This window comes from Grampus griseus, assembly GCF_964374135.1.
Source record: "Grampus griseus genome assembly, chromosome: 7".
In the NCBI taxonomy this organism is placed as follows: domain Eukaryota; kingdom Metazoa; phylum Chordata; class Mammalia; order Artiodactyla; family Delphinidae; genus Grampus; species Grampus griseus.
In genome coordinates, this window is record NC_139001.1 from 66570111 (window position 1) to 66642199 (window position 72089).

General features: G+C 37.4%; 1 protein-coding gene across 1 annotated transcript; it reads left to right on the plus strand.

Moving 5' to 3' along the window:
* Positions 1-4223: 4223 nt before the first annotated feature.
* Positions 4224-56810, plus strand: SLC38A11 (solute carrier family 38 member 11; the record flags this gene model as incomplete). Its single annotated transcript, XM_082658699.1, is given in 14 exon segments — positions 4224-4265; positions 4755-4872; positions 6629-6703; positions 7103-7134; positions 7136-7190; positions 12892-13026; positions 13898-13963; positions 17369-17475; positions 19474-19553; positions 40415-40485; positions 41505-41666; positions 44699-44811; positions 48226-48357; positions 56517-56810. Coding segments are annotated over 14 exon segments (1479 nt in total). The 5' UTR covers positions 4224-4226.
* Between the last annotated feature and the right edge of the window lie 15279 nt (positions 56811-72089).

Here is a 72089-nt window from a genome sequence, read left to right on the forward strand (position 1 = left end):
GCAGTGAAACTATTCTGTATGATACTATAATGGTGGATACATATCATTATACATTTGTCCAAACCCATAGAATGTACAACACCAAGAGTAAACTTTAATGTAAACTACGAACTGTGGGTGATGATATGTCAATGCAGGTTCATCAGTTGTAACAAATATACAACTCTGGTGGGGAATGTTCTTCATAGGGGAGGCTATGGATGTTTGGAGACAAAGCATATATGGTAAATCTCTGTACCTTCTGCTCAGTGTTGCAGTGAACCTAAAACTGTTCAAAATAAAATAAATTCAAAAATGCAAATTAATTAATAAAAACTAACCACCAAAAAAAAAAATAGTATAGAAATCCTATCTTAGTTTTCTATCATCATGCAACAAATAGACCCCAACTGGTGGTCTAAAACAACAGTAAACATTTTTGTGGATGAGGAAGGAGCAAGCAGGTTGGTTGAGTGGCCCTGGCTCAGGTTGCATCTGGGATGTTGGCTGGGGCTGCAGTCATCTGAAGGGTTGAGTGGGGCTAAGGGATCATTTTTCAACATGACTTACTCACATAGCATTGGCAGAGGGTTCAGTTTCTTCTATGAGACCCTTGAATGTCCTCATGACATTGCAGCTGGCTTTTCCCGGAGGGAGTGATCTGAAAGAGAACAAAGCAGAAACCACAATGACTTTTATGACTTAGTATCAGAGATGACACATGTCACTTCCATCATATGCAGTTTATTAGAAACAAGTCACTGAGTCCAGCCCACACCCAGGGAAGGGAAATGAAACTCCACTTCTTGATGGGAGGAGTATCAAGAATTTGTAAACATGTTTTAAACCACCCAGAGAGCCCTATTCACAAAAAGGAAGTCACCACTGTCACATACACAGACAAATATTTAATATATTGAAAAAATTTATAAAGTTATCACTGAAAGTAGAAATACAAAATTTATTAAAAATTCTCCGTTTTACTTTACTTTCTACTTTTAAAAATCAAATATAGTTCTTTGGTAGATTAAAAAAAGGAAACTTTTACAAGCTCTATAAATTTACACCATAGGTGTTTGTGGTCAATATGGTGAAACTAATAGTTTTTAATCAATAAATCAACTTGGACAGAATTGATATCTTTGGAATATTTAGTCTACTTATCCATTAATTTGGTATTTCTCTCCATTTATTCAAGCCTTATTTAATGTCTTTTGATTGTTACAGTTTTCTCTGAAGAGTTTGCGTGTCTTTAGTTGAATTTATTCCTAAGTATTTGGTATTCTTTGACACTATTATAAATTAGCTTCTTTTTTCATTATTATATCTAGTTGTTTGTTGCTGCTGTAAAAATTAATATATTTTCAGGCAAATCTTATATCTATTAAGCTCCCTAAATTCTCTTATTGCTTCTAATATTTTCCTTTAAAGTCTGTTGAATTTTTCTTTTTAAACAATTTCATCATCCCAAAATGACAGCTTTATTTCTACGTTTCCAATCCTCATACCTATAAATTCTTTTCCTCTTCTTATTGCTTTAGGCTACGGACTCCAACATCATGTAAAATAAGGGTCATTATCATGTGCATTTTTGTTTCATTTCTTAGTTAAATGGAAATGCTTCCAAAATTTCCCCATTAATGAAGATATCTGCTATAGTTTATCAGTTTAAGAAAGTTGTCTTCTGTTTCTAATTTACAAAGAGGTTTTCTCCAATCATGAATTCAACATTATCAAATGCTTTATTCTATATCTAGTAAAACAATTACATCGTTTTCTCTTGTAATCTGTTAATGTGGGAAATTATAGTTTTTGGGGGGTTAACCCATCCTTTCATACTTGGGGTATACTCAACTTGGTCATGATATTGTTAGCTTTTTCATACACTGTTAGCTTCAATCTACTAACATTTTATTCAGGATTTTGAATCTATATTTTTTAGTGAAAGGGCTATGATTTTCTTTCTTTTAATGTACTTGTATCAGGATTAAGATTACTAATTTTAAATATTTCAAAACTGTAAACTTTGCATGAAAAAAATAGCACAATTTTAGAAGAAAGAAGCTGGAAGAAGATATGTACAAAATATGTAACTGACATACAGTTGGCCCCCCACATATATAAATAACTCTTACAGATCAATAAGAAAAAGACTAACAATCAAATCAAATGGGCAAAGGATAAAAAAAAATGAAATTAACAAAGAGGATAACCAAAATATTTAATTATATTCATTAAACATTATAAAAAGATCCTCAACATCACTATAGATTAAGAAAATACAAATCTATACAATATTTATATACCATTTTAAAACTCATCACAACGTCAAAACTTAAAAAGAAACTAACTCCTGATGTTAACAGTGCAGAGCAGGAATTCCATCCCTGCTGGTGGAAAAATAATTGGGGCTATCAATTTGTAGACCAGTTTGGAAATATTTAGTGAAGTTGAAAATATGCATGAACTACTTCCTCATAATTCTACTTCTAGAGAAACTGTCATTTAATATGCTCCAGAAGAGTACAAAATTAGAAAAAATCTTAATGTCTTTCTGTAGGAGGATGGCTAACTGAACAGTGACACAGATAAAATGAATATACTATGTATCTGCATGAATCTATATAATACATCTTGAAAACAGTACACTGGGTAAACAATAATGCTAGGAGGAAAATAGTGCAGTATGGGACCATCTTTGTAAATCTTGAAAATACTCAAATCATTGTTATATATCATTTATGGCTACAAATGAATGAATTAAAATATAAAGCATGAATACAAAAGATATACACAAACTTCATGAATTGGATGAGTCTAGCGACGTAGGGAAAGGAATTCGGAAGGGTAAAGGGGTTTCTGTTGTGACATTAAATGTTTATTTTCGCAATTTGAAGAAAATATGACAAAATATTAGTATTTGTTTCTTTGATAGTGGAGAGTATATGAAGTTTATAGTTCTCTTTAGGTTTTTCTATGTTTTTTAAATGCTTCATAATTTTAAATAAATGTTTATGAAAAAAGAACCACTTGAATTATTGGAGAAGTAGATGTTGCGTTATATTACCGCTCTAACTATCCTTGAAATTGTTCTCTACGTATTCTGTCTCTTTGTGATTGAATATTCTCTGGGCCTGCTTCCTCACCTGTAATGTAAGAGGGGTGAACAGATGGTCATTTCAGATTCTTTGTAGCTCAGATACTCTAAGTGCCTTTCCTTCCCCATCCGCTGACACCCCTTCCCGCCACCATTTTTTTTTTTTTTTTTTTTTTTTGCGGTACGCGGGCCTCTCACTGTTGTGGCCCCTCCCGCCGCGGAGCACAGGCTCCGGAAGCGCAGGCCCAGCAGCCATGGCTCACGGGCCCAGCCGCTCCGTGGCATGTGGGATCCTCCCGGACCGGGTCACGAACCCGTGTCCCCTGCATCGGCAGGCGGACTCTCAACCACTGCGCCACCAGGGAAGCCCCCGCCACCTTTTTAAGGTTCGTTACCTGACTCCATCTTTCTTTCCATTCTCCAAGTCTCCTTTTCTGAAAAGTCACCCGGAAACACTTGACCAAAGCATGCTCAGTAATCAAATTTGCTCAAACTCGAGAAAAGCTTTTTAACAGTTCCACATTTTCATCTGTCAGCTCTGACGGAAATCGGTGTAGGGAGCAGCAGGAGGAAGCAATAGAAAAGACGCTCCCTGGGAACAGGTGTGCTAGTGCGTTCTTACCTGGACGTCAGACTCCAGCCAAGGAGCAGATAATTTGGGAATGGACTATAAGGCCAGCTTAACTCTGTACAATCCGAGCAAGTCAGCGTGGACGCAACATATTGTACTTTGCAGCAGTTGGTTGGGTGGGAGGCGAGGGGAGAGAGGCCGCAGCTGGAGGTTTAAAAAAAAAAAAAGGAAAAGGAAAAAAAGGCGAGGTGCTGGGAGAGAGGTCTGCCCGAATCAGAAACACCCTGTAGCGTCTCCGCCTCAGGAGGAAGGCGTATTTCGCAACCTCCGAGGGAAATCGCCTCGGCCGCGGCGTCCAAGTGAGCTGCGGCCGCAGCCCGCGCAGCCCGCGCAGCCCGCGCAGCCCGCGCAGCCCGCGCAGCCCGCGCAGCCCGCGCAGCCCGCGCAGCCCGCGCAGCCCGCCCCCAACTCTCCCGCCGCGCGCTGACCCCGGGCTTGGAGGTCGCGGAGGAGGCTGTTCTGGCGAGTCGAGTACCCGCGCCCGCGAACCTTCCACCTGCAGAGGACCCGGGTGCAGCCATGGGCTACCAGGGTCAGCGGCCCGTCGTCCCGCCACAGGTAACGAGACTGGGGCTGGTTCTGAAGGCAGGTCATATCGTTCGTTCACCCTGCAACAGCGTTTAGCTACCTTCACCCAGCGTCTTGATGTAGCACCACAGAAGGTTCTCCAGGAGAAAAAAGAAATTTTGCCTTGATCTTTTTTTTTTCATAGCGGGCACTTTTCAATATAACCCCTTTAATTTCACAAAAATCACATCCTTTGCTCCTTAAGAGGTCCTAAAGTACTAGGATTTCATGCAGTAGTCCACGAACTTGGTGCAGCTGTAATCAGGACATTTTAGGATGGAGTTTGTTCACAAGTTCTGTTTGAATTACTAGATATTGTTGTTACTCTATTATTATCCTCATTTTCTTATCGTTATTGGCATTACTTATTATTATTACTAATATCATGTTAGTCTCCTAAATTGCATATTTGTCTTACAGTTTTCTGAATTTTTGAGCTAGTTAAATATTTTTTAATTGCACTTTTATATACTAAAATAGAGCCATCTAGATGACAGAGAAACCCTCGTTTCTGAACATAAGGACAAAGGGAAAACTTGTCGTCAGTCTGCTGCTGTTTTTAATGTTGTCAACTCGATTATAGGATCTGGTATAATAGGTAAGTTTTTTTTTTTTAATTTTCAGTGAAAAGGCCAAATTTAAGACACTTATTATGTTGCTAGTATTCATAGGTTAATTTTAAAGGAAAAAATCTTAAATGATAAAATTGGTAATTGTTTTTTCATAAAAGCCTTCCCTTTTTTCCAATGTAACAATGTGCACACATCAGTCTCTCTTATACTAAAACTGGGGTGGTGATTCACACTCTTTCCACATTTGAGAGCGTCCTCCGTGTGTGATAGATTAAGGTGGAGCTGCAGATGGGAGATTGCTGAATTTTTTTTTCATAGGCTGCATCGTCAAGTGATAATGTTACCTAATTTACTTTTTTCCCTGTTCCTGGAGTGGCCAACCGTTACTTGAATCACCTTTCCATAACCTTCTAGAGGTGTAGAACCTCCAGATACTTGCAAATATTGGAGATACAAAAGTTTAATGTGAAAACATAACAATCGTGAAGAATCAAATCCACGTAATATTTCCTTACCCATTTATAGAGTATTAAATTTTAAAGTACAAACTTATTATGATATATCAGTTGTAAATATAATTTAATCAATAAATAGAAATGGTTTTTTAAATGATTTTTTAAAACAAAGGAGCCAAATAATCAGAATTGAAAGAAATGAGCCTCTCATATTTTCCCAATTTGAAGCAAAGGAAAAGTTCAGAAAAAATTAAGTGCGTTGCGTTATAATAATAAAGGCAGTTATTTTTTCAGCGCTTTTGTTATTTGAAACATCCAATGTAAGAAAAAGCAAGGACAAAACAAAATCCTGCAAATACTCATTGAGAATATTACTTCTTCCTGTAAAGTTATGACATTTTAGTCTCAGTCATCTGGATTGAGTTACTTTTCTTAACTTTCACAAGTTGATGTATTTCTTGATTTTACTTTCCATATACAGACAATTTTTTTTTTCAAATGGTAAATAAACTGTAGGAAACTGAGGCAAAGTAGTAGCAAGTAGGCGTAAAGACTTTTTTGAAATTCAGCCTCCATGTACCATAGAGGTGTAGGCCGAATTCCAGAGTTAATTCCTGATATGAACACTTTAAGCTGATTCATGTCAACTTAAAAAGTACTTCTTAATTAGGCTCAGCAGATTTTTGAAAGGGGAAAGTTTTCAGAGAATAAATATTCTGGGTGGAATTATTTTAAGTACATTTTATTTTAAATGTTTCATTGTCCATAATCTAAAATTGCCCATTTCCAAAAAAGATTCATAAGAAATAACATTACATACTCCTTTCAGCTTTATAAAAAATACTTTTGCCTTCTCATTTTCCTCTCCTTTTCCTACAGAGTTGCCCATTTTGACCCCAGGGTTGGTCTTTCCTCAAATCTCATAACCCTTCTATACTCTTGTTATCATCTCTGTTTTCCTGGCCAGCACATAAGGAGAGCTCTGGGTCATTACTCTCCACATATTCTAGGTCATATGTCCCCCTCACCCTGAAGGGAACATTATTTGTGTGAACTGTCATCTGTTTTTCATTTGATGCTTTCTTACTCTTATTTTTCCACCTCATAAATTTGCTCACTTGACATGCCCTTAACTTACAACATTTTATTCTGAAATAGGCGTTAATATGCTAACATTTAATTTTAATATTCATATACACTGTTTAAAACTATGTCATATAAATATGTCAATTTACTTAGCCTATTATATACAGAAATTGGGGGAAAACTTCCGTGTTTCCATATGTTTTATTAATGTGATGAGTGGGACATTTTATGTTTTTTCCAGGATTGCCTTATTCAATGAAGCAAGCTGGCTTTCCTCTGGGAATATTGCTTTTATTCTGGGTTTCATATGTTACAGGTAAAATGCTATGTAATTGATTTTTCCTGCAATTTAAATTGTGCAATGACTGTTTTACACAAACACACACACACACACACACACACGCCCTGTAATTGAATTTCCTAATTAAAAAGTGCATCAAAGAATCCTAAAGAATTTAAACATTTGTATCTGAGGAGATTTACTTTCCTGCTAATCCTCTGAACAGATTAGAAAAGCATTATATATTACCAAGCCTAAATCCTTTTCATGTGCCTTTTCACTTTATGCCAAACGTGGTAGATAGAGGAGTCACTTTAAAGACTGATTAAGGCCAAGACCGTACTCTGAAAATGCAGACATCAGGGATTCCTTTCCCACAAAAACCTCGGGCAGGTGCACACAGATGAACAACCTTTTTGAGCTCTGTTTGTGCAGGTGGCACCAAGAGCCCCGGTGCTCAACCAGCAGGGATCCCCACTCCCTCCCCACCTTACCCCGCCTGCCCAGCCTCCTGCCTGCCACTGTCTGCAAGGGCAGCAATAAGGTGCTTCTGTATCGCTTCTTCTGTTCTGCTTCCCGCTTTCCGTGTAACATGTTCATTCACACCCATTCCCCTGTCTGAGTGCAGGCTTTACAACTCCTAATCATCTTCTCTTCCTGTTGTTCTCACCCCTGCCCTGTCGTCCCCCCAGTTCACCTCAAGGCAAACACAAGGTCTTTCCTCTACCTTAGTATCACTGCGAAAGAGGCAGCAATCACAAACAGACACCCACTGCAGTGGTTGCTGCTAGGGGGCTGCTATGTGTGATCACCTAGATGCCCTTTACCAGGTAATACAAAACACCTCAGCTGTCCCCTGCTCCAGAGTGGCGACCTGGGCCTTAACAGTATCACCTTCCTGTGAGGTTATGAACCCCAGCCACCATTTCCCCGAAGACTGAGTAACAGAAACCCCAAAGCTGTCCTCCTTGCCTCTGGGAGGGACCAATGTGCGGGGCCGTTGGAGCTCCAGAGCGCCACCACTGCAGGGCTTGGGCTGCAGCTGCTCTCCCCCGAGATCGAGTCCTGGTGAGCTGTTCCCCTGCCCTATCTTTTCACTCCCCTTCTCCTAAGAGCACTCCCTCAAATCTCTTGCCCAAGAATCTCTGTCTCAGCTCTACTTCTAGAGACTCTGACTAAGATGCCATCCCTCATAAAATCTCAGGCTTCCAAAACCAGCCTGTAACTCAGCTGTTTTTCCTCAGGCTGAGGAAGAAAGTAAAGCATGCAGCAGGTACCAGAGTCAGAGCTGCAGAGGCCCTCAACTCTCTTCCTCCCTGCTTCTCACCACCCACCACTCTCTAAACCTAAGATGCTTTTAGCTTCTACAGCTCTTAATTTGTAGCTTAAGACCCATAATTTAGTAATGTGGAATCTGTGACTTTGTGCTTATTCAGAGTTGCTGGTGCTTAAAAAGTGTATTTTATTTATGAGCACATTTATCACACTCAAAAACCCTATTCAAGGATTTACCCTTGTCGTTTTTAATTTCCTGTTTTCCAGTCAATCGGTACTGACAAATAATTAATTTCCTCCCAGGCATAATAACCATGGCTTGTTTAAGTGCATTATGAACATGTACACACATTGTACACCAGTAGACAGAAAGCATTTAAAAATATATATCACCTAAGGATTCAATCAATAATTAAGGAGAATGAATAGTTTCTTAAAGCCAAGTCACATTATACATACATAGATCATAATGTGAATAACTCTCTCAACTGATGCTATACGTAAACCTACAGCAATGTCTGTGAGCAGTCCTTTGCAAAGTCATATGTTGCAACTAATCAGCAGAAATTAGTTACTCGGTAATTTGGCTGCATGATGAAAATCCTTAAATAATTTTGATAAATTAAGGATGACCACACAGACACAAAAAATAATTATAGACTGTGATTCATTTTTTTCCTTAATTAGGATTTTAAGAGCAAAATCTACAAGTAGGGTTATAATATTGAATTGTTCTTTAAATTGACACTAATTATACAGTTGTTTGTCTCTACAATTATTCTTTTGTCTTTTTAAGGCCTTTGTCTTTTCAATGAGTTATGTCCAGTTCAACAAGTAGTGTTTCTAAGTTCTGTTTTCATGTTTGTGAAATGTTGGAGAACAAGAAAGAATTGTAAATATTTACAACAAATGATTTTATTTTAATTTACTTTAAGGTTCTCATATTTGTTGATTAGAGTAAAATAATTTTTATTGTCCAAGTATACATAACGATGTAAAAGAAAATTTTCCTGTTAAATAACGTACACTCATTCATGGATTATCTAAAATTTGCATACAGTACATTTAAAGGGAGATCAAAATGTTATAGTGATATTTGAGATTCCTAAAACTTTTGAGAGCTTTATCTATAGCCCGTATAGCATTTGTTATTGACTAAATTCTTAGCAAATTGTTACTTTTAAGCAGTACATTTTGAACTGTTGTACAATTCAGCAGTCTCATCCCAAGCATACAGTTCTTCACCAAAACTTTACAACATCTGTGAAATTGGTTACCTCCTGTTACTCCAGTCCTCACTGATTCTCTTCCTCGGCCAATAAGTTGCTTTTTAGTTTTCCTGCCTTTAGCATCTGTCTTTTGCTTTCTGATCCGTCCTCCATATTACTGCAAAAGTTATCTTTATGAAACCTCAGCCTGATCTGATATTCCCCCAGTCAAAACGTTCCAAGACTCTATAATGACAACAGAAAAAAATTTATTGCATTTAAATTCTTTCATGGTTCAGCCACAGTCTGCATTTCTGGTCTTATCTCCCACTAATATGACCTCTCTTTCACCCTGTCACCGACACTGCCCTGTGTGGGACTTATGTTTTAGCCATTCTGGACTATTCCATTACCCACATGTAGAATATACCTTCACACTGACTTCCCATAGATAGTCCCCCTGCTTGACTTTTTTTTTTTTCTTCTCTACCTGGTGAAATCCTGTTTATCCTTCAAGGCACTACTCAACTCTTCTGTGAAGCTTTTCCTAGTTTTAAACAAAGGATGTAGGATGAATTACCATGTCATTTGTGCTTGCAGAATATTTTAAAATATATTTATTAAGTCATTTATCATATTACATTTGAATCAGATATATAGACACCTAGCAATCCTGCTTTATTGATCACTGATTCATTCAACAGATATTTACTGACACTGCTGCCATTATAACAATGATAGCAATGATAGCTATAGCAATGATAGCATTATTCCTGCCCACATGAAGCTCACAATGTAGTATGTTAGGCAGAAAAAAACACACATAATTATAATGCTTCATGAAAAATACCATAATACAAATATGTGCATGACAATAGGGATACTGGCATTTAATCCAGCCTTAAAGGAGCAGACATGTTTTGGGGAGGAAAAGACGGCTTCACTGACTGTTTATGAAAAAATGTGAGAGAGCGAAGAAAATGGAAGGGTACTCCAAGCAGACGGTAATGTGGAAATGCAAGAGAGAACTATGTAAGTGATTCAGCCTGGCTAAAGTATAGGGTTGATGTTGGTAAGTGGAAAGAGATGAAGTTAGAGAGGTTTGCAGAGGCATTTTTGAAGGCTCCCATGTAATGATAATCATTACCATTTCCTGAAGACTGGCTAGATGCCAAGCATAATGCAGCCACTATACTTAATCCTTCTGACTCCATAAAGTAGGTATTCATGTTCTACTTTTTATGGAGGAGGAAATTGAGACCAGTAGGTTAACATGATTTGCCCAAGGTCTGCAGTTACTGGCAACAGAGTTGAGATTTTGGTTAAATGCATGGATTCTGGAGCTAGACTACCAGGGTCTGAGTCCTGTCTCTCCTTTATTCTGTGAAATTTAGCAATTTACTTAAGCTTCTGTGCCTCACTTTTCTCATCTATCAAATGGAGGATCATAATGGCACCTACTTAGGGCTGTTGTGATGATTAAACACGTTAATATACATAAAGCATTTAGAAAAAGGTCTGGCAGACAGAAAGTGTTGTGAAGTATTTGCTAGTGTTTTTGTGGTTTTTATCATCGTTACCATCATTATCATCAGACTCCAAATACAATGTTTTTCCACCTCAACACACAGCCTATAGAAGATAACTAAAAATAGCATGAGTTCTCATTCATTTAGCCTCCATAGTGTGCCAAGAATTGTGGTAGGCATTTAAACATCATCATCCTCATAGACTCTTCAAGGTTGGGGTATTGCCTTACTTTACAGATGAAACTCAGAGTCCTTCATCCAAGATCCCACAGCTAATAAACAGTTTTTTTCTGAAAAAAAATTATGAAAAAGTGTTGTTTTTTATCCAAAGGCATCAAAGTATTCCCCTGGAGGATTTTAAGCAGAAAACATGGTCAGATTTATGCTGTGGTCAGATTCATCTGGTACAGGGGGGAGGTCAAGAAAGTCTTAGTAGGGAGGGGATAGTGGATGAGAGAACTAATAGGAGTTTTTGCAGTAATCCAAGCAAGAAGTGATAAAGGCCTAAGCCCTAAAGTAAAACAGGTTAGAGACTAGAAGTGAGGAGATATAGTTGAATAATTTATGATGCAGTAGTTAATGGACTTAGTGACCAAAGGAAAATAGAAGGTGATGGATAATGAGAAGTCTAGTGTGATTCTCAAGTTTATCTTGATATTATTCACAGTTTGGAGAAATATGAATGCAGAAGCAGGTTCCAAAACAAATATATAAATTCTAATTTGGATATCTAAAATCAAGATGCCTATGAGGTCTTCAAGGTAAAATGTTTATTAGGCAGCTAGATATAGAAATCTGGAGTTTTGGAAGAAATCTGGGCTGGAGGTACAAATTTGGGAGTTACTAACATCTTTATGAAAATTGAAAGCATGACCATGAATAGGATCACATTAGGACATCTTGAAGAGTGAGGGAAAAGTCCAAGAATCCAGGGTTTGAAGAGAGTTAAAGAAACGTGAAAAACTAAATGGCCCAAAAGATAGGAGGAAATCCAAGAGAAAGTGATGTCAGAAAGGCCAAGGGAGGATGGTTGAGAAACAAGGGAATGGTAAACAGGGAGAAAATGCTACTGAAAAAGCAAATATGATTAATATTTAGGAGGTATCAATTGGATTTATCAACTTGGAGCTCATTGATGAACTTGTTAAAAAAAGTTTCAGTGAAATGGGGGTGGGGAATCAAGGTGGAAACAACACTGCAATGATTTGTATTTTCTTCTTTGTATTCTAGTACATTTCCAAATAACTTGATAAAAAATTCACCTGTGATGGAAGCACGAGCAAGAAAAAAGAAAAAGCACGAATCACACCCTCTGTGTAGCTGTGTACCCAATACAACTGCAGTGTCATTCACTAGGTGTTCAAAAAACATTGGGTTAAATGAAAGAGACTTTTAGTTATATATTTTCTGTATATTTGTGTCTTCAATTTCAACACTAGAAGTGGAACTTGGGAATTCTCTGGCGTTCCAGTGGTTAGGACTCCGAGCTCTTACTGCCAAGGGCACGGTTCAATCCCTGGTCAGGGTACTAAGATCCCACAAGCCACACGATGCGGCCAAATAAATAAATAAACAAAAAGAAAATTGGCCGTCTCTGTTTTTTTTTAAAAAAAAAAAGTGGAACTTAAATCTCTAAAATGTAAATTTCAAAAAAAAAAATTCTTAGAGTGCTCTCTTAACTATAATAATAATATAGTAAAGTAAACCATAATAACTATAAAGTTACTAGTTGTACTTTGTTATAAAACAAATGATCTGATTCTCCTAAATCTATTTTTTCTTCTGAATGCTTCCAGCACGTTTTATTCTCGGTCTTCACACATTGAACGCCTATGAGATATTGGATTACCTACGTTCTGTTGCTTGGACAATTGAGCCACATCCTGTTAATAGTCATCGCACTGGTTAGGTTAAGAAAGTAAAATGGAAAATTGAAGCTTTAACTCTAGTCTGCATACCCTCATCTGTCCAGTTCATTGCATGGATATATGAAGTTTATTTGCATCTCGATTGAAAAATATATAACTGGAAACAGTACAGTTTTATGAAAGATAAAGTTTTATGAAAAGAAAGTAAGACTTGCCATGCTAATTTACTGTAGCATTAAACTCTTCTTTAAAGTTCTTTTTTTCTTTAAGTCAAAACACTAAAAAAAAAAAAAAATTGTACTAAATGTAATCTGACATTTGTTTAATGGTTATTTTTGCCACAGACTTTTCCCTTGTTTTATTGATAAAAGGAGGGGCCCTCTCGGGGACAGACACTTACCAGTCTTTGGTCAATAAAACTTTTGGCTTTCCAGGATATCTCCTACTGTCTGTTCTACAATTTTTGTATCCTTTCATAGGTAAGGATGAATATGAAATTGAATATTGTAAGTATTTTCATAAACGGCCATTTCTGAATAAAATAGTTTTAATAGTCATTAAAGAATACTAGTAGTTGAAATATTTTCCACATTAAGTGTTTATCTTTAGCCATTTTTCCCTTGTTTTCTGTTCCTTTTGGTCAGTTTTCTGAGTATTTCATTGAAATAAAGTGAGCGTGATTCTGAGTTAATGCTTGTGATTCCCTAGCTTGATGAAAAATAGAATGATAGATTTCTTCTAAGGCTAAAATTTTTTTGAAAACCTAAGGATTTGTGGAAGTCATGTCCGAGGCCAACGTGCTGTTTAAAGTTGGCACCCAGCACTTCTTAAATAAGCAAAATGTTAATGTTCATCAGTGGCCAAATTGACTTCATTTTCAAAATAAGTAATACAGAAGCTATTGTTCAAACTAGTTTCTTATGTCTCTTCAGAAAGCTAAGAATATATTTCTCCAAAATTTTACTTTTTCAAATGAGGTGATATTTTGGAGCCTTGACAGCTTTCTATTATTGTTCCTCACTTTGAGCAAAATATGTGTTCCTAAAGAGTATTTGGAAACTGAACTTTAATAACAAAACAAATTGCGTTTTAAATGACTACCAAAACTCACTATTATTTAAAGATGTTCTGGAAAGAATCAATTTGTGAAGGGAAAATCTTTTGTAATACAAACTGATATTCTCCCACAAATCTGCTGTCTAGTTATTTTTAAAGTTGTACATATTTGTAATCACAATATATATTTGAAAGTAGACTATTTGGGAAGTGATAACTGATTACTTTCAAAATATTCAAGATGAAATATGTGATGGCTTGTTGGTGACTGTATTGTTTTAATTATGTGTTTAGCTATGATAAGTTACAACATAATAACTGGAGATACTTTGAGCAAAGTTTTCCAAAGAATCCCTGGAGGTAAGTCAGTATATTTATTTTATATAGTTTTTCATAGTTAATGTGATTCATAATAATTTAAAAATAAAATATTTGCAAGTGGAGGAATTGGATGACTTCAAATATCCAGTAATATCCATGATCCAATCTGATCCTAAAGTATTAATCTCTTATATATAGTTTATTTCTAATTTAGCTGTTTAAAAATTATTATTTATATAATTAAAATACTTTATATTTTAAATATCTTATGTATCACTATCTGTAGTATCATTTTTTCATGTAGTGTTTATACTACATCATTTCTTAAATAAGCAAGCTAATCTTTGTCCCCATTATTTGTATTAAGCTACAATTTAATATAGTAAAATTAACCCTTTTTAATGTATAGTCCTATGAGTTTTGACACATGCATATAGTCATATAACCACAGCCACAATCAAAATACAGAACCATTCCGTTATCCCCCCAGATTTTCCTCATTCCGCTTTGTAGTCAAACTTTCACTTATCTCCAGCCTTAGGGAACCACTGATCTGATTTCTCTTCCTACTTTTGCTTTTCCCAGAATGTCAAATAAATGGCATCTTATAGGAGCTAGCCTTTTGGGTCTGACCTCTTTCACTTAGTATGGTACATTTGAGATTCTCCATGTTTTGGAGTTTATTAGTAACGTGTTCTTTTTTTTAATTGCTGAGGATTATTTCATTATATGGATATAAACATTTTATCTATCATCCAGTTGAGGGACATTCGGGTTGTTTCCTGTTTGGCTTGATTCTGAAAAAGCCGCTGTGAACATTTTAAGCAGACCTTTTCAGCATGTGCCACAACGCCACTCCCTGTTCATCCTTTCACCATATCATGGCTATTTGAATAATTCAGAGATTGTGAGTCTTTTTGCTTTGAAGAGTTCCTCGTCCAAGCCACATAATCCCCATTTCATAATCGCCTAACTTTATAGTTGTTATTATCCTTCAAATTGATACAGAAACACGTTTTCTCTTAGTGTGTGAATCACCCATCCTAGAAACATGCCAACAAAATGAAACAAAACGTAAAACTGGAAATTGTGCCTATTCCTCTCACAGGGTTTAGTGGAAACTGAAACCAAGGAGATTTGAGCATCAAATCACTGACCCACTACTTGCTAGCTGTGTGACCTTGAGAAGGTTAATGCCCTCGCTGAGTTCTAGCCCCTCATCTCTAAATTATGAATTAGAGTATCACCTGCTTCATAGAATTATGGTGTGAAACGAGAGACAACGCAGACAGTGCCTAGCATATAGGAGGTGTACCCAGCACCGTTAGCTGTTATCTGTAGGTGCTGTCATAGCCCCCAGCCTCCAAATCCTGTTTTCATAAACTGAGATTAGGTGAGTGGATAGAATGTTAAGGAAAATGAGAAGAATATAATACCATATATACAATATGATCTAAATTATGTAAATTTTCTATTGCCATAAATAAGGAAAAAATAAAAAACATATATTCACATATAAACTGTGGTTATCTTTTAATTGTGCGATTCATGGGAATTTTTTGTTTCCTTTGCTATTTTTTCAGTTTTTCAAAGGAGCATTATTAATTTAGAAAAAATTCTTTCTTTTTTCTTATTTAAGAAGTAATACATATGTATGAGGAAAATGTTAGAAAACATAGCATAGTCTCTTTCTCTTGGGACAACCAAGTAGGCATAATCCTACCAACACTTCCTTCCTTCCTTCCTTTTCTCCTTCCTTTTTAATCTATACTTTCAGAATTTTAAGGATACATGTAACTTCAGACATCCGTGTAAATAAGATAACACTATATTAGTAGAGCAAACAGTTTGAAAGGGTAAACAGACCAGATACACAAATAATTTAATTCATATTATGTTCACCAGAAATATGTAAATAGTTGAGTTCAAGGGTTTTGGAACTTGACTTTCCTGTTTTATTGTTTTGACTCACAACGTTATGATGATTGTTTAGTTATGACTGAGTTAAACAAAAACCCACGATTAATATTTCCATTCTGGTACATACGTGTGTGTGTGTGTGTATAACTTATGCCATTTTGAAATTCCCACCTTGGAACTTCCTTACACATTAGTTTATTAGCCATATAAGAAAACTAGTCTTACTCTTCAGAGTAATAGCTCTCTTTTTTTGTTTTTGTTTTTTACCACATTCACTTACTTATTTGACAGACTTGGCTTCTACAGATTTTAGATTTTGCAGAAATTAATGCACAAAGACTTGGTACCACTGACATTGCAAAAGTATAATCACATGATCTCTGAAGGAATTCAATATGAGCTAAAAATTTAAACAATAGTGTCTTCATTGGAATAGATACATAGCTCCTAAAGTGAATACTGTGATTAGCACAGCTTTAAATATATATATATATATATATATAAATCCTTGTAAGTATGTTTTATGTTTACAAATTTTGTTTGTATTTGATCTCTCTCTCTCTCTCTCTCTCTCTCGCACACACACACACACACACACACACACACACACACACTATATATATATATATATTATTTCCTTGTTTTGATAGCCAAGAGTCTGCAGTGAATAAATACCAGGTTTCAGCAGCTTCCCTATGACATCTTCCCTATCCAAAAAGTTGCTTTGTCTGCTTTCCTTCAGGGAAATCACTTCTTTCTCAATAGAAGGGTAGAAATATAGTGAATATTTTTATCAAAACCTTGAGGTTTGAAATTTTAAGTTGTACTGATCAAGTCTCTCTGGAATACAGAAGTTAGAAAAAAAAAAGCCACAGAACATACCATTTCCCCATGTTGCTTACTTTATGAATGAAGGGTTTTGCCATTAGAGGGTTTAGGACAAGGAGTGACATAATGTCTTTAGCCTTTGGAAAGGATCTCTGTAGTTTCTAGGTTAAAAGTATACACTAAGGGGGCTTCCTTGGTGGTGCAGTGGTTGAGAGTCTGCCTGCCAATGCAGGGGACACGAGTTCGTGCCCCGGTCCGGGAAGATCCCACGTGCCGCGGAGCCTCGCGTCCGGAGCCTGTGCTCCGCAACGGGAGAGGCCACAACAGTGAGAGGCCTGCGTAACGCAAAAAAAAAAAAAAATATATATATATATATACACACACACACACACACACACACACATACACTAAGGGGACAAAGGAAGGAAGAAGCAGGACAACTGATGCAGAGGCTACTAAAATAATTTGAATGCAAAATATTATAACATTATTTGAATTATAGGTTCATCCTTAAGTTACTTTGTATTTACATTTTTCGTGAATTATTTCTGTTTTTACATGGTTGTATGGAATTTATTCAAAATTGTCATTTATGTAGCTCTTTGTATTAATTAAGTCATTTTTTTAATTAAATATTTGACTACTTGTGTCACTGGTGTTACTCATAAACACTTTATAATATTTATTGTGTTTTAGTTGATCCTGAAAACTTGCTTATTGGTCACCATTTCATTATTGTGCTTTCCACTGTTGCCTTTACTCTGCCTTTGTCCCTGTATCAAGATATAGCGAAACTTGGAAAGGTAATTTTTACATTTTAAATAGGCAAAGAAATGCACTTTGTTACCTGCATTAATTTTGTCAAACTGCTATCTCTATGGCCAAGTTCTTAATTACAGTATTCATCTTTAGTTTCTTTTAGTTTACTTATAATTGTATTGGAGTAAACTATGTTTGATATTTTATCTTATTTGGGGGAACTGATGGTTAAATACTTGATGACTATGAAATAAATAGGTCCTCTCTTCTCTTTTTTTAAGGTAGATACTCTGACACAGACAGCACACTTTAATTTTAGAAAATATAAAGAACTCTATTTAAACCAAGTCTATTTACTGAAAAATCTAGTCTATTTTCTATCATTCTTTGTAGTCATTTAAACAATTTAAAATTACATTAACTTTAATGAAGTAAGAATAAATCACTTCATTGGCTTAAAATTTTTTTGTAAATTACAATGTCTATTGTGCCCATTTTTTATCCAGTGAATTTAAATGTCAATATTTGATTGATTAATTGTAGAGAATTTGGCCAATATTTATGATTCTTATTGCTAAAGAGAAATGGTTATTTATTTCTAATGAAACCAACCAAGTACGTATTCAACTCACCACATATGCTTATCTGCATGCATTAGCCTTTATCTGGCTGCATTTTATTTCCTTACTCTCATGAAGTGTTTGTATTTTACTCAGAATATTATTGGTGTTGCATCCTCATTATGCCAAACATTCTGATAAAAAAAAATTTTTTTAAGTTATTCATGTGTTTTTACATTCTATTTTGAAAAATCCAACAGTTAATTAGTTTTACTTTTCACTGTGATGTTTCGTGTGTATCCACAGTGATGAAGCCCCCTCTTCCAGGTAGAGCTGAGAATGGGGATGATATTCCAGAGTTTTCTGACCATACTCCTTCCTTCCATAAGAGGCATCTAGAAATAAACTGAAGTGTATTAAAAGGAACTTTTTTGGTGAATTTTCTGAAATGTCTGAACTGTTTTCCATTCCACATGCTCAATGTAGACATAAATGCTTCCTTCTGAGAGCAAAAGGCAAGGCATTTATGAAAAGAAAGCTAATGTTCCATCATATTACTAATACTTGAACATTTTGACCCTAAGTGTCCCTTAAAAATGTCATATTGATGTATTTAAATAAATCTCCCATGAGCAAAGCAGAGTAGTTAGAAAACACTGATCTGGAGTCAGGCTGAGCATCTGCGTTCCCCACGGGCCACTTTCTAGCTATGTGACCGGATTCTTTCCCAATATCTGAGTGGATCAGAGGACTTATAATAGAACCTTCTCTCTAGTTAAAAACTAACAACCCAGGAAACAAGATTAATGACAATCAAATGAAATAAAAGCAATTTTATATTTTTCTTATCAGACAAAAATTTCTAAATGGTGCTTATCCATTTAAAAAATTAAGAGTAGAACACAGATTTAATGTTGAGAGTGCAAAGAACACATATACACACAGACCAGTTTATATTGTAACCAGTTAAAATAGTGACAGAAGAGAGAGGAAGTAGCAGAGAAGACTCTAGAAACACAGACCAAAGGACAAAACCACAGAGGAAAATTAGACTTAATAGAGCTAGAAAGCAGCAAGGAAAAAGCAGAGGCATCCCAAAATGTGTGTGAGTGGGTGGGGGGACGTTGTATAGGAAGGGGCAGGGTAGGACAACGACAGAAGCAAGAAGCAATTATAGATAGAAAAAAGCACAAGTCAACACTAAAATAAAACCTGAAGAAAAATGGAAACATAATTTCCCTTTATGAAATAGTCATATTTGGTACTTGTTCTATTTGGGGGGAAAAGAACTAAGACTAAGATCTAATAAAAAATTTACCTGCCTTAGATTATCAATACCAATCTGTAAGAATAAACTACTAAAGAATTGTATTTTAAAAACTGTACATAAGTTTACTCAAGTAAAAAGTGAATCACCTAATATTTTCAATAAAATTGTCTCTATTCTAAACTGACCATATATCTTTACATTTTCTTTTTCAGATCTCTCTTATTTCTACAGTTTTAACAACTCTGATTCTTGGAATTGTAATGGCAAGGGTAGTTTCATTGGGTCCACACATGTAAGTTTTGTTGCTTCATTGGTTGATATTTGATTTATACCCATCATTCAGATGTTCATATGATATATTATAAATGCAGAAACATAAAGTTATAATGGTACCAGAAGCATCATTTATCTTCAGTATTTGACAAAATGAGAGAAAATGATTACGTTTAAGTAGTAGCTGATGGGATTAAACTGAGTTTGCTTATTATTTTCATGGCCTGCCTAAAGAATTAAAATAAGGAAGGGATTTTGAATAGTGAGAAATAGGAACAAGGTAGAGAAGTGGTAGATGGCAGAAAGAGGAGAAATGGTAGATGGTAGAAATTTCTGTATCTATCTCACAGATGGATTTGTTCTTAACAAAGTTTTCACCAGTCTAGGTTGAAATGAGAAGAGTAAAGAATATAGTGGATGTTTTTCTCTATTTAATGAAATGTGGTCACCTTGAAAACCACCCTTTATTCTCTACTAAGATTATATTCTTTAATTGTGTTAAAATGCTTTGTCATTTGTGAACTAATAGTGATAGTTGGTAATGATATTTATGTGTTTTTTACATTATTATTTGGCCAAATAAAATGTTGGGAACTTGGCATTGGTTCCACAAATTTTAAAAATGTTACTTAGCCGTGAAATTCAAAGTAGAGATTCTACTGATCTAAACCACACAGTTCTTACGCTTTGATTATAGAATAGATTTATCAGATAAGGACTGGGTAGTTTGTATCCACAGTCCCAAGAGAATGCTGTAATGAAACTAGCTTAAAATAGCTTTAAACACAAAATTGGGTTCCCACAATGCACAATAACTATTTGTTGAATAAATTAATAAATAATACATTATGGAGTTTCCATGACACCTTAAATATTTTCTTTATCCTACATAAGACAAATAAAATTAATTTAAGACAATCTCTAACATAGTGCAAGGAACATGCTGGGTCTTCAGTTGTTATCTGTGAGGAAAAAAAGAAACTTGGTGAATAGCTATAATTGATAATGCCATCCCCCAGGTAACTTATTTTTTTCCTACTGAACATTGTTCTGCAAAATCACTTCATCTTCCACTATATATGACTTATGTCAGGCTTCTTAATTTACCAGGAAAATACCAAAAATTATGCCTTAAATTTATTTGAAAGGAAGTATGAACTATCTAGACTAACTACATTTCATATGGTCTTTTCTTTAAAAAAAAAACTTTTTTTAAGGTTTTCAATAAAAGGAGATAGCATAAATATCTGTAATGTTTATATTAATGTTATCTTCAAATAACTTAATCCCAGTTCATAGTTGTATTAGTCCGTTTGGCCTGCTAGAACAAAGTACTACAGACTGGGTGACATGAACAACAGATATTTATTTTCTCATAGTTCTGCAGGCTGGCAGCTTGGTTGGGTTCTGGTGAGGGATTTCTTCCTGACTTGCAGATGCCTGCCTTCCTGCTGTGTCCTCATGTGGCAGACAGAGGGAGAGACAGCAAGCTCTCTGGTGTCTCCTCTTATAAAGGCAATAATCCCAGTAAGAGTGTCCTACCCTCATGACCTCTTCTAAACCCAATTATCTCCCAAAGTCCTCATCCTTACATACCATCACGAATTTGGGTTAGGGCTTCAACATGAATTTTGTGGGGAGCACAATTCAGTCCATAGCGATAGTGTTTTTGAAATGTACCTGGTTCACTTCAATATGGCCATTTATTCCTTCATCTAGTAAACACTTGTTGAGTACCTATGGCTTCTAACTATTTTGCTGTGCAGCACTTACTGCACATTGTTCATGATCAACTATGGATGAGGGATTTATTTTAAAAACAAAAAAGAAAAAGAAATGACAATACAGTATTAGGAGTGCAAAATAGAAGCATAAATGAGGGGCAGTGTCAGCACCGAAGAAGAGAGTTCTTGATAGTCTGAATTAAGGAAGGCTTCCTAGAGGAAGAGAAATATGATCTGGACGTTTTGAAAGAGGAATCTGAATTTTTCCAGATAGATAAGGGTGTAAAAGGCATTACAGGCCTGGGAAAGGTAAGCTTAAAAGCACAAAAACACATATTAAATTCTACTGGATGTATTTAACATCTATAATATTGGTACCGTATTCTGCTCTGGTTTTCAGAAGCTGAATTCACAGCAACGAAAGGCTAATAAGTGTATTGAACAAAATACACTAATAATTTTTGCTTAAAATTTTTACTTTTATAAGCCAGAACTATTTTAATTGAAGCCTTTATCATAGAGAATAAATCAAGTTATAATAAAAGGTGTTAATAGATTTGGGAAATAGAGTACTATGAGGGAATATTGAGGGGAAAAAAGCAAGCAGCTAAAAGTTGGAAGTAAATAAATAAGCCATTAGTTGAGCCCAAGCAGAACAGTTTAAAGCAATGATTTTCAACTCTGGCTTCACATTAGAATTACCTGAGTAGCTTTAAAAAATGCTGATGCCAGGGCCCTACTTGCAGAGATTCTGAAGGAATTGATGTGGGGTCAGGCAACTGGATTTATTACTTAATGGTTTTGAGTTTGTGAACAAAGATCTAGAGCCTCTTGGTTTGAAGAGATTAAAATCATGAGTACACATTTTAACTGACACATTTCTAAAAATAGGCCAGAGATTTTGTTATTTTAGTTACTGTTGTGTTGTTACTTTTCATGATTCATCCTTCAGTTATTTTTTTCAGTGTCTTCTATATACAAAATGTGTGTGAGATACTATTGTGAACACAAAGAGAAAGTATCTCTGCTCTGAGGGGTGCACAGTTTAGTGGGGAAGATAAGATGATACAAATGACTGTCATATAGGCAGTGTATCTGATACAAAGGAAAGAGGAAGGAGAAGCCACTTCCTGGTGGTGCTAAATGAATTGATTTTTATGGCCAAGAGCTATTTATTTCTGTTATAAACAAAATATGACCTGTATCTTTTTAACCTTCCTCTAGTGCTGATAATCATATTTTATCTGAGTCTTTGAAATTTTTCTAATAACAGGGATTATTTAGTTAACTCTTTCAATATTTAAATGTTAAGGAAGTGTGTTTTTTAATACTGTGCTGCCTTTTATTTCTGTTTGAATACTACTGCAAACAACTTCTGTTTGTCCAGATTTACAATCAGGCTAATCAAATCCCGTGTTTAGGGGCTGGCACAGTAGCTAGTCAGGCAGGCTTTTCTCTGAAAATATGACAGCCACGAATGCTTATAATCCATAAAACATGAGAAATTCAATACTCCATGTGTGTTTTTCCTCATTTTTTTGTTCAGATGAATGATCAGAAACCCTATACTTTTTCATAGGACTTTTAAAGTGGTATTTGAGAAAGATCTTTAAACCCAGTATCAGAAAAGAGGAAGGTCTGCAATGGCGACTGGTATTGACCTTGTTACTATGGAAACACCTTTGTAGTGGTTGTGTTTTAAAAATAAAACATACAATTCAATTTCCTTTTCCATAACTCATAGGGCCATAAACTCTGCTTTTTGATATGATTTCAAATATCTCACAGTCCAATGACTTTCATTTCTTTTTGGAAATAGTGTGCAGTTTTATTGTGTTTTCTAACCTTTTGCTTTCTAAAAACTGAGGTGACAACGCAATCTAATTGCTTTCCAGAAAGTGTGCTAGTATCAAAATGCAATAACACATTTCTCCCATTTTTTTTCAAACTACAATCAGAGGCATTATCACTGTGAAAACCTTCATTCTGTGCCTCATTAATATTCAATTCTTTACATTCAGGATGGAAATGATAGCATGCAGTCCAAATTTATAACTAGTCTCCCTTCATATAACATTTCTTTTACAGCATTTTAATCAATAGTGTAGTGTGTTCCAAACATAATTTCAAAAAATGTGTCTACACTTTTAACAGGTATTTATGCATATAAAATGTGCCTTTTCCAAGGATCTCAATACATACTAGTTTTGTTACCCCTTATTCATTCTAACCCTGAAATTCCACAATTATAGCTATATATAAAGAGGAACTAGAGGGGATTAAAGAAGGATCAGAAAAAAATGGGTAAAGACAAAGGAATAGTACATATTTGAAAAGGGAATGATTAGTTCTGGCAGATACCAGCCACTGATTTGTTTTGATGGTGCATAAATTATTGCCGTTTTTGTTGCAGACGACAACAACCGTAGAACCATAACTGGTTGAGGCAAGAGAGAATTTATTGACACACACAGCTATAAAGTTCAAGGCTATTTCTGTTATTAGGTTTGGTTGGATTTAGGAGCTCAGTCAACAGAATCATAGTTTTTCTTTTTTTATCCTTTGGCTTCATATCCTATTTTGGCTCTAGTGTCTGAAAGACTTTCCCCTTATTGTGACAAGACGGCAATGGCAATCTTAGCCTACATCTATTCAAGTCCAAGTCCATAAAAATAGAAAGAGCTTTCTCTTTTATTTTACCTCAAACCTCAATTCCAGTATTAGTTCTGATTGGCTCTAGTGAGGACCCATGACGATCATGCCTTGTACTGTGTTGCTTATGTTTATGTTACATGACTACCTTTGAAGCTAAGGATGGGATCATCTCAGCTAAAGCACACAGACTCTGAGCAGAGGAAAAGGTATCCCAAAGGAAATCAAGGCAATGATGATGCCACAGGAAGCGGGAGTAGACTGCATGGTGTAAACTACAGATATCCACTTGAGGTGACAGGAGGTTACTGGTTACCTTCAGGCGTTTCAATCAAATGATAAAGTTGGAAAGTAGCTTAGAGAGAATTAAGATCTAAGTGAATTTGGCCAAAAAAAAAAAAAACCCTTTTGTTTTTTAAGAGCCTCAATGAATGAAAATCTCAGGACAAAACAGTGGCTTAAGGCAGTAAGAAGTCTAAAAACTACTGTTTTTACCATGGGAAATATGGAACATGTTATAGACCAAGGCAGAAGATGGAGTGAAAGTCCCCCAGGAAATCTTGAAAAGTTGGAATTCATGATATAGAGTGCTCCTTGGAGAGGATTGAAGTCATGAGATAATGAAAATGATCTTAGGACATTAAAAATTTAATACAAAAACATTCTCTGGCAAAGAAAATGTTCCTAAGGCTGCTTCCATGCTAACAAAATTTGCTCACTCATTTGCTAAAATACCATTTGACTCTATTCTGTAGCACTGCTAGAGCTAGTGTTAAGTTTTCCCAGACCAATTGCTGACATGAAGCAACAAATGGAACCATCATGTGACTTGAGTCTGCATGAAAATAGAAAAGAACAGCTGTAAGACAATATGTTCTCTGAGGAGATCAGTCCGGTCCCTGTGTTAGTGGAGCTGAAGGAGCAGCCTGGGTTGCTCAGTGTTAAGGACTCATCCCACTCATCATCAATTTTTTTTTTTTTTTTTTTTTTGCGGTACGCCGGCCTCTCACTGTTGTGGCCTCTCCCGTTGCAGAGTACAGGCTCCGGATGCGCAGGCTCTGCGGCCATGGCTCACGGACCCAGCCGCTCTGCGGCATGTGGGATCCTCCCGGACCGGGGCTCGAACCCGTGTCTCCTGCATCGGCAGGCGGACTCTCAACCACTGCGCCACCAGGGAAGCCCATCAATTATTTTTTTATAAATGGCTGCCTTAGTGAAATGTGCCACCTGTGTGTTATTTCCGATTAGAAGCCAGACTGGTCTGTGGTACAGATTAACAACCAAAGAGCAAAAATCGAATCACCTGTTCTTTCAGCTAATAAGCATTTATTAAATGTCTGGCTTATGCCAGTCACTCTTCTAGGTATTGAGGCTGCCAAGATGAGGAAAGCACAGTCCATGACCTCAGATATTTATAGTTTGTGAATGGGGAGAATAGACAGTTAATCTCAATATAATATTTAATAGAATATGGCAAAATGCAATGGAAACAGGAAGGGCCCTTAGCCCAACCTGGGCAGGCAAGTAATATTTCAAGATAAGACAGTATGTGATCTGCTGTTTTTAAAACAATGTACTGGGATTAGCTGGGTCAAAAAAGGAGAGAAGGGAGGAGTGGGAAGCTACTGTTGGCAGAAATGAGTGAGGCCCAGAGGTGTGAGGTGTATAAGGACCTAAAGATTTAACGTTAACAGGAGGTACCTGGAGAAGAAGGACACTGCCACTGGTTGGGGGAACTATCAAAGAAAATAAAAGTGCATCCCTTGACAATTTTCTCAAAAACTCTATCTTGCTTTTATGTTTCTCCTCGAATATATATTTTATCATAGTTTTAACAATGGTCATGTCTCCATATTATCTCTTTTGAAAAACTGCCGAATATTGGTGCTTTCCTAATCTACTGACCTCTGCTCTCTCATCGCCACCACCTGTACAGCTTCTGTTTTAGGGAAGTAACTAGAATGTTGGTGATCCTGAGTTGAAAGTTCAGCTAGAGAGAATGAAGAAATGATCGTAGAGAGGTTGGTAGAGACCAACATGGAAGGAAAGCTTTACATGTAGTGCCAAGAAAGTTGGATTTGTTCTTTAGTTGATGGGACATTGAAAGTTCTTCGGCAGGACAGTAACCACAGCGAGTCTTCATTTTGGACTTCTTGCACCGCAGAGGTGAGGATAGATGGGGGTTAAAGGCCTGGGAGGAGGCTCTCTGGAGGCAAGCATCCAGGCAAAAGACAACTGGAACAGTATAAAGGCAAGGTTGGCAGAAAAGAAAAGGAAACAGAGGAGGGTGTTGCCAAGGTTTCCAGCTTGGACAACCAGAATTGTAGATGGTCCAGAACTCACCACCAAAAGGAGAAAATGAAAAAGTCTGTCCATCCAGTAAAGCATTTACTAAATGCTTGGGAACATCGATGAAAAAACCCCAGCTTATTTTAAGTTGTTAACCAGGATAAAAAAGGAAGCAGGTCTGGAAAAAACATAAATTTTTAATTTTAATATCAATTTTGAGTAACCCTTGGGGTGGAGAGAGAGGAAAAGGAAGTTTTGGAAATGCAAGTTTAGAGTTTAGGAAGAGTCTGATATGAACAGGATTGTACAGGGACAGCATATAATAATAAGGTGGGGAATTCCCTGCCGGCCCCGCTGTTGGGACTCTGCACTTCCACTGTTGGTGGGGAGGGAGGGGGGCACGGGTTCGATCCCTGGTCGGGGAACTGGGATCCCACATGCTGCATGGCACAGCCAATAATAATAATAATGTGAAGAGGTTATTATTAGTAGAACCCCAATGGTAAATACAATTGACCCTTGAACAGCATGCGTTTGAACTGCTCGGGTCCATTTATTTGGGAATTTTTTTTTCAATAGTAAATACTGCAGTACCACACAATCACAATTGGTTGAATCCACAAATGCGAAACTCAGATAGGGAGGGTCAACTATAGGTTATACTTGGATTTTCGACTGCTCTGACGGTCAGTGCCCCTAAGCCCTGCATTGTTCAAGGGTCAACTTCCATCATCTGGAGTTCACATCTGAAATTACATTTATTTTAATATAAACCTTGAGCACTTCCGTTTAAAAACAAAAGGATCCGGGCCTCCCTGGTGGCGCAGTGGTTGAGAGTCCACCTGCCAATGCAGGGGACATGGGTTCGTGTCCTGGTCTGGGAAGATCCCACATGCCACGGAGCGGCTGGGCCCGTGAGCCATGGCCGCTGAGCCTGCGCGTCCGGAGCCTGTGCTCCGCAACGGGAGAGGCCACAACAGTAAGAGGCCCACGTACCGCAAAAAAAAAAAAAAAAGGATCCGTTTTGATGTTTAGGGTGATACCCAGGAAGAATGTTCCTGAACAGCTGTATGTGTTCATGTGGACCACAGCTGTCTATAGAACAGACTCAGAAGAAAAGTGAGGTGGGAGCGAGGAAATGGCAGAGAGCTGTCAGCTGATGTGGAGCTAGGGAAGTGGGCAGATCTGCTTATGTCACTAATAGCTTGTGGTGTGACAGGAAACGTGGAGCCTTTGTGTGCCAGCCAGAGCACTTAACTCCCAGATGCATCTGGTTGAAGAGGTTAATATGTAAGGCTCTCTTAAGAAAAACGCAGGCTCTGCCGGGATTGTATGATTTGGAAGGTGCCTGTGTTTAGCTGAAAAGAGTTTGGTCAGGTACAACAGACACATGTGGTGTCCGACCTCCTGATCGGAGGTCAGATGTTCTGGTGATCAGAAGCAATCCCTATGCAGCTTGTTTTCTCCAGTCTGTGAAGACTGGAGATGTATTTGGTGGGACTTGCTTCCTACTTGCTTATTACTACAAATCTACTGTTATAAAGATAAGGAAAAGTATGTCTTTCAAAATAGGATGCAAAACCTGAATCCAAGAACCCAAACTGAGATAATTTTGCAAAATGAATTTAAGCCCCGAAAACCTCCCCACCTCGCACACATAAGGAAAAGGCTTCTAAAAATTTTATAACTAAGCATGTCTGGATTTTTCAGAGTAAGAGAAGCAATCATTCTTGTAAAAGTATTTGCAAACTGCTACAAGGCAATCTGTATTCCTGTCAGTATTAAAATATGTTAAAACACTGGAAGCATTGCTTCTTAAATGATCTGAACCTTATGATAAACCTTCATTATGTTGCCATGATTTATTTGAAGTTTTGTAAGACATTTTAAAAGATCCTGCCTCTTCCCAATATTGCTTTCATTTGGATTTATTTTTCTCAAAAGAATATTCACATATTTTTACAACATCAAATATTACAAATTACTTTTAATGAAATAGAGCTGCCTTCTACCAAATCCTTTCCTATTTCAGCTCTATCTTTTGGCGTTTACATTTTTACTTCTAGGTAATGTGCTTGTAACTGCTATTTCTGGATTCTTACTGTTGTCATATAGTAGATGAGGATTTAGCTCTTTCAAATTATTTTTCTTCTTCTTCTATATCATAATATGTGAAGACTTAACACAAGTTTCAAAGTTAGTTATATTTCCCTTCTGTTACGTTTTTTCTAGAATTGAGACTTGCTTTTGGTTTTGTTTTTAATCATGTTTAGTTGGATGTTCAGTTTAGCTTTAAAAAAAAAATTTTGATTTTTTCAAAGCAGTTTTAGGTTCACAGCAAAGTTGAGAGAGCGGTACAGAGATTTCCCACAAATGCCCTGCCCCACACATGCATAGGCTCCCCCATTATCAACATCCCCTACTAGAGTGGTACATTGGTGACAGTTGATGAATCTAGGTTAGTCCATCATAATCACCCAAAGTCCATAGTTTACATTAGAGTTAACTCTTGGTATTGTACATTCTGTGGGTTTGGACAAATGTGTAATGACATGTATCCATAACTATATTATCATACAGTGCATTTTCACTGCCCTAAACATCCTATGTGTTTCCTCTATTCATCCCTTCTCCCCCACCCCTAACCACTGGCAACTACTGATCTTTTTACCGTCTCCCCAGTTTTGCCTTTTCCAGAATGAAATACAGTTGAAATCATATAGTATGTAGCCTTTTCAGAATGGCTTCTTGCACTTAGTAATATGCATTTAAGGTTCCTGTCTTTTCGTGGCTTGATAGCTCATCTCTTTTTAGTACTGAGTAATATTCTATCATCTGGATGTACCAGAGTTTACCCGTTCACCTTCTGAAGGCCATCTTGGTGGCCTCCGAGTTTTGGTAATTATGAAGAAAGCTGCTATAAACATCGGTGTGGCAGGTTTTTGTGTGGATCATATGTTTTCAGATTCTTTGGGTAAACACCAAGCAATGTGATTGCTGGATCCTATGATAAGAGTATGTTTAGTTTTATAAGAAACCATCAAACTGTCTTCCAAAGTAGCTGTACCAATTTGCATTTCCACTAGCAAAGAATGAGGGTTCGTATTGCTCTACATCCTCACCAACATTTGGAGTTGTCAGTGTTCTAGATTTTGGCCAGTCTAATGGCTGTACTTTTTTCTTTCTTTCTTTCAAGGTGTGTAGTGGTGTCTCAGTGTTGTTTTAATTTGCACTTCCCTGGTGACATATGGTTTGGAGCATCTTTTCATATGCCTGTTTGCTCTCAGGATCTGTTCTTTGGTGAGGGGTCTATTAGGGGGTCAGTGGATCTTTGGCCATTTTTAAATTGAGTTGTGTGTGTTCTTATTGTTGAGTCTGAAGTGTTCTTTGTATATTTTGGAGATAATGAGTCCTTTGTGAAATGTGTCTTTTAAAAATATTTTCTCCTAGTTTAGCTTTTGACTTTGATTATTTTTGTTACTCCTTTTCCAAATGCTCGAACATATAAGATAATCTACCAATCTTGTTATTTTTCCTAGAGAGGAGTCTCAGAGCCTTCGTCCTCTTACTCCTTTCTAGATAGAGTGATTTCTCAGTTTGCTGCCCCATTGTCTTTCTAGGACTTCCTTTCACCTCTTTTTTTGTGTTAGACACCCTACTTCCAGTTTCTCACATCTTTCTTTTTTTCTTTGTTTTCTCCTTTTGCTGGAGCATCCTGAGTAGCTTTCTGGTGTGTCTGAGTCCTTTATACACAGAGGTTTAGCAAAGTGAGTTAACTCTTTCACATCTTTAGCTCCCTCTATGTCATTGTAACTTAACACCAAGAATAACCCTTAATCTATGTGCATGTGTGTATAGATAGAATCTTAAAAATGTAAAAGGATAATTTTATACTTTTTTTCCTTTCAAGTCTAAGATGTAATCCAAGTGGTGATTAAATAATCAGGCAATTTGCCTCTCTATCCATTTTAGATGTCCAGTATCTTAAGGTTTAATGAGTGCCCTCTTTTGTTCAAACATTGAATTTATTCATTTTGAATTTATTCAAACAAAGATTCCATTGGTGGTAGTCTCCACACCACTGTAGCAAAATTTATATCAGCACAGAGAAGCTACAACTTAGCTGGGGAACTGATAGCTGGGCTAAGCTGTACCCTGGAGGGGGGTTGAGCAGCTCCACGTGCCCTGAGATTACCCAAGGGGTTTTCTGCAGCTGGAAGCTGCACTAATTTGGCAGACCCAGTTGTGCAGAAAACTGTATGGGGTATGGTGGGTGGGATGGAATACCGAACATTTATCTGTCAATATCTAAAGCATAAATGAATTTTTTCATCTTTTTCACCATAATCAAAACCAAACGGCTGCCCGTTTGGTTGCATTTGTACCATCTGTTATCAAGATTAAATGTTTGCTTATTTAAAATAAGATAGCTAGGGCTTCCCTGGTGGCGCAGTGGTTGAGAGTCCGCCTGCCGATGCAGGGGACACGGGTTCGTGCCCCAGTCCGGGAAGATCCCACATGCTCTTCTCACATGCCACAGAGCAGCTAGGCCAGTGACCCATGGCCGCTGAGCCTGTGCGTCCAGAGCCTGTGGTCTGCAATGGGAGAGGCCACAACAGTGAGAGGCCCGCGTACCGCAAAAAATAAAAAATAAATTAAAAAAAAAAAGATAGCTTGCCTTTCTCAAGGTCCCTTCATTCTCTAAAAGAATATGAATACCATGATGAAGATTGCATTTCACGAACTTGCAGGTCCTTACACCCAGACTGAGACATGTATTGTTACTTTAGTGATAACATGAGGAAAGGGAAAAAGAGCAGAAGAAGGCCCATCTAACACTGATTGTCCACTATATACCACACTCTCTCATTCATCTTCTCATAACCTTTGTGTCAGATATACAAAATACAATTAATATTGTCTCTGTTCTACAGCAGAAAACACTAAGACCAGTGTCATTAAGTAGTCTGCCCAAAGTCACCCTGCTAGTATATCATAAAGTTAAAATTTAAATCCTGCAGCGCCAGATGGAGGTACACGCGGTCACTGTGCGCGAGTGGCTGTCCCCCTGGACGCAGGGGGACCCTGCCAACCCCTCCCTCCCGGCAGATCACGCCAACCCCAGAGGAGACACGGAGCGACACAGTCAGAGCAGGGCCATGAGAGAGGGCTTTGGCATGGTGACCGCCAAGCATCCCCTCCCCAAGGGTTTGTAACTGCCCAGAGGAATGTTCTCTTCTCCATGTTATTTATTTTGACTGTGTGCTCTATATTTGTCTCAGAGATGAAAGTTAAGTTTTGCGTTTACCGTTACAAGGAGTAAAATAACAAAACGAGAGTCGAGAATTGATAATAGTCATTTGCAGATCACAACCAGCTTTTCCCACGAAGGGACCAAATCTTAAAAGCCTAATTTAGGTCTCAGTGAGACATTTTTGAATGTGTCTGAAGGGTTATTTGCAGAAGGAGGTATCTTAGGCATGACCATAGATGCTGCTCTCGGACAGTCGCTGGTGGAGACATTGCACAGCTAGGTCTGGTTTCTCACTTTCCTGTCTGATTCAGAAAGAGCTTTACTTCCCTGCAGGAGTGAGACTTCATTTGCACCTTTGGTTGTTATTTTATTTTATTTTGTTTTCAATAGCCATCTGTCCGTAGAATGTGTATATAAATATCGGAAATCATAATCTGATCTTTAAAGTTTATCTCATATTATTTAAGAATGACCCGAATTGTCTTTTTATTAATTGCCTTTTGAAAATCTGCAGTTAGGAAGTAATGTACATGTAGGATTTAGGAATGTCAGTCAGAAAATTATGTTTTGAGAAATGTAATTATTTTATTTACCTTGTAAAGCCAAATATTCTTAGGCAGAAGTTCTTTGTTATTTTAGTTTCACTTTCTTTTGAGGGTCTTTCCTTGTCATGAGTGCACAACGCCCACCTGTTTGACCCGTGGCCCTGCATGGCCTCACTCACCTTGGCCAACCCCCGGGCAGGCCTGATGGCCACCAGGACGCCCACACAGACACCACGGTCAGCACATGCTGACCTGATGCGGGAGGCGTGGGGCGAGGCCAGAAGAGAGGAGGGGAGGAGAAGCGAGGAGGAGGGGCAGGGCCAGGGCTCCCGCAGGCTCCAAACCAGGGAGCAGGGCTCCCTGAGGCCTCACACTTCTTTGCCCTTGTGTGGCAATGTCCACCAGCGCCTGTGTGGACATCAAGAGATATGCTGGCCTCTGGGTGGTGACAGCCTAAAGAAGGGTGAGAAGGCCCTTGACCCTCTCATCTGGAGAGCAGCGCAAGGGGCAGGTCAGCATGAGAGGGTCTTCCGAGGCTTATTTGAAATCAGACACCCCAGGTGTGTGAGGTCCCACCTAGAGTGACTGTGAGACTCGAGGTTTGTAAACTTGCCCCTAGTTTGCTAAGATGATCTAAAATAATGTTTACTGTTCCAAGTTAGAGAAGAGAGAGAGAGAGAACGGGTCTGTGCGGCCCTCTGTGCAGGTCGGCTGGTCTGAAGATGAAGTCTGCCGTGTTACTGATCAGGCCAGACACGCTCGTGTCACCGCATCACCTGGGTCTCTCTTGTGCAGAAAACAGCACGGTGTTTTTAATCTGCTTGTGTTCCCTCACAGTATGCTGTTAGAAGGTTAATTGATAAGATTAAAGTAGGCTTAATCACAAAGATGTTTAGTGTTTAAAAAAATTCCCCAGCAAGTATTGGAACTTCTAAAATACGTATATCATTTGTACAGGGTTAATCTTGGAAATTATACTTGAAAACTTTATTCTACTCTTCATTTTAAGTTGGAAATTGTTTTTGACAAATTGTTTTGTACCATTGGAAAAGAAAAATGGTAATTTATGTTCTTAAAAAAAAAATTTTTAATCCAAATCCGCCTGACCCCAAAGCTCATTAACTTTTTCCATTTCAGCTCTCTGTATTCCATATGTTTTTCCTTAGTCGAGAGAAAGTTCCTTCACAGTGGAAATTAAGTTCATTATTGTTCTAGTTGTCCCTTATTGTTAATATTAATCACAGTTTTATCTATAGCCAGCAAATAATCACATTAAATGAAAGAAGCAGGTAGGAGCCAGATGGGGATAAAGAGCTGGTTTATGCATTACTAGGTAACATTAACAGTTGCTGAAGAGATGCTATCGACCGCAGTGGACTAACTTCAAAACTGTTGGCTTCCATTGCAAACTCTAGACACACACCAGTAAATGTGGTTGGTTTCAGTTCTCAGGGAAATGAACTTTGATGGTGCCAACAGAAGAATCTAAAACAAAAAGAAACCAGAGAGTAGTTCTTATTTTGGGGTTTCTTCAGAAGAAAATTAGCCTCTCTTTTTACAAAAGAAATACTCCTGAAGAGTTGTATGTTAATATGTTTGATTTTGAAAAATCATTTGAAAACCATTTCCTGTTACAGGTTACTTATTGTGAATTATTCTTTAAAATTAAAAAAAAAGGAAAGTGCTCATCCTATAATTTAATCACTTTGTAATAACAGATTAGTCTTTACTTGGTTCATATTTAATAATATTTCAATATGACTACTATGTACTCTGTTTTCCCCCTATGTCTGTATTCATAATGACAATTTTGATTTGTTTCTCCCAGTTTGTTATTTTTTTTGCTTTCTTCATCTTCTTTTTCTTTTCTTCTTCTTGTTTTTTTCTTTCTCAAATTCTCTAGTAGCCATGGTTCTTTATAAGTTAACAAAGTATTCTTCTTGTCTACTGTTACACTCATCTCCTCCATTCTTCTTCTTGCCTCTCAGGAAGTTCAGTTGGTAAATAGTAGCTGAAACTTACCGCATAAGCTACACTGCAGGAAAAATAAATCCTCTTTAAGTAATTTCTTTAACTCTTCTAGACCATTAGAAGCTAATTAGGTTTTCTGCAACAAAAGTTACCTATACCACTCCTTTTAGATCTATGTTGTCCAACACAGTAGCAACCAGCCACATGTGACTATTTTTTTTATTTTATGATTTTTTATTGAAGTATAGTTAATTGACAATGTTGTGTTAGTTGCAAATGTTAATTTACAGTGTTGTTTACAGCAAAGTGATTCAGTTATACATGTAAATGTATATATATAAATATATATGTAGGCTCTTTCGGATTCTTTTCCATTATAGGTTATTATAAGATATTGAGTATACTTCCCTGTGCTATACAGTAGGTCGTTGTTGTTTGCCTATTGTATATATAGTAGTGTGTATATATGTTAATCCCAAACTCCTAATTTATCTCCCCCTACATGTGACTATTTAAATTAGATAAAATTAAATGGAATTAAAAATTAATTAACTCTAGCCATAGTATTAAATGCTCAGTAGCCACATGTGCATAGTGGTCACCATATTGCACAGCACAGATGTAGAACATTTCCATCAGCACAGAAAGCAATTGTAGAGGAGCAAAATTCGCCATGCCAAAAGGTGTCTCTTTGGCAGGTGGATTATTTCGAGCTGAAAACAAGACCCAAAAGACTCAGGAAGTACCTTTGACCTTCTTCCTCACTACCTAAAAGAATTCAGATAGAGGGACGTTCCTGGAATAGAGCAATCACCAGAGATACCTGCAAAGAATATGTGCTAGGTGTGGTGGAGAAACTTGGCAAGGGCTAGAGATCAGGGTCTGCTAAATGTCCCATGTCTCCACATGGCCCAGCAGACATTTCTTTACCAAACATTTACTTTTCCACCTTCATGTGAATTGCCTTCCTCCCCTTCGAAGTCCCAAACCACTACCCCCAACATCCTTGTTTGCCTTTAGCTAAAGATGGTATTTAATGTGAGGGCTTTGGCCATTTTGGCGAGTTACTCAGTTCCCTTGAGTCTCTCCCATGTATACCTGTCATTAAACTTCTGTTTGATTTTCTCCTGTTAATCTGTCTCATGTCAATTTAACTCTTAGAGCAGCTAGAAGAACCTAGAATAGCGGAAAATGTCTTCCTCCCCAACACACTATTGTATGCTGCTATTCTATATTATCATACAGAATAAAAAATATTTGACCTCTTTGTTTTGTCTTTTTCTCTGCAGCATTTCCAGTGGCCATAACACTGATTGCCACATTGGTAGTGTTCAGCAAATATTTGTTGAAAATTGAATGATTTGAATGACTTTCCAGTAGGAAGAATGTAATTTCAGTTATAGACTATTTATGGAAATTTAAGCTTAAAAATTAAGTTCAAATCCAAAAAGGTTTCATGTAGAAAATATTGTATAATTATATAAAGTTCAGAAAGTTTTAAATTGGGCTAAATCTTTTTGAAATAATTTTCTATATTTGGTTCCAGTCTTTATCAACAATGGACTATCATATTTAAAAGTCAATGTACTTCTCTTTCCATAGCAATAACTATAATTCTTAAGTTAGATTCATTTTTCTTTTCCCAGACATAACTATTATTCTTAAGTTGGTTTGAATCATTCCTGTTCATGCTTCTATACTTATACTATGCATTTACGTATTAGTATTGATTAGTATGTTTGTAAAATATTCATAAATAATCACTATGGTAAAAAAAATGTACATTCTCTAATATAACTCACTATTTTTCCCTCAATATTGTATTCAGTATATTTCCATTTTGATAAAATTAGCACTGGGTGACTCTTTTTAATTGCTGTACAGCATACAATCTGATGGTTTAGAAATTTAGAAATGTAATTGTTTGCTTATAAGCTTTGAGTACCTTAAACTTTACTAGATATTGCCAAGATCTTCTCCAAACTGTTTTATAGTTTACAGTTCCCTCCATAATAATTGTATCTTGTCCTAGCAACTTCTCAACATTGCTATTATTGAATTAGGTTTAAAATTTTTTTTTAATGTATTTCATTTGAGTTTTTCTAATTATGAAGGAGGGTGAGCAACATACAGCATATTTGTTGGCCATTCTCGTTTCCTTTTCTGTCAATTACCTGTTGTCTATTGTTCATTGGAATATCTTTTTATTATGATATGCAGTAGCATTTAATATACACTGGATAATAACCCTTTCTTGGTTATATACAAGACACATTTCATCTCCCAATTTTTAGCTTTTCTTTATTTTTTAACTTTGAATATGGATTAATTTATTATACATTTTATATTAATATTTACCTTCCATTGATTTTATCAGGTTTATCAATTTTTACCTTTATGGTTTTTGCCTTTATAGGTTTTGTTTTGTTTTGTTTTTGCGGTTCGTGGGCCTCTCACGGTTGTGGCCTCTCCCGTTGCGGAGCACAGGCTCTGGACCTGCAGGCTCAGCGGCCATGGCTCACAGGCCCAGCCGCTCCACGGCATGTGGGATCTTCCCGGACCGGGGCACGAACCCGTGTCCCCTGCATCGGCAGGTGGACTCTCAACCACTGAGCCACCAGGGAAGCCTGCCTTTATAGGTTTAAAACAATCTCTCCTCCATCGATATTATGTTTTATTCTTTGAAATTTAATATTAATTTGGAGAGAATTGACATCTACATGATATTGAGTCTTCCCATTCATAAATATGGATATGCTGTATCTCTCCATTTGTTTGTCTTTCAATAAAATTATGTCATGACATTAATATTATGCATATCTTTAAAAATAGTGTTTTTGTTGTCACTGCCATTTAAAAAACATTTTAACTGGTTCTTCTTTGTATACATCAACCCTATAAATTTTTGTGTATTAAGCTTGTATCCAGTGAAGTTGCTGAATGCTCTTATTAATCCCAATAGCTTGTCAGTAGATTCCCCTGAATTTTCTGTGTACATAATTATATTGTGTCCAAATAATTTATCACTTTCCAATGATTACATATCTTATCACTATCTTATTTTATTGCATTAGCTAAGAGTTCCAATAGTATATTCTGAAAGCTGTGATAGTGAACATCCTCATCTAGTTTCTGCCTTTAATTGTAATATTTCTAATTTTTCACTTTTAAGTATGTCACTTGCTGTAGGTTTTGGTATATATTCTTTATTAGGTTAAGGAAGTTCTATTTTAATAATAGCGTGCTTAGCATGCTTGTCAAAATAAATACTGGATTGTATGCTTTCCTACCTATTTTGAAATGGTCAGTCATAAGCTTTTTTCTCCATTAATCTGTTAATGTGATGACTTATACTAAAAGATTTTTCTATTACTGAACTACTCTTGCACTTATTGGAAAAAACTCTTCTTAGACATGATTTTTTTCTTAAACATTGCTTGATTGCATTTGATAATATTTCATTTTCTATTTCAGCATCTATATTCTAAAGTCAGAGCGGTCTGTAACTTCATTTTCTCATCCACACTGAGTATCAATGTTTCATAAAGTATACCAAGAAACTTTCTCTTTTCTTTTTTCTGTGGAACCATTTTTCTGGAACTCAATCCCAGGCTAATTTATAAAAGGTTGGAAAACCGTATTCAGTGTCTCTTTCCTTTATCTAGATTTGGACACACATTTTTTTCCTATCTGTAACATGTTTTTGGTATTTTCCATCTTATAAAATCAGCATCATTAAGCTGAACACAGAAAATCCAAAATCATCATAGGTACTATTTCACACTCCATCTTATCTAGGAATATCAAGGAACCATATGGACCAGGAAAAACCTTTTAAACTTAAATGAAAGAAGAAAAATAAAAATAAAACTCCTGCCTTTTCATTACTAATATAAGAGTTAAAAAGTAGGGCACCACCACAATCTGTACTGAAAGGAAAAATGAATATTATTCACCTGGGAATACCCTACCAGGGAAAGTAGATCATTTAAAACATATTAGAAAGTTAAAAATCTTCAAGCTTCTACAATTGTTAGTGCTGCCTTTTCTCAAAAAAATGTTTAAGGACTGTGGACAAAATTTGTATTTTTCCACATTAACATTGGAGTTTGACAGGTATGCTGCTGTCGGTAATGTTCACTGCAATGAGTAATGGAAGCAGCAGGTGGCAGCAGCTCCCACTCAACAAACTATGGGTTTCTGAGCAAGCACTGTAACAGCAGGAGGCCTCCCTTGCTTGCTCCTTAGTTCTTTTGTGTCTGTAGTGCTCATTTCAAATATGGAAAGAAGTAATATAATGCATAAATCCCACTAACTTTGACAAAACAGATGAGACATTTTTGTGTCTACATTGAGAATGAATAACAAACTTAGGAAATAGATGGATTTATACCTAGTACCTTTATGCTTTCTAGGACCCTTCTTCCCTGTCCCCCTCTTCTATCTTATGCCTTTTTTGGATCTCACTGAAGCCTTTCCTTTTCAGGGAAGCCGGCCATACTTTTGGACATTTGCTACCTTCTATTAAATGAAACTGTATAATAATAACAATGTTAATACATAAGCTGATAATACTAGTGACCATTTATTGAATACTTACTGTATGCTAGGCTCTCTTCCAAAGTTTTTTTTGTTTGTTTTGCGGTACGCGGGCCTCTCACTGCTGTGGCCTCTCCGTTGCGGAGCACAGGCTCCGGACACACAGGCTCAGCGGCCATGGCTCACGGGCCCAGCCGCTCCGCGGCATGTGGGTTCTTCCCGGACCGGAGCACGAACCCGTATCCCCTGCATCGGCAGGCGGACTCTCAACCACTGCGCCACCAGGGAAGCCCTCTTCCAAAGTTTTACATATTTTTCTTATTTAATTTACACAATAACTCAGTGAATTTGGTACTATTATTATTATCCTCATTTTATAGATATCAAAACTGAAGCACAGAAAGGTTAAGTACTTTGCCTAAGATACATAGCTAATAAGTGGATGGGGCCAGATCACACAGGCCGTCTGACCTTGGAGCCTGTGCTCTTCACTTCTACTCACGGATTTGTTAAACAGGGAGACCAATCCCTGCCTATAGACAGGTTGGCAAATATTTTAATTCCACTAGGAAAGAGACTTATTCAAGCTATTTAAAGTACATATATTTCTAAAACCTCTTTGAGAAGTGTATATACAGGTGGGAATTTGAGGGGACTGGCAGTTCAGTAAGGAAGAGACAGACCAAAGAGACAGATCTCAACTTCTTTACTTACTGTTTGTGGAAGCTTGACCAGATATGTCACCACCCAGAGCTTGACTTTCCTAGTACATTAAACGGTCATAATAATACTTAGGTGTTATTGTGAAGATTGAGATAGCATAGGATAGTTCCTAGAACATAGTTAAGTACCTTTTCAATTAATATTAGTTCAAGTCTACCTTTCTCAATAAACTGTAGCGCCAACTGTGAATTTCCCTTGGGTAGGATGAACCTGGAAGAGTTAAAGGGAAATAAAGGGCAGCATTGAGGGCTTCCTTGGTGGTGCAGTGGTTGAGAGTCCACCTGCCGATGCAGGGGACACGGGTTCTTGCCCCGGTCTGGGAAGACCCCATGTGCCACGGAGCGGCTAGGCCCGTGAGCCATGGCCGCTGAGCCTGCGCGTCCAGAGCCTGTGCTCCGCAATGGGAGAGGCCACAACAGTGAGAGGCCTGCATACCGCAAAAAAAAAAAAAAAGAGCAGCATTGATTAACTGAGGAAGAACTTTGCATTATTAATGTTTGAATCTCCCTCAACAAGTATCTCAAATGATGAGTGCATAACAAATGTTTGTTGTTAAATTGATAAGTAGATAAAGTCACAGAGTTAAGTGGTCAATTCTAAATATGCAAAACTAGAGTCTCTCCAAGTCATGGGCATGCATTTTCAAGGACTGAGGTTAACAGTAACATTGGTATTCCCAGGAAATTTATTTACAATTTAAAAAGATGGGGATTTCCCCGGCTGTCCAGGGGTTTAGACTCTGCGCTTCCAATGCAGGGGGCACGGGTTCAATCCCTGGTCGGGGAACTAAGATCCCACATGCCGGGCAGCACAACCAAAAAAAAAAAAAAAAAATTAGGGCTTCCCTGGTGGCGCAGTGGTTGAGAGTCTGCCTGCCGATGCAGGGGACGCGAGTTCATGCCCTTGTCCGGGAAGATCCCACATGCCGCGGAGCGACTGGGCTCCTGAGCCATGGCCGCTGAGCCTGCGCGTCCGGAGCCTGTGCTCCACAACGGGAGAGGCCACAACAGTGAGAGGCCCGCGTACCACAAAAAAAAAAAAAAAAAAAAGATGAATGGGAGCCCCTTATTAATTTCTGACTTAAAGATGTTCAATTTATAGTGTGACATCATTTCTTGTTTTCTTTTATGCTTATGCTTGCATTTGTTTAATCATTCATCAAATTAACTGATTTCTCTTCTAGACCAAAAACAGAAGATGCCTGGATATTTGCAAAGCCCAATGCTATTCAGGCTGTTGGTGTAATGTCGTTTGGTGAGTAGATGGTTTCCAAGGCCCTTTCTCAATATGGAGTCTTCTGTACCAGGAAAAAGTGCTGTGGGGCTTCCCTGGTGGCACAGTGGTTAAGAATCCGCCTGCCAATGCAAGGGACACGGGTTCGAGCCCTGGCCTGGGAAGATCCCACATGCTGCGGAGCAACTAAGCCCGTGTGCTACAACTACTGAGCCTGAGCTCTAGAGCCCACAAGCCACAACTACTGAGCCCACGTGCCACAACTACTGAAACCTGCGCGCCTAGAGCCCATGCTCCACAATGAGAAGCCACGACAATGAGAAGCCCGCACACCGCAACGAAGAGTAGCCCCCACTCACCACAAGTAAAGAAAGCTTGTGCACAGCAACAAAGACCCAACACAGCCAAAAATAAATAAGTAAATTTATTTTTTTTAAAAAAAGGTGCTGTGTGTCTGGAGAGCAGACGTCCTAAGTTTTAGACTTCCCATTAGCAGCATATGATCCAGTTTGTGCCAACATAAAATTAGGCTCGAACTTTTCTCACTCATCACCAGAATGTGCTTCAATTTGGACAAGTCTCTTCCTCATGCAGAAAACTCATTTAAGTCTTCTTATTTCTTAACTTGAAAATCTAGCAAGTGTTATGGACTTCTTCAAAACCTTGCACACAAAGTATTGTGAATTGGCCATCTAAAGTTACTCTGTTATATCCCAGATGGGAAAGGAAGCCCTGGACTGAAAATATGGTGTTGTTTAGATTTCCTTTAAGATTGGAAAGGCCACTGGGAAATGGGAGAGAAAGTTGGCTAGGCCTGGTATATATCAAGAGTGATATGAGGAGAATATAAGCCTAATGTGAATGAAATTTCTCATTCCTACAGCTGTTAGAAAGATTATTTCTGACATATTTAGTAAATTAGTATATCTGAACTTCAGTTCATTAGTATTTCAAAGTAGCGTACATCTCTGAATTTTCTGAAGGAAAGGGAGAACTATGGTGCTTGCTTTAATAATGCTTTTTTTTTTCTTGTATTGCAGCATTTATTTGCCACCATAACTGCTTCTTAGTTTATGGTTCTTTGGAAGAACCCACAGTAGCTAAGTGGTCTCGCATCATCCATGTGTCCACCTTGATTTCTGTATTTATCAGTATTCTCTTTGCTACATGCGGATACTTGACATTTACTGGCTACACCCAAGGTAAAATGAAAAATTCAGTATTAGCATATTTTGGTGTTCATATGGAGTGGTGCTATCACTTCTCATTTTAAGTACAATTATACCCAATGTTCTACTTCAGAGTAGAACCCATTCTCTCCCCTACCTTCCTGCCTCTCCTAATTTTCCTAATTTTCTCCTTTTTAAACTGCTGAGCTTCTTCTGTAGTCCATTCTCCCTCCTTCCACGGTATCACTTCAAAGCACATGAATTCCAGCTTCCCTCTCTACTAGTCCACTGCAGTTTCACTTTCGAGGACACCAATATCCTCCCACTCTTCAAAGCTAACAGTCTTCTTGGTTCTGATTTTCATGGACCTCTCTGAGTCACTTAACAGTTCTGTACATTCTTTCTTTCCTCCCGCAGAGAAAAGAGCACTACCATACCATCATTCACTCCTTTAATATTTTTTTCTTTCTGAGTGATTCATCTTTACTTTCTCCTACCTCCTCTCCCTCTCTCCCCACAACCCCCATTAACTGGCTCAAGCAAGTTGGCTTTTTTTCTCTCAACAAATTCTTGGAGATTTTCATTGTTTTAACTCTAGTCCAGAACTTTCTTTTCATCTCCAGCCTCTTGCCTGCAGGACATTTCTACTTAGTTGTTTCACTCTTGCCTTAAACACAAAATACACCTTTCCCACAAAACCAGGCCTTTCCCTCCTCACCCCAACTCTCATCCCAGGACCCCACACTGAATTCACTTCTCTTTTCTTCTGTTCATCCAGGCCCAACAACAGAATGGTCATCTCTTCTACATCCTTGACCCTTACATTCACTCATCTCTGTAGTGTGAGAGTTAGGGTATTCTGACAGCCTGCTAAATACTATGATTCATGCATTTCACAGCTTTTGCAGGTTTGTTATCTCATTTGACCTTCAGACAACCCTAGGAAGGTAAGTGGAATAACTAGTTTTACCCCCTGCCTAGAACACAAAGAGGCGGAGTAACTTGCCCAAGCTGGCTGCTGACAAAGTAGAAAACACATCTCCTAACTTTCAGTCCCATTTTCTTTCCATTCCATCTTGTCATCTACCCCATTTTGGATACATATGGCCCATTAAAAACTGTCTCTTAGCCTCTAGTTCTGCTTAGCTTACTTTTCAGATGACGCTGAAGTACTCTTGGGTGGGTGGTACATTGTTCCAAATGCAGGTTACAGGTGACTATGATTATAGGGAGAGATTTCTCAAGAAATAAAGAAGATGGCTTCATAAAAGAGTGCTGAATAACAAAATCCCAGTGCCATCGAAAATATAATACCGGTGTGTGCCATTAGAGTGCAGTAATGAAGTGACCTTGAAAATCTTGATTAAAATTGTTTCAAAACATTGCCATGTATCACTATTGCTACATAGTTTGCAAAGACAAATAGCCTGTAGGCTCCAGTCTGCACAGGACCTTGGTTTTAAATGCCTTTTCTATAAGACATAAACCCTTTTTCTTAGTCACACCTTCCTGGTGTTTTTATCATTAGTAATTGTGCAGATATAATTAAGTCTTTATATAACAAAGCTGACAGGTTGGTTTTGGTTTTAGTTGTCTGTTTTGTTTTGTTTTGTTTTTCTTTCTTTTCTAGCTATAATTCCCTAAAATACACTTAGACTCAACCTAGAATAAGCTGAGGTTGTTTCTTCAGGCCATTTTGCCTTAGGCAAATCTAGTCTTGTTTGCGCACACTGCATGCTTCTTTTCCCTTTCATTACATAAACTCCAGCTTGTGAGGCAGTGAGAACTCTACATTGTTCTTGAATTTCCCAGTGACTTTTGAAAAGGTACAGGGCCTGTTTTTTAGTGGAGGTTAGTGAACAGGGAGCTTTGGGCCTTTTTTCTCAGAGTGTTGGAACCCTTTCAATCAACCTTGGATGAACCTCTGCCACTACTGCTTTGTGATTTAATCTCCTTCTGCCCAAAAGGAACACTAAAAAGTAATGTACATTTACTTCAATTAACAGGGGGAGGGGAAAAGAGTCACTTAAAGTAAGTCTTGGGAAGAGGCAGGTCATTTAGTCTTTTAATGAAAAAAAAAAGTACAGAAGTATTATTATTTTGTTTTCTTTGTAAACAGTGTGGTAGTGTGTGACTTTTATCTAATTTTCTAGTCAGTCTCATCGAAAAATGTGACCAACATTTTAAAATGTAAGCATGTTATATTTAGGAAATAAACAGTCTCAAATATTCTTTGTTTCTATATTGGGAAACTTTTTGCTGACATGATCTGTGCCCTCATTAGGTCCCTGCATTTCCTCACAGGTGTCTAAGAAAATACAGTCTCTAAATAAGAATTGGTTCAATGTATATATGGTCCATCGTTTAGTTTGGAACTAATTAAATATAATACTCTGCCTGGGAAATAACCATATTTTCACAGTTTTGAATCAGTGCATTTACCTCAGACTCATCAGATAACATGGAAGATAATGTATGTTTGGAATTCCTTGCTGTGGCCCTGAGTTTGTGATTAAACTCTATAGCGTGATATACAGGAAATTCAGCTCCCTACATGTACTAGTCTACTGTTCCTTTCAGGATTGTCCTTGATCTAAGAATAACATTTCAAAAGGAAATTTGTTTATTTTAACAGACTTTTTTTTTTTTTTTTAATAATGAAGTCACTTACTTACCAGAAACAAAGACCAGAAGCAAGTTTATAAAACCAGTGCACAAGAATTTAGGGAGTTGATTCTGATGTAAGAAGACAATGGATAAAAGTATTTTTCAGAGCTTGGTACAAATATAAGGCTAATCTTCTAAAAACAAACACTGAGACTAAGAAAAAAACTATTAGTGATGAATTTGCTTTCAAGTGGAACATGTGCTACTTTTAATACCCATCAGTAATTATATAGTTTTTGAATGCAAAATTTATGTTTAGATTTGGCAGTCTATTCTATTAAATTAAATGCCGTTTATGTAGCTTCACTTATATAATAAATATCCAATATCTCATTTATTAGATATTCATCTCAATACCCAGTATCTATTAAATACATCTATTTTATATTATTCTCTAGGAGACTTATTTGAAAATTATTGCAGAAATGATGACTTGGTAACATTTGGAAGGTTTTGTTATGGAGTCACTGTCATTTTGACATACCCGATTGAATGCTTTGTGACTAGAGAGGTAAGCACAACTTCTTTCCAACACTTTACCTAGGTCATCTCTCTACTGTATTAATTTGGGGCGATTTATAAATCATTTGATTTTGCAAATTCCCAAGTGCATGACAAGTAATATAATGTATAAAATTTTCTCTTTTAACCAGTTTAAAGATAAATTCATATTCAAATGTTTACAAGATACTTTTTCAAAAGTTGGATTTGAAAATCATGTTTGGTAGTTTAGTTTATATTAACGTAAGTATAAATATTAATACAACTGCATTCCAAAGTGAATGCCAGCATTTAATAGAGTCAAACCAAGATTTTATTTTACTCATTCTTTTTTTTTTTTTTTTTGCGGTGCGCGGGCCTCTCATTGTCGTGGCCTCTCCCATTGCGGAGCACAGGCTCCGGACGCACAGGCTCAGCGGCCATGGCTCACGGGCCCAGCTGCCCCGCAGCATGTGGGGTCTTCCCGGACCGGGACACAAACCCGTGTCCTCTGCATCGGCAGGCAGACTCTCAACCACTGCGCCACCAGGGAATCCCTATTTTACTCATTCTTACAAAGAAATTAAGTACTAAGGTTTAAAACATGTTTTACAAAATTGTTTTTTGGCTAAAATGTTTTATAAGTCAACATGTTTTAAAGGCACCACAGGACAGATTTGATGAGTTTTATTAGTTTTAAAAAACTAAAATATTTTATTTTTCATGAAAACCCCAAATTCAATTTAAACCATTAGTTTTACAGATATATTTTATTCTATATTTATAAATTTATAAATGTTTATGTTTATGTAAATATAAAATAAACATTTCTTTATTCATTCATAAATTTATAAATATGTTTATTATGATAAATATATTTATTTATACTTATATACCATATAAAATAATAGAGAGTATATTATTTACTTATATCTGTATATTCAGATATTTCACTTATAAAGTCAACTCCAAGTTATGTTACATAGCCCACCTGAATTTGTAGAGGAAGATTAGGTAAAAGAGAACTAATTCTTTTTGTGTAAAATTGGATAATGTGGCTTGTCAGGAACCCCTTATACAGTATGCTAAAAATCCACTGTACCATTTAGCAGAACAACATGATCCTGCTTCATAGTGGTTCTTTCAGGAATCACACTGAAAAGGCTTAGTCTTAGGATCTATTCCTAGAGGCTGTTTACACAGTGCACCATGTCAATGGGTCTAATGTGTGAAGCGAAATGCCTACAGAGCTTCAGATACACTAACTAATGGGCAGGCTTCTAGAGGCACACTAGTGCTTACCTTATGCCACTTCTGCAGATAGGGAACTGCACAAGAAAAAGGAATGAGGAAATGTTCAGCACTATGTATATCCTTTGCAGTTAATCACTTGTCCTCACTTACAAATGTATAACTCATAGGCCAGCTCTCCTCAAATATAGGGAGCAGTAGACAGAACTTGATGAATATCTTTTAAATTGAAGAGCCTTTAAAATTTTTGCCAACTCTTGTTGGATGCCAGAAATGGTTTTATTTTAGTTTCTGCCCAGTACTTTAGGTTCAAATCTGATCTCTAGATCTGCAATAATAAATGGTGCATTCTCATGTGGTTTCTGGTGAACTGCTTGTGGTCTGTCAGAGTCACTCCACCTGTATAGCTTATGTCTTCAGTACTTGGAACTTGTGTTTCCTTTCTAGCTGCCATGACAGGAAGACAGAACTGAACCAAGATCTCTGCCATGGTAGCAAATACTAGGCAGAGGAACTTTGCATATACCTCACCCGTTCACTTCCTTTTTCTTTCTCTCCTTTCTGCGCACACACACACACACACACACACACACACACACAAATATACAGTTGGCCTAAATATAATCAAAGCTGTTTCTATTCACAGGTAAAGTAGCCAGCCAAGTACAAGGGTGCCACAAAGCCAGTCTGTGCCTAATAAATACTCTCACTAGCCTGCCCCACTCAGTGATCTTCATCTATAAGAATGAACTTCAGGGGCTCCCTTGGTGGCGCAGTGGTTGAGAGTCTGCCTGCTGATGCAGGGAACGCAGGTTCGTGCCCCGGTCTGGGAAGATCCCACATGCCATGGAGCAGCTGGGCCCGTGAGCCATGGCCACTGAGCCTGCGCGTCCGGAGACTGTGTCGGAGCCTGTGCTCTGCAACGGGAGAGGCCACAACAGTGAGAGGCCTGTGTACCGCAAAAAAAAAAAAAAAAAAAAAAAAAACAACAATGAACTTCAAATTAGATAATATTTGGAAAGACATTACCAATTGTAAAACCATAAATGAGTAAGAGTGACTAGTATCCCCATTTAATTATTAACAGTTATGGCAGTATCCCGTCAATGGGGGACTGTTACTCAACTAGGAATGCTACTTATCACAGTCATTAAGGTCCCCAGCATCTGACCCTCTCCCACCATTTCCAATACTTGTCTCATGGTTCTTTTGCATAAAGCTACCACCCTATTCAGGCTGTCTCCTCCTTGTCCCCCATAGGTATCTTTACTGTTCTTACCTCTTTGCTCTTTTTCACACTGTTGCCTTGGTCTATAATTCTGTTCTAAATCCCATCCATGTTTCAAGTCCTACCTCAAGCCAAGGTAGGACAAGCACATTTCAGGAATACTGTAAAGCCAATTACTCTCAGGGAATTAGATCTAGATAACTAAAGCACTGTCTAGTTCTGAATTGTATTTGATCTTTTTAATCTGTCAAAAATTGATCACTATTTGTTTCATTAGATTGGTTGGATCTCTCCAATTAGGATGTTAATTTCTGAGACTAGGAATCATCTCCTAGACATTTTCTCTTAGCAAGTCAGTAAATAAGTAACTGTTGATCGATTTCCTGATCTGAGTATCAATGGAAAATGGTAATCAACTCTTCTCCATTTTTGTTGAGGAAAGGTGAGATAAAATAGACTTGGCTTGTATCAAATAGGATTTAGATTATATGAAATTAATTTCCTTTTAGTAAAGGATATTACACACCCATTATTATTAAAGGATATTGTGCTAACCCCTTCCTTAGAGGTCATTCAAATAATCTAAATAGCATCTGTAGTTTGTGTAAGTGGTAAGCTTGTTGGACTCAAGGAGGAAGGATAAGGTAACTTCCCAAGGTCTCTCTTACACTTGAGAAATATATTTATACACACATTAGTATGCCGTGTTCTGAGTCTGGAATGTAATCCACTGCCTGTCTGATAGTTCAACAAAGAATACTTGTTATTGATATGTGTGTGTGTCTATGTGTAAATACTTTGGAAATGATAGAACATTCATTCATATGGCTTTGGCTTAAGATTTGATTGATTGCCTAATTGGTAGTGTTTTATACAGTCCTAACTACTATAATATAAAATACTCTCTTAATAAGTCCTGCACAACTCTGAGACTCCCTCTCTAAATAATCTGTTTATATTTGGCAGGTAATTGCCAATGTGTTTTTTGGTGGGACTCTTTCGTCAGTTCTCCACATTATCATAACAGTGGTTATCATTACTGTGGCCACACTTGTGTCATTGCTGATTGATTGCCTTGGAATAGTTTTAGAGCTCAATGTAAGTACATTTAAAGATTCTAAGAATCCCTTTTAAAATAATGTTTACATTTAACATGAGATGTATTTTCCCTTAACAAAGGTGTCACTTTCTAAAGTGGAATGAAAATGTGTTTGTTATATTATAGTAAATATTTATAAAGATGATATTGTGTACTTTATAGGACTATATTTTTAGAGCAGTGGTTCTCCAGTGGGGGAAACATTGCCCTTCCCTCTCCACCTGCAGGGGACATTTAGCAATGTCTAGAGACATTTTTAGTTGCCACAACTGGGTAGGCTGGTGCTAGTGGTATCTAGTGGGTAGAGGACAGGAATGTGGCTAACCATCCCACAATGTGCAGGGTAACCCCTACTACAAAGAATTATCCAATCCAAAATATCAATAGTGCTGAAATTACGATATTGGTTTAAAGGACTTTTTTCATATTCTGTTTTCTGTAGAACATACATATTACTGAAAATAACAATAAATTAAACGGATCTGGAAAGTCCTATGCAGAGTGAAGATAGGTCTAGAGAGATTAATTAAAATATGTAATGAAGAGACTTATATCCACACCCCACATTCACTTACCCTGGCGCAAGTTCTTCTTTTTTTCTTTGAAGTGTTTTTTTCTCCCTCTAGACTTTACTTTGTAATCTCTACTGCTGCTTCCCAAATCTAGGTCCTCATCATATCACATCTGAATTAGTACTGGCGTTTTGCTTCAACTAGCATATATTTAAGCTCTGCTTCCAATTTATCACCATCCTGCTTAAAAATCTCCACTTTCCTACCAACAAGCATAAAATCTGTTGCCTTTATGATCTGACTCCAAACCTTCTATGGAAAGTTTTTTACCATTAACTTCCCATAATCTGCCCTCCGCTCTAGTCGATCTTATTTTTGACCTATGAGTAAGCCATATTAATTCTTTCTTTTATCCTTTGGCTTATGTTTATTCTTTCCTGTAATTATTATTTTCCTTTCCTTTCTATGCAAATATTACAAAGATTTAAAATTTAGTGCATTTTCTAACTTGTTTATTTGTTGATCAGATATATATTGCATAATTACAGTTGAGCCTTGAACAACATGGGTTTGAACTGCACAGGTCCACTTGTGTACAGATTTTTTTCAATAAATATGTACTACATGAACCTCAGTTGGTTGAATCTGCAGATATGGAGGAACCAAGTATGTGGAGGGCTGACTATAAGTTATACACCGATTTTCGACTGCTCAGAAACCCCTTAACCCTTACATTATTCAAGGGTCAAGTATACTGTATTCCACACAACAGAAATACAAGGATGGGAGGAAATCAGAAAGGATCCATGCTATCGTGGAGCTTACAATCTCACAAATAAAAGTTCAGCTGCTATATAGGCAATGAAGAAAAGAAAGAGGTATAAGTAGACTCCGAAAAGACATTTTTGAGAAAAGATTGACAGAATTTGGTAACCAATTCAACTGGGAGGACAGGGGGATAGAGGGACACATCAAGAATGACTTCTTGGGATCCAGCAATTCCTCTTCTGGGTGTTTATCCAAAGAAAAACAAAAACACTAATTTGAAAATATATATGCACCCTGAAGTACCTGGCAGCATTATTTACAGTAGCCAAGATATGGAAACAACCTAAGTGTCCATCAATAGATGAATGAATAAAGAAGATGTGGTATGTATATACAGTGGAATACTACTTGGGCAAAACAAAATGAAATCATAGTTGGATCCAGAGTGTATTATGCTAAGTGAAATAAGTCACACAGAAAAAGACAAATACTGTATTATCTTACTTATATGTGGAATCTAAGAAAGATTAAAAAAAAAAATGAAAACAGGCTCATAGATACGGAGAACAAATGAGTGGTTGCCAGAAGGGAGTGGTGAGGGGGGTGAAATAGGTCAAGGAGATTAAGAGATACAGACTTCCAGTTATAGAATAAATAAGCCATGTGTATGTAATATACAGCATAAGGAATATGGTCTAAAGTACTGTAATAACTTCGTATGGGGACAGATGATTTACTAGACTCATTGTGGTGATCATTTTATAATGTATGTAAATGTCAAATCACTATGTAGTACACCTAAAACTAACATAATATCGTATGTCAACTATATGTCAGTTTTTAAAAGTGACCAAAAGAAAAAAAGAATGACTCCTTGGTTCTACTTTGTGGAAGTAGGATAATGATGGCATTTGGTGAAACATGAATAGAAGTGAATCTACCACTTTAGAGTCTTTCGTCTTCCCCTTCTACAGTCCTAATGAAATTTCTACTCAGAATCACACCACTTAGCATTCAACAATCATGCCCCCACAGGGAGGGCAAGCTTTTCAGATGGAATCCCAAGTTATCATTTACTCACTCCACTGAGAGTTAAGGGGAAGGGGAAGGTATTATTGTCAGTGCCCGAGACATTGTTCCCTCCAAGTGCCATTTGGATTTGAAGGTCCAGGCAAAGGTAGTGGAAGATTCAGTCAGGAACACTATTGGGAATTTTCCTGCATCAGAGTATGTGCAAAGTAGGGAGTAGGCAGCTCCCCTGAAACCGCATGGGACTAGGGAAACATCTATTCCATTAGCAATGGAAAGAAGGCTCATAGGAGAGTTGGATCATTATTAAAAGTAACTTTTACCTACATCCTAATTTTGCATAGGCCAAAGGCTAGTAGGTTCACTCAAAATCATTTCATGTTCCAACCTTGGTCTACATAAAGGGATGACTGCTACCTAAATGTGCTAACTTGATTTATGTATTATCTTGTATTATGTACTGTTTGGACTGTCCATAAGCTTGCCTTGCCTACCTATGTGCAAGTTCTTTGGAGACAAGAATGGTACTTAGCTGCCTCCTCCATCTTCCACAGTATATAGCACAGTGCCAAGAACACAGTGCTCCAAATTACTGCATGGGCGATTGCCCTTGGGAGCACAGTTGAGGAACTATTTCTACAAATGCCCCTGGACATAAGAGACATTCTTAGTGTAGCACCAGGAAATTAAGTGTTACAAAAAATTGTTGGGGTTGACAGTAATGGTAACCCTCTAATTATGCTGAGGACATGATCGGCATGACTCCCAGCTCGATGTTATTTCTTATTTTGTGAAATGTCTCATTTGAGTTCGCATGTTTGTTTGTTTGTTAGAATATTGTAGGATTGTCATATGAGAGAAAATGTCTTTATCAAGTGCCTTGCCACTCACTATTTTGATAGCCTAAGAATGTTTTGTTCCCTTTAAGTTAAGCGAGCATACACATATTGCTTATGTTTCAGGAATGATATATTTTTGTAAATTTGACCATTACTTTCTGTTCACTGTGAATCACACTCACACAATAAAATTATAAGCACATAATCACATTAAATATTCCCTGTTATGCTTATGTTGAAATTTTTGGTGGTTAAGACAGAATTCTGGTGTTGTAGTCAAAGAATAATATTTGGTGAATATCTGTTATGAAGTCAAGATCTGAGCTGGCTTGGAGGACTATTTTTAAAAATTTAATACATGATTCTAGATCCTTAGATTTTTTAAAAACCTGGTTATGTAAACATTCATAAAAAACAGAGTGTTAAATTGTCATGATCTAATAACTCAATTACACTAGTTTTAAAGCACTTTGTAGGAATTCATAAAATCTAAGATCTGCATTCTCTTCCAGACCACTTGAGTGCATATTTTTCCAGTCAACAAATGTCTTTTGGTTAGCACAATATCATAGTCAGGTCTTTGTTCAACTCCGTTTTGTGTGGGCATTTGTCATGTTTCATAAAGCCAGATCAAGCATCATTTCTGTCAGTAATGCAAGCCAGGTCACGCAACACTTTAGAAGTAGCTAAAGCATGTGGTGTTCCCCTTCTGAGCAACAGTGTGAGCTAGCATGTAGGGAGCATTTATTCTGTGCCAAGTGTTTTGCATGCATTATCCTCTTAATCTGTATTAATTGTATAGATGAAGAAACTGAGGCACAGAGTGATTGGAGTGATTAAATAGGTCACACTAGTTTTTTTTTTTAATTAAAGTATAGTTGATTTATAATAGATTACTTCCAGGTGTACAACATAGTGATTCAATATTTTTATAGATTATATTCCATTTAAAGTTAATATAAAATAATGGCTATATTTTCCTATGCTGTACAATATATCCTTGTAGCTTATCTATCTTATACATAATAGTTTATATCTCTTCATCTCCTTCCCCTATCCTGCCCTTTCCACCTTCACCCCTCCCCACTGGTAACCACTAGTTTGTTCTCTATATCTGTGAGTCTGTTTCTTTTTTGTTATAGTCACTACTTTGTTTTATTTTTTACATTGCACATATAAGTGACAACGTACAGTATTTGTCTTTCTCTGATTTATTTCACTAAGCATAATACGCTCTAGGTCCAACCATGTTATTGCAAATGGCAGAATTTCATTCTTTTTTATGTCTGAGTAATATTTCTCTGTGTGTGTGTGTATGTGTATGGATACCACACCTTTTTCCATTCATCTGTTAATAAACACTTAAATAGGTCACACTAGTTTTAAGTGGTAGAATCAAGAATAAGTAGAGGGCTTCCCTGGTGGCGCAGTGGTTAAGAATCCACCTGCCAATGCAGGAGACACGGGTTCGATCTCTGGCCCAGTAAGATCCCACATGTTGCAGAGCAACTAAGCCCGTGCGCCACAACTACTGAGCCTGTGCTCTAGAGCCCGCGAGCCACAACTACTGAGCCCATGTGCCACAACTACTGAGCCCATGTGCCACAACTACTGAAGCCCGTGGGCCTAGAGCCCATGCTCTGCAACAAGAGAAGCCACGACGAGAAGCCCACGCACCAAAACAAAGAGCAGCCCCCACTCGCCACAACTAGAGAAAGCCCGCGCACAGCAACAAAGACCTAATACAGCCAAAAATAAAAACAAATAAATAAATTTATTTTTAAAAAAAAGAATAAGTAGAATATGGACCTTTACAAATGAGATGTGTAATAGAATCAGACCTTCAACTTGCAAAGTTAAGGGAATGCTGTTACTTAGTATAACTAAAATAATACAAAATAAATTATTCAGGGTTATATTAGTTATTTAATAAAAAGCAAAACCCCATTTAGAACTTAGCTTCCCTTTTATTTTATTGTTTTCATGGCGGCAGACAACGACATATTTTCCAAGTCAAATGCACTCTCAATTTTAAAGGATTCATTTTAGAAACAAATAAAATAAATGTAGGTTCCATTCTTGGTAATAAGAATCCAGCATCTTGGCACTGACGTTGCTCTTAGAGAGAAGAGGCATCTGCAGTAATTGGGTCCTATGGGTTTCTACGTGCAGCAGAGCAAAGAGAAGAGATGAAGCAGCTGGTGCTTGTGGTCAGAGTAACCAGCCCAGCAAGCACTGTGTGCAGCTTACAGTGGAAGGAGGACAGCAAACCAGTTACCCAGCAAGAGCCCACATACAGAGTGAGGGAGCCATAGTCCAAGCTGCCAAAGACCTGTGAGCTAGAGTTTCTTTCTAAGGTATAGGAACACATTTCACGAGTCCAAATTGATTACTGAGTAGAAATTTTCAATATGTATAAGCATTCTTTTATTTAGTTTTCAGCTTCCTTGCATAAATGAGAGGTTTATATTCAGGTAGGAGAACTCAGATACTTTTCCAATCTGTATTGCCCGTAAAGATCTTCAACACTTTCTGTTATTTCCCCCTTGCAAACTACAAAATGCGCTGGCATCTGTGGTGTTATTATCAAAGGATAGTGCTTTCCCCCCACCCTTTATAATTAAGGCTATATTTTCTTGTCTCTTTGATAAATTGTTATGGTATTTATGTCCTGTCAAGAAATTTCAAAAATTATCCCAAAGCCAGTGGTGTAACCTCAGGCAAGGCTATATTAGATAGATCAAATTAGCTGGACTCATTTGTAGGGAATAGAGCAGATGGAACTGTTCTATCATTTTACTGATGATCTTAGGTCCTAACAACAATCTCTAGCAAGACGGAGCTCTCAAATATTAGGAAAGTAACCGCTATCAAGACAAGATACTCAACTGGACTTCTTCCAGTACAAACATCAGCTATACAATTTTCCCACTAATTCCCACTACTTTCTCAACCCTTAAAAATTATGGCATAAACAGAACACCCATTACTTTGCACTGCCCAGCAAGTTAGGTTTGGAAGAGTCCCAAATGCTGACTGATGACAGCTTCTTAGCAGCAGCTGGTGGCAGTTTTCATCCTGATAGCACTTTCACACTCCACAGTTCCAGATGAAGTAGTTTCACATGTTTGTTCCTATGAAGAGAAGAGACTCTCTCTCTCTCTCTCCACACACACACACACACACACACACACACACACACACACGCATACATATATAATTGTTTTCAAAAATTATTTCATAGAAATCAAAGGATAATTATTGTAAGCACAGATTGAGTTCTACAGTATTTTTTATAACTTGAAAAACATTGTCAGTTTCAAGTGACATGATGGAGCCTAAGGAATCCATAATTCATTTAACTCTGGCCATATGAAAACTAATCCTTTATATGCTGTGTACCTTTGTAGGTAATCATTTGTATTCATGTGCTATGAATAGCAAAATTATATTGTCCATATATTTTAAATTAGAATATGGTACCTCTTAGAATTTTCTCATTCTTATATCTCTGACTGTAGAAATATTTTCCATGAAGTGTGGCCCCTTCTATTCTTCCCCAGATTTTTAGATGCTGCCTGGCTAGTCTGACTTCATAATTTGTCCCCCTCGATTGATATTTCTCCAGACTTTTGCTGTTTTTGTAAAAATAAAAAAGTTACATTTTTGAAATCATAGTCGTATATTTCTTGTATGAGAGTAGTAATTAGTGTAAAATACAGTAAACTTAGTAAATGGTGAGACTGAAAAAAACTTTCTTTTAAAACTATTTTTAAGGTCTAATCTGTTCTTTTACATCATCCAATTTCAAAATCAGTTTTCTATGATTTTTCCCTAGGGACAATCTACCAAAATAATGTGTCAAAAGCTTTCAAACCATAGTGATAGGCATATAGGGTTTCATTATACTATCCTTTCTACTTTTCTGTATAGTTACAAATTTCCATAATAACTTTTTCAGGTATGGAAAATATATTTTTTATGGAAAGCTTCTTTTGTATTCTAAACCATATCATATTGGTTATTGTGTGTTTTAAAAATTTTCTGTATTATGGTTTAAGAAAATATCATTCGTCATTTGTCACATCATATAAATATATTTTGTTAATAATATGTGTTATGTTTTGTTTAACATATAATTAATTTTTAACATAATTAGAAAAAATATTACCTAAAGTGCATTAAATTTTAACATTACTTCATTCACAGTTACTAGTGCAGATTTGGCCTCCTCAAGGGGAAAGTCTCTTTCCTTTGAAGTCAGTAACTCTTGATCTTTCTATAATAGACAACACCACTTCCCATAATTTTCAATCTAACATTCCTCCTCAGGTTGGACTTATATCCATAAGCCAATGTGGGGGAAGGGTGAATGAGTCATAGTTATTTAGTTCTGCTGTCAATTTTCTAGGGTAATAATGTGTTTAGTTTTACTTGAAAGAGGATTTAGAAATGCTACTTCATGCTAAGTACCCTTAGGGGTACAGTTTTCCTTTCTCATACAGACAGGCACCTACTTTCATACAAAGTCAAGGAAAGAGGAGAGGAGAGATAAGACGTTATGCCCTATATACACCTCCCAATAGTCCCCTTTTGTACACAGCTGACAAACAGACCTCTCAGCTTTGAATGGCATAATAGATAACCAGCAATTTGAAATGAAGAGTATAAGGAAATATGATGTGACTGAAAATATGGGAACTTTTAAGAGTTTGCCAGGAGTCAGTCTTACCATCTGCTTTATTTTATATTATTTTCTGATTATTATTTAAGCCTGATATACTATTATATTATTTTGCTTTTCTCATTTGTAAATATACCATCAGTAAGGGAAAAACCTATTCCTAAGTCTTTCTTGGAATTATTTTTCTTTCCTCTGTTTGATTTAACTGAACCTATCAAACTTTTAACATGCATGATGACAAATACATTTTGTAAATGTTTTTTAAAAACTGTCCAAGGAACGCTCCATTCAGTAACATTATCTTATTTCTTGTTTTGAATACGCAGGGTGTGCTCTGTGCAGCTCCCCTAATTTTTATCATCCCATCAGCATGTTATCTGAAACTGTCTGAAGAACCGAGGACACACTCAGATAAGATTATGTCCTGTGTCATGCTTCCCATTGGTGCTGTGGTGATGGCTGTTGGATTTGTCATGGCCGTCACCAATCCTCAAGACTGCACCCACGGGCAGGAAATGTTCTACTGCTTTCCCGACAATTTCTCCCTCACGAACATCTCAATTTCTCACTTTCAACTGACAACACAACTTTCAATTTTAAACGTCAGCATCTTTCAGTGAGTTGCATGCTTTAAAAAATAGGTATTTTTCATAGACTTCTAAACTGCGCAATAACATTCACACATGTTTTAGTCTCTATATTATAAAAGTATTACTTTGGCATTTATCAAGACTTGGTTTTTCTTTACTCTTTAGTCCAGTATAAAAGTTAAAAAGGAGGGAATTCCCTAGCGGCCCAGTGGTTAGGACTCCACGCTTTCACTGCCGAGGACCCTAGTTGGGGAACTAAGATCCCGCAAGCCACACAGTGTGGGGGAAAAAAAAAAAAAAAGGAAAAGAAAGTTGAATGTATTTTATCTTAAACTGGGACAAAATAATGTTTTGTTCTCATGACGGGGCTGCGCTAATCTTAAATGCAGGAGGAGCAGTGAAGCCTGTGGCGTCTGCTACCAACCTCCCAAAGCAGTATTCTCTTATTGAGTATGTGAGCCAATATATTGTGCTGTAAAATGAGTAGATGATTGTGGGTTGCAATGTTGTGTATGTGTCCATTATGAGAAAAATACATTTTTTGTCTTAAAAGGACTCAAAGGGAAGGAAAACTCAAGACTATTAAGGAGACTAGATATCCCAAGAGCAAAGTGAAGCTGTCCGTTATGATTTCAGCAGCATCCCTTGTTTAGAGGAAAGTGAATCCCTGGAGAAATGAGTAAAGTCCTTCACATGTTACAAAGCGTGACTAATAGACTAGGTATACAGAGCTAGGTGTGTGAGGGAGCAAAATTACCTCGCAGTTTTGATCCTGTGGGAATATGATGGTGGTACCATTAAATGAATTATAAAATGGGAGGCAACCACAAGTTGTTCTGAGGCACAAGCTTAAAGAGATCAGCTCTGCATCAGCTTTGGACCCGTTGAATGTGAAGTGCTGGCAGGAATAAACAACTGGAAGCTGAACTTTCAGACTAGAGCCTTGAGAGAAGAATCAGGGCACAAAAGAGGCAGTCTCACTACTCTGGGGGGTCCTCAGAGAGATTCTTGGGCGCTCTCGTTGACTAGATTCTCCGGAAGCAGACAGTTAGATGGAGTTTGGCCTTCGGGGTATTTATTAGGGATTATAACTAGTGGGACAGAGGGGGAAAGCAGGATCAGGTGGGCACACGGAACTGCAGTGCAGGCTGGCAAAGCCCCAGCCAAGTCCATAAGGAGTCTGGAGCATACGTGACCCGTCAGAGTTGTCTCAGTTCAAATGAAATAGCCAAGTTTTAATACCGCTACTTCCATCAGTCCTTGAATGTGGGCAGCTCTTTGCAGCTGAGCAAACCCCAAAGGGACTGAGAGCTAGAGGTGATCTGCTGGTGGCTGGGACACTAATACTTCCTGTGCGGGGTCTGGGAGGCACAGCTGTGTTTGCCACAGCTGACCTCAGTTTTTAATGAGATTTTTTAAATATCTCTTAAGGGGGATTTCATGTTTTCATATCTATAACAATCTTTGAAAAGTAACAAGAAAATTTGGGCCCATCTGGATGGCTACCTTAAATCAAGTAGATTTAATTTCTCACCTTTTCATCTGTATTTCAATCAAGTTGACAATCCATAGTACTGTTTTAATTGTTGTCAAATAATGAGAAAATATCACAAACAGAGAATACACACCTGACGTATCTGTAAAAATCACAGGCCAAAAAAAAATATTCCCACAGGAAGTGTAAAGGGATAGTTTCACAGCAGTTTGAATACAGACGTGGTGAAAGCTGAGTTGTCATGTGACTAATAGTAAGAAAGGCCTCTTGAAAGCAAAGGAGGCTGCCCCTTAGCCGGCAGGGCCGTGCTTGGGCTTTGTGTGGTAGCATTCGCTTCAACAAAACATCATCCGGGTCACTAAATTAATTTAAATTCTATTGGCTGTATAGCTTTTCTGTATTTCATTTGTAGAGTTGTTTTTTTATAGTTGGTGAAGAATCATAAGGTGATTTGTGTCCATTTTTAGATCAATACATGTTTTGGTAAAATGCTTATAAAAATACTTTCATTCCGTACTGAGGGAATGTAAGAAATTTTTGCAGCAGTCCTTCTCTACGTTACTCAGGACTGAGAAACACTGACCTACATAGTTGTTAGATAAAGTCATGAGAGAGATTTCCAAGGGTGTACAAAGAAAAGTACGTCAAGGATAACGTAATTTAGTACTTAACCTTCTATTATCTTGTACTCTTGCTATTGCTTCAGATACATTAACCTTGATTCAAGTAGGTGAAAAGCTCCGGGTAAGAACTGAGTGCTGCATTAATGCCTAATATATATTTGTTCTGGTTTTGTGTGTGTGTTTTCCAAATCAACTGCAGAACAAGACTACCTTGGGCCCAGTTATTAGCTGCAAGGATTACCACTTTCAAATTATGATAGAATAAATGTTACAAACACATCTGTTTCACAGGAATACTTACGTTTATTTTGCCAGTGTGCATAACTTTGAGAACCACCCCCATCAATTTAATGAGATTTCCACTGAAACTCATTCCTTCCCTGCTACTTCTTGCCCTTAACAAAACAACTTGAATATTTAATCCAGTTTTTGAAGTTGTCACTACATTTGACCTTATAAAGTTCTTCTTAGTTTTAAGGAGGAGGGGAGGGAATAGTATATTTATACTATTATAATAATTATATATATTAATATATATTATATATATATTATATAATAATAATAATATATATCTAATAATATACTACTATATTATTATACTAATGCAAACATCTAGCAGTACATTTCCTTTAAGGATATAGATTGGATGGCATCTGTATAACTTACAAATCGGGTCGTTATGCATGTCACTTATAATTGGTTCTTTAACCGCAACCCAAATATCAGAACAGGTAGACTGCTTTGCCTCTGACCAGCCCCAATGGTGTCAAGCAATAATTGTTGACTCTTGTCTTTCCTAAAAGAACTCTGAAATCCAGGTTATTGAAGTAGGAAAATCCCAACTAGTCCTTTGCTGGAGTCATACTGCACACATCTACTTAATTAGATGAGCGATAAAAAGATAAATATATTGGATAGCAGCAGGCCTCCTTCTCGTTGATCTGTGGCAGTCTTCTCAGGGAAGTGGTACTAGTCCATTTTTTAGTATAGCTGGCCGCTGACAGCACCAGGCGTTGTCAGGTATTCTCAAGCATGGACCAACCAATGACCATGAGGTAAGGTACCCATAAATGCTTAACTGACTTTGATGGAGGTAATAATTAGCTACACCAATCAGATAACCTCCTTGAAGAATTTGTAATTATTCTAAAAAGAGTATAAAGGACTTGCCCAGATTACAGAGTAGACACACAGAGTGGACAAGAGGCACCATGACCTAGAGAACACATAGACTGGAAGACAAAGAAAACAGTACAGTCATTCTCTAGAGCAATGGTTCACAAAGTTCAACACGTGTCAGAATCATTGGTGGGCTTGTCAAAATGCAGATTGCTGGGGCCCACATGCGGAGTTTCTGGTTCGGTGCTCTGGGGTGAAGCCTGAGAATTTGCATTTGTTCAGAGTTCCCAAGTGTTGCGGTTGCTGCTGATTCAAAGGTCACATTTGAATAAGGATGGAGGTTGGACATAATAGAGATGCCAGATGGGGCCATGTGTTTAGAGGCTGGACAGGGCGTAGAATGCCAGGTTGGAGGTCAGGAAGAAACTGAGAGTGGAGACAGAAGGGAGAGCTCTTGTCAGAGAGTAACTGTACTTATCCTTCATCTCTTTGAAAAATCCTTTGGCGAAGCTTACAGAGAGGAGAGGAGAGACCAAGACAGCGAGATTAGGGAAGAGTAATGACAAGGGAGGGGAGGAGAGTTAACAAAGAAGAAAACAGAGATTATGGTCTAAAGTCAACACAGCTGCAGTGGTTAAGCTACAAACCTGGTTTGGAACCTACAGGCATTCAGGGAAGATTGCATGAGCTTCATAGCTCTTATGAGAAGGAAGAAAATATACCAGTTCCTCAAAAGTACAGCAAGTTTTCCTAGGACTAAACTCAATAAAATGTCTTACTTGGAAAAAAATCTTATTTGGAACATGAGTAAAATTGGGTTATACTCATAATAACATCATGCTGATAAAGAATTCATGTGGCTATCTTTATAGGACATTTCAATAGTCATTTTCTAATATTTGCTCATTGAAAATGAAGATTATGAATAAATTTAGCTTTGGAATTTTTATTATATTGTTCACTTATAGCAATATGCTAAATGTCTCATTTTAAAAAAAAAAAGGCACATACAGATTTAATCTGTCCTTCACTCCTAACACCTACCTGATTCTGGTCCTTACCAACTCACACCCAGACTAATGCCACAGCCTCTTACCTGAGCATTCTGCCTTCAGGCTCTCCTCCCTTCAAGATGATTTGTGTATCACTCCAAGAATCACCTTATTAAACTGATGCTTTGATAACACCAAATGCTTGCTCAGAAGCTTTTCGTGAATCTCTTGTGCTTATAGGATAAAGTACAAACTCCGTGGCCTGTATTCAAACTTTTTATAGAATGGCCTCAACATGTCTCGCCTCATCTCCCATGACTGCAGGAAGGAACCCTTTTTTCTGACATAACTAAAGCACTGTTTTACACTAAAATTGCTTTCTGCCCCTTTTGCCATTGCCCTTGAATTCTTGCCATCCTCTCATCTGAAGTATCCAAACCTTCCTTTCCCACCCTCATCAAATTCTATCAGTCCTCCAATCTTCTCCCTGTGCCATCCCTGACAACTCTAGCTGCAGGTTAATTTTCCTCCTTTGGAATTCTGTAATTCTTATGTTATATGAAGAAACCATGTCCTGCCAACCAGACTAAAAGTTCCTTGAGGACAGTGTGTTTTAAAGCCTCTTTTTACTCTTAATAGTCCATGGCATGGTACCTTGAATGTACTAAACACTTAAGTATTTGAAGTGAGATTGGTAGTATAGAAGGGAAAATGGCTGATTGTACATATAGCCATACATATTCTTTTAATAGGATTTTTCTATCTATAATGATTGTCATTCAGTAAAGTAGCAAGTTAATGTGATACAGTCATTCATCCAACAAGGTGGTTTAGATAATTGAGTTTCTCGTTTTGCTTTATTAAGCATCGACCCTTCAGAGAATTTATTTAGAATATTCTTTTTTTTTACATATAAGCACATACGTTTATTCTTAATTTTAATAATATTAAAGACACATAATTTACAAATAATAATAGAGTATTCCGTACTGTATCATAAGCTCTTTATAGCCAATTGAATATTACAGGGTGCTTTGGTTGATTGATGCTGAACTCTCATATCTGTAAGCAACCTACGATTGTAGTTCAACCATGATTTGACAAATGGAGTTCCATTCCAATTCACTCATTTCCCAATAAATTTATTGTCACTAAATCTGAAATGTGATCTACTATTAATCTATTTTTATCCTCATATAAACTATACTCATTAAATTGAAATTTCTTTCAATTTTAGCACTACATTATTTCAGAACCTCATCACCTGTCAGTGAAGTGAGTGACTATTGTGTTGAATTGCATAATAGTTTTCAAATACTGGAAGAATATTTCCTTAATGTTCTGTGCTATTCATAATGTGATGGCCACAGACACACCACACTTTTAGTTTAATCTGCATTTTTTACATTTTTCTCAATTATTTTCTTAAGTTTAGACTATTTGGAATATTCTTAAAAGGTCTCTTCAAGTGCATACCAGTCAGCACATAGTTTTTCACTTGTTTTTGACTGCTAAATAAAAATTTACTTGTCTCTTTTTTTTTTTTTTTTTTTAATGCGGTTCGCAGACCTCTCACCGCTGTGGCCTCTCCCGTGCGTTGCGGAGCACAGGCTCCGGGCGCGCAGGCTCAGCGGCCATAGCTGACGGGCTCAGCCGCTCGGCGGCATGTGGGATCCTCCCGCACCAGGGTACGAACCCGTGTCCCCTGCATCGGCAGGCGGACTCTCAACCACTGCACCACCAGGGAAGCCCTCATCCCTTTTGTAATTACAAGTTCTTTGAGACTTAAGACCATGTCGTATTTAGTTTTATTTTTTGCCAGTGTATGGTCATATATCTTAGTAATTTGAGTTGCTTGGGTAAACATTTAATGACTTGAATTTACCTAATTCCGATGTATTTAACTAAAATTTATAATTTACCAGGAAAACTTACCTTAATTCCTTCATTTAATATTATTCCTAAAGAAATAGTCAAAACCTTAAAGCAAAATGTGTTTATGGTTCAGATACAATTATCACCTTGTTTAATCTCATCTGACAGCTCAGTAATTTGATAGAGCACAAAAAAGAAGAGGTGGTTTAGGAACATGCAGGCAACAATTTAAGAAAAACACCCCAGACAACAAATGAGTTTGCAGTTTAAAATTTGAAAGACTGAAAACTTTTATTTCCAAGGCACAGTGTATTATCTTTTAATTTTGTGTTGCCGGAGGACAGCAAGGCCAGTTCCAGAAAAATAAATCCAGTCCAGTCTTCTTACAGTCACGTCTCTCTCAGAACAGTATTGTTCTTTAAATCTTTAGGTTCTGGGAGAAAAAAATAGTAAAGCGTCTTCTAAGACAGAGGAAAAATTATTGTACCCGACAATGGCAGCCTTTAGGTGACTTCTGACTTTTCCTACACCACTTTGCATTCTTATAAAGTCCTAAAAAGAATTTTCTAAGTTATACTGTTTTTTTTGTTTTTGTTTTTTACATCTTTATTGGAGTATAATTGCTTTACAATGGTGTGTTAGTTTCTGCTTTATAACAAAGTGAATCAGTTATACATATACATATGTTCCCATATTTCTTCCCTCTTGCGTCTCCCTCCCTCCCACCCTCCCTATCCCACCCCTCCAGGCGGTCACAAATCTAGAAACAATAAATGCTGGAGAGGGTGTGGAGAAAAGGGAACACGCTTGCACTGCTGGTGGGAATGTGAATTGGTACAGCCACTATGGAGAACAGTATGGAGTTTCCTTAAAAAACTACAAATAGAACTAACATACGACCCAGCAATCCCACTAAGTTATACCTTTTAACTGTTGCTTCTCCACGTGCAAGACATAGACAAACTGGAAGTTGAGTGATGCGACCTTGGGTTTTATGTGCTTTATGTTTCAAAGCATTTCAAAATGAATTTAGATTTGTTTAAAAAGCTGTAAGAATAGACAGGGAAGGAAATCAACATTAAATATTTAGAAAAATAGGGCTTAGAAAAACTTTGGGTTTTGTAGAAGTGGCTAGTTGATTGAACAGACACAGCGGGAGATGCTCCCTATTCTAGAAGACAATCTGACCCTTCAAAATAGACATTTTAAACAAGAGATTAAGAAATTTTAAAATATTAGCTTGAGGTAGAAATTTGTCTCGGAAACAGATGATTTTAAATGTGTAACCTAAATGCCAGCTGAGGACTCCTCGCCCCCAAGTGAATTGGTTAAACTTGATCTTAAACCCCATTCCACACTCAGGAGCCTACTCCATAATTCTGGTAAATTAGCCTGGTTTACATTCTCACGCTTCTCTATGCCACCATAAAGCAGGGTTCTTTTGCGCTGTACCTGAAAAACTCCACGATACTCCAGATGCAAAACACACAGTCCCTGCATCATTTTCCATAAAAATCTATTCACATCATGCATTGTGTATTTGTTGTGTTGTTGTTGTACCTTTTGAAGATTTAGAGTGCTTAGGAGGAAGGGTCACACCCTGGGGCATGGCCTTTGACCAGTCTTTAGGCTTCACCTCCTAAACATCTCTACTCTTCATTTTTCATCTCCTTCAGATTAACAAGCAAATATTTCCCTGTGACTTTCTCAGCGAGGTCCCAGAACCTCCAGGCCTCTAGAAGACCCCTATTCCACTTTACCCCATACCTTGTCATTGTATTTTTTTGACACAAATGCCATTCTCTTCCTAAGAAGAATTCAGGTGGAAGCTGTCAGCACATCCATATTTTTCCATTTCCTGACATATAGGTAATCTCTCATTTATATTCTGAATTGCACTTCTGGACTTCACTCTCCTTAGAAAGAGAAACAAGGGACTTCCCTGACAGTCTAGTAGTTAAGACTCAGGCTTCCCAATGCAGGGGACACGGGTTCTGTCCCTGGTCAGAGAACTAAGATCCCGCATGCTGCATGGCGTGGCTAAAAAAAAAGAGAAACGAGAAGACTTCTGCTTGCATAAAGTTAAAACTCAGTTCATGGCGTTAAATAGGAGCGGTTCCATCCAAATGGGTAACACAAGGTTGACCAGCTCCCGCTGTGGTTTCCCAACACAGTGAACCCTCATGGCTTAAAGCTGTGCTCCCACAAGCCCCTCTTGTGTATCTCCAGCCATTGTAGTTTCTCACCTCAACATCTGTACTATTCTCCAAACAACCACTGTGTGTCTGCCTACTTCCTTTGCACGCCAGCTAAAACTGGCCTTTCAGAATTAGATTACTGCAGGCCCAGCTGTAGTAGGTGGATAATCATCTGCTTTATAAGTGAGAATATGAAAAGTCCCTCTACTCATTTTCTCAAATATCTTGTGTAAATGATGCCATGGTATCTGACATATTGTTGATTGCTCTGCATTATTTAAAATAGAGACATCCCTTAACATGGGGGCATTAATTAGGGGATCCAGATTGACAATTAGAAAGTGTAACTCTAAGAGGATGAGAATGCTGCCTCCCCACTTCTGTCCGTCTCCCTAAATTCTAGTAGCACTTAAGATTTTGCCCAAATGCCTCCTCCTCTGAAAGTTCCCCCCAGCCATTTCCAGCAGACCATAACTTATCTTTTCTTGTTTTTAAAGTAATGAATGTGGGGAATTCCCTGGCAGTCCAGTGGTTAAGACTCAGCAGTTTCACTGCTGTGGGCCTGGGTTCGATCCCTTTTCAGGGAACTAAGATCCCACAAGCTGCATGGCACGGCCAAAAAAATAAATACATAAATAAAATAAAATAATGAGTTTTTATTTCTCTCACAATTTAAAAAATGTAAACATTCTGTAATTCAGCCACAGCCTTTATTTCCAGATGACTTCTTTATTGGGCCTCAGTTCCTTTTAAGTAACAGCCTCTTGTTCCAGAAGCCAGTTAGCTTTTCATCATGTTTTCTGTCTAGACAACATCCGAAGACAAATCCCAGAGGGGCAAGTATATGTACCCAGTAGTCACGCACAGTCTGAAGTAAGTTCATCATGAACGCTGGGGCCTTGGTGCCAACAACAACCCCACGACCAAGGGCAGCGGTAAGCCCAGCCACCAGCCAGACCATGACTTTTCTTCTGCAAGACAACGGGTATATGTCTGACAATTAATAGAAGGAACAATCTAGTGTAAATAAGAACTTTCTAACAATTAGAGGCAACGGATGTCAGCATGGGCTACCCTGGAACTTAGCCTTCTGGGCCTGGAACAACTTAGAAGCTGGACAGACAATTGCCCACAGCGTGGTAGGGGCAGTTCACTTGCTAGATAAAAATTGAACTTGATCTTTAAGGTCTCCCCAAATGCTGAGCTTCTAGGTACAGCTTTGTGTCCTCTAATAAAATAAAATACAGAGTTGTTATGGAATTCCTTCATCACTTATTTTTACACACCTTTTTTTTCTAAATAAATATTAAACAGCTTAAAACCAGTGGTCCTTCATATTTTTTTCAGTGCTTAGACTGCCTTGCACAGAATTAGTGATCAGAAAACTTTATGGATTGAACCATGAAAGCTGGTTTTGAAGGGAGGTTAAGAAAGGGAAGGGAAAACAACCTTGAGAGAATAAAGCAGACATGAAGCAGCATCACCAAGCACCAAACGTCTAGGGATTAGGTCCCACTGAAGAATAAGAGCTCACAGGGAGTTAGAGGGATCCTTCAACGGCTTCCTTTGTTCTACCATCGGGTCTGCACAGGAGTTACTGCTGCCACTGCTAACCAGCATGTGAGACCAGTTCTCATTCTCTTCTTGTCATCATTCCTCATTTTCTACTTACGGGAAAGATATTTGCAGGAGACACTAAAAGAACTGTTTAATAATTGTGTCAAATAGATCCATAAATTCTTTAATTTCCCTCTATGATTGGAGGAAATTCTCTAAAAGCAGAATAGAACCCAATTACAGACAAGATAAAGACAAATGCATCAAACCCATGATTGGGTTCACAAATGTGCAGCATCTATTGGTGATTAAGAGCTGGGAAGTGGTTACACTGCCTTACCCTGGAAAGTAGGGTCTGTGGACCCTCAGCATTGGTATCGCTCCGGGAGCTCTTTAAAAATGCAGAATCTCAGGCTCCACCCCAAACCTAATGAACCAGAATCTGCGTTATAACAAGAGCCCCAAGTTGTTCCTGTTCAAGTTTGAAAAGCACCAGTGTGCAAGTGGCCGTGTCCGTCGGGAAGGAGGCTTATCAAAATCAGCTAGGAATCTTAGTTAAATAGGAAACCACCTCCTGGAGAGTCTATTATGCCTATGTTAGGGCTTCTGTTACTGATGAGAATGTGTGATAACATATTTCTGGAAATTGGGGTAGGAAAAATAACTGTAAATCACTCATTTATGGCAATAACAATTAAGTCCATTTCTGTTTATTGTGTTTTTTGGGGGAACAATCATACATTTAAAAAATGATTTTTTCCAACATTGTCTAATATTGAACACACTAGCCATATATTTTCGTTAGCTCATAATAGCAATTTTTTGGTAACTGTAGTAGAAACAATGTTACAAATTAGGAAAACTTAAGACGTCCTGTTGATTTCTGCTTTGTATGTGAAGAGCCCTAATGAATGTCAGAAAGTTTTTAGCATGGAAATGTGCTTTCAGTTTATGATTATATCTGTCATAAACAAAGCGGGGGTGGAGAGTAGAAATAAGTAGGAATATCTTGGCAATAAATGTTTAAAGACTAAGCATAGTATTTATATTTGAATGCATAAAGAGGACAACCTAATAGATTAATGGATGGAAGTCACCAACAGTACTCTTTCTGTTGCTTCTAGATTAAGTAGTTGATTAAACAAAATATTCACGGTCATAGACATGCTCTTTAATTAGACTGAAGAGCAGCCTAAAATACATTTTACTTTAATGAAGATGAACATGTAATTACTTTGTTAACATTAAAAACTTAATGAAAGGAATATGCTCTATGTGGAACTAAGCAATAACTGAGTCATACAATTTAAATTTAGCGAGGGTCTGATATCCAGAGAAGGGAGAGTATTCCTCATTCTAACGTCAGGAACTCTTGGGCTTCCCTGGTGGCGCAGTGGTTGGGAATCCGCCTGCCAATGCAGGGGACATGGGTTCAAGCCCTGTCTGGGAAGATCCCACATGCCATGGAGCAACGAAGCCCGTGCGCCACAACTACCGAAGCCTGCGTCCCTACAGCCCACAAGCCGTAGCTGGAGAAAGCCCACGCGCAGCAACGGGGACACAATGCAGCCAAAAATAAATAAATAAAATAAATAATAAATTAAAACATTTTCTTAAAAAAGAACTGTTGACTATGAGGGTGAGCCACAAGAAGTCATATCTAGGAGACTGAGTTTCCTCAGCCACAGGTGTGACAGGGCTTGAGATCTTAGTCCAAAGTTAGAAGGATGAATCTCAACTTTGTCCTTATTCTCATAAACAAGTGATTTAACCTTTCTGATCCTCACTTTCCTCACCTGTAAAATGAAGAAATCATAATATCCTAGGTTTCCATGAGAGCTTTTCCTGTATTTATTGACAATTTGAATTACTGTGTACTGTATTACACATACTTATTTTCTCCCATTGGAGTTTTTGCTTTTCTTCTTGATGAATTAATGATATCATGCCTTTATGAATAAGATACTAACTTAAAAAATTTTGTTATTGATCATTTTACCTGATGAAACTTTTTTATTTTATATAGGCAAATATATATATTTTAAGATTTTTCAATAGTTTTTGTAAAAGTTGTTTTTCCACTTAAGGATATAGATGGTCCCCGACTTACACTGGTTCTGACTTACAATTTCTTGATTTTATGATTATGCAAAAGCAATACGGATTCAGTAGAAACTGTACTTTGAATTGTGAACTGTGATCTTTTCTCAGGCCAGACATACGTGGTACGATCCTCTCTGGTGATGCGGGGAATGGCAGCAGCTCCAAGTCGGCCATGAGACCAGGAGGGTAAACAATGATACACTTAAAAGCATTCTGTACCCATACAAGCATTCTGTTTTTCACTTTCAGTGCAGTATTCCGTAAATTACATGAGATATTCAACACTTTATTATAAAATAGGCTTTGTGTTAGATGATTTTGCCCAACTGGAGGCTAATGTTAATGTTCTGAGCATGTTGAAGGTAGGCTAGACTCAACTGTGATGTTCAGTGGTGTATTAAATGCATTTCAAATTATACTATTTACAACTTCTGATGGGTTTATCAGAAGATGGGTTTAACCCCATCATAAGTTAAGGAAGGGTTTAACCCCATCATAAGTTGAAGAAGATCTGTAGATAATACTTTACACCAGTATTCTAGTTTTGAATTAATTACAGTTCACTCACGTCTTTTATTTTTATTATAAAATTATAAAGTGCACATTGTAAATTAAAATGGAATGACATAGCACAAAGGGAAAATTAAAATCATCACACTGTTAATATTTTGGTTCACTACCATCCAGCCATTTTTCTATGTTATATTTTCTCCAAAGTTGGGACAATGCTATTGTGATATAATAAGAAATATATATTTGGTCTCGGCCTCCAGTTTCTGACACAGAGCTCCTAAAACTGTAATTTCCTAAGTGATAGGGTGCTAGAAGCATCTTTTGTCCTAATAGTTGGTCTTTGACTCAGATTCCTGACACCAGAGTTTTTAAGACCCTTGGAATCTTTAGAAAGGTGAGTGTCTTTTTGTATGCTAATGAAAGGACTGGTGGCTAGGGGCCCCTAGATAGCTTGAGGTTGGGGGTTGGTCACCAGAAAGACAAAAGGTTGAACTTTTATTGCCACCTTCAACCTGTGGGAAGGGGAGAGGGACTGTAGTAGAGTTAATCACCAACAGTCAATGATTTAATCAACCATTCTTTTTTTTTTTAAAAATATATTTATTTATTTAAAATTTTTGGCTGTGTTGGGTCTTTGTTGCTGCACACCGGCTTTCTCTAGTTGCGGTGAGCGGGGGCTACTCTTTGCTGCGGTGCGTGGGCTTCTCATTGCAGTGGCTTCTCTTGCTGCGGAGCATGGGCTCTAGGCGCACGGGCTTCAGTAGTTGTGGCACATGTGCTTAGTTGCTCCATGGCATGTGCGGTTCTTCCCTGACCAGGGCTCGAGGCCATGTGCCCTGCGTTGGCAGGCGGACTCTTAACCACTGCGCCACCAGGGAAGTCCCTCAACCATTCTTAAAACACAATAATTTGACTGTACATCCCCACAGTGATATGCTTTGAAAACAAAAGGAACATTAATAAAACCCCACACTACTTTATATTTTATTGTTGGTATTTGTGGTAGTGTAGGCATTGTTATTCCAAGGCTATTACATGGATATTGTGGCTGGATGCAAATGAGAAATTATAGCGGTACCCTTAAAAATCAGGATTTTGGACATAGGATGCAGATATAACATCAATAAAGTTCTGTAAAATTCCTGCAGTCCTAAAATTGAATTGAAAATATCTGTGTGAATTCAAAAAGTATTTTATCTTAAAAGAATTAACTTATTTTCTAGCTCTGACCACTGCAAAGGGCTAGAAAGAATGACCAGTGCATAACATATTGAGCACAGCAATACCAAAACTGTGTTCTCCAAGTACCTTCCCAATAAAAGGAACCAAGGCTCTTTGAAGAAATGGCTCAATGCAGAAGTGGAACAGAAAATGTGCAAAATAAAAATGGATGACCAAAAACAAAGAAGCAGAACTATCAAAAAAACAAGGAAGTCAGCTTGCAGAGCTTTGCTTCCACTGGTCAAAGACAGGATGATATGAGCATCAATCAGGATAATAATAGCAGTGGTTTAAAATAACTCCTTTATTATTATAAAATATTGGCTATATTCCCTGTTTTGTACAATATACCCTTGTAGCTTACTTTATACATAATAGTTTGTACCTCTTTGGGAACTAGTTTTTTTGAGTATTAAGAAAAAAATGTATGAGCTTGTAATCTTTTGGTCTTTGTGAAAGAAATTTTATCTGTACCCAACTTAAAGAATAGTTAGTATAAGATGATAGAGTTAGCTCCTGGAACTCAAATAATATTTATTAGTAATACTTTATTTTCCTGTTTGCAAAAATAAAACGGAAGTGAAAATATTATCAAGTATTTTTTTCTTAGCTTTCTATTATCTTTTTAATGTGACAAATGTAGTTGGCTAGAATACAGACAAAGCCAGCTTATCCTCTAATCATGTAGAAGACTTACCATTATTATCTGCTGAGAGGTTTTTTTAATAAATATAGTTTGCCAGTATGCAAATGTGACTAAAAGACATACAGTTTCCAGATGGGACACTCAAATTAAGGCACAAATAAAAAGTCTCTCCTCAATGGGTGCCCTCAGACACTTGCTTTGGACAAATTTCTGGGTGATCACAAGGCAGGATACTCCCCCCAAGACCACACACGGAAGATCACCGTCTTTTTCTTTTTTCACTTTTCTTCCCAGTAATACTCAACCCTGGTGATGTCCACAGGAACACAGCACCCTCAGGATGCATAACTTACACAACTCATTTAGGATCACAGAATCATAAATGAAAACATTTGAGAAGGCTCTGAGTCTCTATTACAGTGTGAGAAAATTTCAGAATACAAATGATATAGTGTTGAGGTAATTTGCAAGTATACAGTCTCACATTCCTCAATAAACTTGGCACTGGTTTAAAGCTTTAAACAATCTGTTCTTGGATGGCTTCACTTTTATTCCCCTTAGATGCAGCTGGCCCCTCCTTTGGCCTTGACCCAGGGTCACTGTCCTTTCTTGCTAGACTTTACCATCATCCCAGGCCTCCTCTGAGTTTTACTTCTACTGATTTCCTAGACCCTTAGAGAACCAGGCTCCTTTCCAGTCTGGGGCCCAAGTCAAGCTTTCTGCACTCACATGAAAACTGTTCTGGTAGCTCCAAACGTGAGCTGAGAATTTTCTGCCCAACCTTCCTCTGGAGTCTGGGCAATGACAGTTTCCCTGAGCTAAACATCCTCCCATAATCAATATGTTCTGAGTTTCCTCTTAATTGTTTTACTTTTTTTTTCCTCTCTCCTTCCTATGCTTCCAATTTTTAAAGAACTTAATTATTATTCACTCCTGATCACATACACCTAAGGCATCCCCACCACCA